This window comes from Peromyscus leucopus, chromosome 17, assembly GCF_004664715.2.
Source record: "Peromyscus leucopus breed LL Stock chromosome 17, UCI_PerLeu_2.1, whole genome shotgun sequence".
NCBI lineage: Eukaryota > Metazoa > Chordata > Mammalia > Rodentia > Cricetidae > Peromyscus > Peromyscus leucopus.
Window position 1 is genome coordinate 30,831,929 of NC_051077.1, and position 72,089 is coordinate 30,904,017.

The following is a 72,089-nucleotide window of genomic DNA, read 5'->3' on the forward strand; positions in this document are numbered from 1 at the left end:
TTTTAGGGTGTTGTCACGTCACTGGGTGACCCCCAAACGTCAACTTCCCTGTGTTTTTCCAGAGCCTTCCTTCCTCCTTTCCTCTACCCTGCACCCCGCCTGTCTTAGTTGGCTTTCTAGGGCTGTGATAAAGACCAGGATCACAGGCAGTTTGGGAAGGAAGGGGTTTATTTCATCTTCCAGCTTAAATCCTTCACTGAGGGGAGGCAGGGCAGGAACTCAAGCAGGGCAGGAGGTGATGCAGGGCGGGAGCCCATGCAGGGGCCATGGAGGAGTGACGCTTACGCTTACCAGCTTGCTCTCCATGGCTTGCTCAGCTTGCTTTCTTATACACTCCAGGACCCTGCCCAGGATGGTCCGGCCCAGAGTGGGTAGCACCCTCCTACATCAGTCATTAATTAAGAAATAGCGCCCTCCTACATCAGTCATTAATTAAGAAATAGCCCCTCCTACATCAGTCATTAATTAAGAAAATGCCTCCACAGACTAGCTTACAGGTCAATCTGATGGAAGCATTTTCTTTCTTTCTTTCTTTTTCTCTCTCTCTTTCTTTCTTTCTTTCTTTCTTTCTTTTTTTCTTTCTTTCTTTCTTTCTTTCTTTCTTTCTTTCTTTCTTTCTTTCTTTCTCTTCCTTTCTTTCTTTTTCTTTCTTTCTTCCTTTCTCTCTTCCTTCCTTCCTTCCTTCTTTCTTTTCTTTCTCTCTCTTTCTCTCTCTTTCCCTCCCTCCCTTCCTTCTTTCCTCCCTCTCTCTCTCTCTTCCTTCCTTCCTTCCTTCCTTCCTCTATTTCTTTCCCCTTTTTTTTTGAGACAGGTTTTCTCTGTGTAGCTCTGACTGTCTTGGAACTCGCTCTGTAGACCAGGCTGATCTCAAACTCATAGAGATTCTCCTGCCTCTGCCTCTGCCTCCGTAGTGCTGGGATCAAAGGTGTGCACCACCACCACCTGGCTCAAACACTTTTCTTTTTTTTTTTTTTTTTTTTTTTTTTTCATGTTAGCATTTTATTTAAACCAGTACAAGCACCATGCTTACCAAAAGACTCCAAAATAAACATGCGTATGAACTAGCAGAGACTGAAAGCACAGCTTAAGAAGTGGTGCCAGTTGTTGGTGTTCTCAAACAATGACAGAGAACTGTTCAATCCATGAGACTAAACCACCAATGTTTCAAGCCTCCTGAATGAGATTATATTGGACCATCAAAATCAGTGGGACTTGCCCTGGCATGTTAGTGAGCTCAAACAGTATTCAAGTATTTATATTCTAAAAAGCAAAAAATACCACAAGCTTAATGTAACTGTTTTAAACATCACAGGAATATGATCACTGATCTGAAATGTCAAACGGCCTAACAAGAAACATCTGCCTGGGAACCATCAGCATGAAGAGGCCTAGGAGTATTTACATTCTTCCAGAAATACAAAATAAGATCCATCCAGAAATGTTTGCAACATTTCTTCACATAAGTTGTAAAGGTTCAAACTTTATGGACTCCAGTATTACCAGTCTCCAGAACAAATAAGGAGTACAACTATATTAACACTCGATAGAACTGATAGACTATACTCTACTCTCTACTTCCCAAATATTGGCATTTCAACCCTTATGAAAATATCTATTCACTAGTCCATATACAGATTGATGCCGTCACACAAGTTTTACAAGTGTCTGAACATGTCTTTTGTGCACTTCCTCAGTTTCTATCTGGGCAGGATAAGAGCCAAGTTTAATTTGGCAATAAAGTCCTCTAAGTGGAAACCGTTAGTGAAAGTGTCAGACCAGGATACAGTTTATGGCTAAGCTTGGCTCCTGAAAATAGGAGACAAAGGGAGGGAAAATGCTCACACACATTTTGCAACAAATGATTTACTAATGACAAACAATCTAGCAGCAGCCCTCACACAAGAGAATGTTTAACTGCACTAGGCATCCAGATAAACAGAAGTCCATTAAACAAAACAGTCAACCAGCTTTTTTCCTAACATAATTGTTTCAGTATCAGAACAAAGTGATTACTGTTCAAAAGTCAGACATTTTGGAATTTCAGCACAGGAACCTGAGAATACCTTTCTTCATACGTCACTTCTGTGTCACAAAACTTATTAAATACATACTGTGATTCTTAGTTGGTTCTGACATTAGATGCTATGCACAACTTAGATAAGATCAGAAATTCCAAACCAAAGCTGACTTAGAAAACAAAGAGGTTCCTGGAAAGAGTGGCTTACAAAAAGGAAAGATTAAGATTTAAGGCTGAGTGGGAATGGTTGTTCCAGAAAGACATGGAGTGTAAAAGCTGGAATTATGAAATCTGGACATACTCTTTATGGAAAGGTAGAAAAAGAATAATAAAAATACTTTAAAAGAATGTAAAGGGAAACTTACATAAATATTTGAGAACTACTTTGGAGCGTAAGACTTACAAACCTGCATAAGGACAGACAGAATACAAATGTTCTATTGATGCCCCAATCCAATATGCGGCCTTGCAGAAGGCACATTTCTTGGGAAGGGTCAGGCAAGCTTAAAAAGGAGGCTGCTGATCACCCTCTGTGTTGCTGCTAGAGATCTGGAGGTAAGATCCTGTGTTTGGCAGGTCTAATTTCCAAAATTAAATACGCAAGCCCAAATGAAGAACTACATTAAAAATGTACACTCTTGCAGCATTACTTTCAATAGAGTACTTATGCAATAAGGTGAAACAAAAGCTTATTTGCTTCATTCAAAAAACATTAAAGTTACTCTCTACTTGGATCTCATTTGCTTTCTGTAGGATTATAAGCAAGCTATTCTCTAGCCCATAACAAAATACCTATATTTCTCACTCTCCAGAAACCGAAATAAAGCAACTTTATTTCCATTCATAGCCAATGCAAACACCTTCTCTAGCACTTGTATTGCTTCCTGACACACAGGTTCGTGACCACACAGCTAGGAATACAGCACACCCTATTCCACTGTGAAAACCATCTTTCCTCCAGTAAAGCTGGTACAGAGCCCTAAACAAGACAAATATTTTGCAATGAACACGTGCCAACATAATAATGCTTTTGCTAGTTTTGAAATGATTTTTTTGTTTGTTTGTTTTGTTTTTCGAGACAGGGTTTCTCTGTGTAGTCCTGGCTGTCCTGGAACTTGCTCTGTAGACCAGGCTGGCCTCGAGCTCAGAGATCCGCCTGCCTTTGCCTCCCAAGTGCTAGAATGAAAGGCGTGTGCACTACCACTGCTCAGCTCAAAATAATTACTTTCTTAATATAAAAATTTGGTCAGCCTCTACAGTCTCTTCAAATCAAATTATTCCTCAGCAGTTTCTGACATGGTTTCTCAAGTGTAACATAATAACTGCAAGTACATTATAAGCCTCGCTTCCTAACAATGGTGTCACCACCTAACATGACTGGCTTTGTCCACATTAGGATTTCTTCTGACATTGAGAATAAAAGGTATGACATCTATTGATGTGTTATTAACTATGACCAAACTTTTAAATAATGCTTACATATGGCACAAAACTAACAGTAAATATACCCTGAATTATAACTCCACCTACCATATATATGCATGACTTTGGGCAGACAGTTGGAATTTTAAAAGTAACAAGTTGGTTTTATTACAAACTTCAGTTATACATATTAGAAAATTGTTTTACTTGAACCCTTTAGAAAAGTATTAATTTCACCAAATCTAGAATACTGGCAGTGTAGAAGTCTTAAGCTAATGTTAATGCTGACAAATCAAAGGCACAGTATTAACATATTTAAACAGTGCTCACAAGACATTAGGAGATGCTTTATAGTGTTACCAAGCTACATTCTAAGCTCCCTATTAGTGACACAACCAGGAACGAAGCCCTTGATTCTATAACTCACCAGTTTCTAAGACTAGAATTCTACTTCCCTTAAGAAGAAAACCTAATAATCATAACTCTACCATAAAATCCAACTCCCAGACCTTAAGAACGAGTGATGGATGTAGTTTCTACACTTGATTAAACAGCTACAGGAGACCAAGAGCGAAGGAGGACTAGGGAGTGCAGCAGAGGCTCTGCAGTCATGACTCCTGGCTCAGCATCAGTCACCTTAGCCCATGAACCTGGCTGATGTGCCAAGCGATGAGGTTCTTCTCTCTGCACTCTAAACTGCCAGTGCCCAGGAGAGGGCCAAGGAGGACCTGTGTCCATCACAGTCTAATACCCCCCTCCAATAGTGTCTGCAAACAGTCATTCCGAATCATAAATTACAGAAATTAGTCACCCCGGAGAACAATGGTCCAGCTAACAATGACAAACACAAGGAAACACTTCACAAAGTTCCGTTACTATGAAGATGATTTCCCTTTGTTCAAACTGCACAAATGAAGTTTCTTTACTGCAGGAAATAGACTGTAAGTAACAGTGCATTTTTAGGCATAAATTAACTATTTATGTCTGGTTCCAGTATGGTCAGGTTAATACATAAATACTTTAGAAACACAGAAGTTCACATTAGTGGAAAAATCCAAGTTTCTCACGTAGCCATTCTTCAGTTAGGTCTTCAGTGTTTCTTATTTCAAATACCTTGGTTAGCTCAGCTGTCTGGACTAGCTTGTTCTTACTCCCAGCATACATCATCTGCTGCTCAGGCTTGCATCCAACAGGACTGGAGAAGATAAAACACAGAGGGTAGGAAACTCTTCCATCATCATGTTGGTATTTATAACTATACACAATGAAGCGAGGTTGCCGCTCAGGGAGTTCATCTTTAAGTTCATCTGGGGAGATGCCCTCAAGTTCCTCATCCAGTACCACCAGGCGTTTGTCCTTGTCAATCTTCATTATAATGGCAGCATTGTGGGTTTCTTTTCGAAAACGAAACTTTCTCAGCTTTTCCACTAAATCTTCAGCAACATCACAAACCACCAAAGACTCACTCATTTTCCTTCCGGCCGTCGGCGGCCCGTCGCCGTAGGATCTCTCGGGGCCCCTTTAAGAATGGCTCGACAGCCGCCTCCCTTCCTGCCTTGGCTGGCACCCGGCTCAGCCGTCCCCTCAAACACTTTTCTTAATCATCAATTTTTTTCTGAGCCTACATTTGTCATACATCTGCGTGTGAAACAAGATCTCCCGGTGACCATGGCAAATATTTTATCTGCTCTTTTGTCACCGCCCAAAACTAGCACAGGTATGAGAATTTGTCTGCCCAAAAGCCTGTTTCACACTCATCTCCACACAGCAGTAACATAGCAGCAAACTGTGTTCATTAGACAAGACATCAGAAAGCCTGACCCATGCCACTCAGATCTCAAAATCTGGTGAGTTTAATTGTGAGTGTATAGAGCAGACTGTTAAGTTTCAAACCCAGGACAAATGGCTGAGGTGCTTATTTAACATATCAGAGAGGACCTGGCCTCCAGGTTCTCCCAGCATCCCTCAGTCCCTACCTATTACAGGGTATGGCTGGCATACCCTGCCTTCTACCTTGAACTCTCCGACCCAGGGGCCGGGCTGCCCTCCCCCAGAGGCTCTTCCCTATATAATCCAGACAGTTTGGTTACCACCCCTTTTGTACCTTTGGCCTCCTGGCTGCTGCACCTGGTTCCCCTCTCTTCCCTCTCCCTGCCCTTTCTCCTCTCCTCACATGGCCCAGCTCAGTCTGGTCATTTCCACTCTGGATTCTCCCAGATGTGTCTGCCTCTGGCTACATTCTCCCTTTTATCTATAATAAACTTTGTCCTCCACCATACCTAGGAGCAATCATGTCCTTTCCTTTCCTCTTTCTTTCTTTCTTTCTTTCTTTCTTTCTTTCTTTCTTTCTTTCTTTCTTTCTTTCTTTCTTTCTTTCTTTCTTTCCCATTTACAAACCAAAAAGGACACTAGGCCATGATCAGTCTTATAAAGGATCTGGAACTGTACTTGTAGAAAATTCCAGAAAACTGGCAATAGTTGAGAATGTTCTGAATGGGTTAATGTTTAAGGATCCCCAACATAAAGGCTGAAGAATTATTACATCACAAATTAGTTACTTATTGTGCTACTGTGACCAAGTACCTGGCATGAAGAAATTTCAGGAAGGAAGGGTTTATTATGCCTTATAATTTGGGGGCATCATTCCATCAGGGCATGGGGGCAGAAGCAGGAGGCCAAGTGATCACATCTCTAGTCAGGCAGCAGAGGGGGATAAATGCTTATACTTGGCTCATATTCTCTCTCTCTCTCTCTCTCTCTCTCTCTCTCTCTCTCTCTCTCTCTCTCTCTCTCTCTCTCTCTTTCCTCTCTCTCCCCAGTCCAGGACCCTAGCCCATGGAATGGAGATACCTCTATTTAAGGTGAATGAGCCTTTTTACCTTAGCCTAATCTAGATAATCCCTCTAAGGCATCCCCAAACTAACCCGATCTAGATAACCCCTACAGCCAGGGGCTTGCCTATGAGGTGAATGTAGATCCTGTCAAGTTGACAGTCAACACTAATCCTCATAGGAGGTATGAGCTAAACCCGTTAAGAAGTTCCTCAACTTTTATGATGCCCGTGATGATGGATAACTCAGTAGTTACCAAACAGTTTAGGTGATATAGCCCATTTGCATTTACAAAGTTTTCACTCCTCAGAGTCACCCCTCTCTTACAGAAATAATAGCTGTGGACACATAATGACTGCAATTAGCTCGGGAAGCAACCCTGGAGGTTTATTCAAAGAAACTCAGAGACTGTGTTCTTAGGTCATTTGAGTACATTCACAGACCACTTTCTGTCGTAATGCTACTAGAATGAGAATCCAAAATTTAAAATTGAGCAAAAGCTCACAAACCTTATCCATTTAACAAAATATTAAGGAACATAACAGACAAAATGAAAACTATAGAATCCAAAGAACAATATACAAGCTTTAAAAAATGATGAATATTTTGAATGAAAGAATTAATATATGATTTCTTGATCTAGTTCCCAAACAAGCTTGTCAGTTTTTAGGAAGGTTGAAGAACTTTAGTACCAAGTTATATTTCCTATCTCTTTACAGAGATACATCAATCACAGACTTTTATTTTTTAAGGGAGAGGTGTTTATTTGAACTCACAATTACAGTCCACCACTGCAGGAAAGTCAAGACACAGGAAGCAGCTAGATACATCCAATCAAAAGCACGGAAGGAATGAATGTATTATGATTATACATAGCATGATCTCTCCACTCTTGCACAGTTCAGGACCCAAACCCAGGGAGTGATGGACCTTCACTCACATGGGGGTGGACCTTCCCATATCAGTAAACATAAGCAAGACAAATCCCACCACCCCCAACCCTCACCCCTGTCAGATACACCCACAGGCCAACTTCATCTAGATGATCTCTCATTGAGACTCTCTTCCCAGGTAATTTGAGACTCTATCTTGAAAAAACAGAAAAGCTGTGCTAATTGAAGTGGTCATCATGAAAACAAAAAGAAACAGAAAGAAAGCTCATCAATGTTGGCGAGAATGCAGAGAGAGAGAGAGAGAGAGAGAGAGAGAGAGAGAGAGAGAGAGAGAGAGAGAGAGAGCAATCCTGGAGCACTGTTGGTGGGATGTAAGAGGAGAGGTAGATATACCACCGAGCAGTTTCTCAAAAACTGAACATTAGAAGCTCCATATGCCCAGCAATTCTACTTCCAGGCACATGGTCAAAGGAACTGAAAGCAGACTTTAATAGATCCATCCAGACCAGCGTCCAAAGTTGCATTCTTCACAACACCAACATCTGAAAACAACCCCCCTGTCCAAGAGCAGATGAGCTGGTAAACGAAATGCAGTGTATCCACCCAATGGAGTATTTCTTATGCATCAAAAGGTGAGAGATTCTGATACATGCTGCCACATGGATGAGCCTTGGGTTCTTTATGCTATGTGAAATGAAACAGACACAAAGTGACAATTGTTTGATTCCATTCACTGGAGGCTACGAGAAGAGGCAAGGCAGCCAGGAAGTGATGGTGCACACCTTTAATCCCAGCACTTGGGAGGGAGGCAGAGGCAAGTGGATCTAAGTGAGTTCCAGGACAGCCAGTCTTCAAACACACAAAAGAAGGAGAAGAAGAAGAAGAAGAAGAAGAAGAAGAAGAAGAAGAAGAAGAAGAAGAAGAAGAAGAAGAAGAAGAAGAGGCAAGTCATAGAGACACAAAATCAAATAGAGATTAATTACAGGACTTGAGGAGAAGGCAAAGGGCAGTTCCTGTTTAATGGTATGAAATATCTGTTGGAGATTATACAAAAATTCTGAAAAGGGATAGTAGTAACACTGAATTATGATATTGTAAATATACATAATGTCACCAAAATTACAAACGTAAAATGTTTTACGATTTTTATTTCATACACACACACACACACACACACACACACACACACACACACACGCGCGCGCGCCATGGTTTAGAAGGCCCCCAAATTATGTTATATAAAACAGACAAGTATATATATATATATATATATATATATATATATATATATATATATATGTATTTGTTGATTTCAGGGGCTGGAGAGATGGCTCAGTGGTTAGGAGCACTGGCTACTCTTTGCAGAGGGCCTGGGTTCAATTCCCAGCACCCACATGAGAGCTCACAACTCTCTGTAACTCCAGTTTTTAAGGGGTCTGATACCCTGACACAGACATATATGCAAGACATATACCACCAATGCACATACAATAAAAAGAGATGTCATTAATTTTTTTCTAAGTTGATTTCACTCAACTTGAGAGTGGAATGATGGTTACTGAGAGTCGGGGAGGGTAAGTGAGGAGGGTTGGGGTAATGTTATCAAGAGGTGCTGAGTTACAGTAAGACAGGGATAAGGAGTTCTGGTGTGCTGTTTTTGTGGTGGGATAATTCTAGAGAACAGTAATCTACCGCATATTTCAACACGAAAAGAAAGGATCTGGCTAGTGTTTTGTCAACTTGTCACAAGCTGGAGTCATTTGAGAAGAGGGAGTCATGTGTCACAAACAGCACCAGTGAAATGGCTTTGCCGTGGTGCAATTGACACTTGGAATTTTGTCATTTCTTCTTGGCTAACTCCGTTCTGAGGATGATTTATTCTCCGAAAGGGTCCTACCATGCTGATTTTAAAAGTAAGCCCATTTTAGGGGCTGGAGAGGTGACCCAGCAGTTAGAATCATGTACTGCTCTTGCAGAGGACCTGAGTTCAGGTCCTGGCACCTGCTTCAGAAGGCTCAGTAACTCCAGCTCCAGGAAGGCGGACCTCTCTGGCCTTCGTGGGCACCAGCACTTAGGTGCACAAACCTGTACATGGACAACACACACATACATAGATAATTAAAAATTAAAATGTAAAAACAGCTGTTTATAACTCCAGTTCCAGGGGATCTGACACCCTCGCAAAGACATCCATGCAGGCGAAACACCTTTGCACATAAAATAAAAATAAATACATTATTTTTAAAGAAGTATATTTTGATGATATTTGATGATTTCTAGCCTGGTTATTTCCAATAAACCACACTTCAGTGATGGGAGGAGAGTAAGAAAATGATGGAGGGGTCTCCTCCCTCTTCTCTAGAAACCACTTGTCCAAAAATTGCTCACAGACCACAAATTAATGTATGAATATCAAAGTTTCAAACAAAGCTATCAGGAATAGTAAATTGCTGTGATCCTATGCATAACATAGATCTTTATTTTATTCCTCTATTCTCTTTGTTAATAACATAAAATGCTTATTAATTTGGAATAATTGGAAGAAGGGCTTGTCTATTCATTATTGGGGAAAATTACATGGGCAGCTTTACTACATCAAGCACTACCCATATTGCAGATGAAAATCTAGGAAATCACTAGGTCTTTATATATTCCAGTGTGCCGCAAACAAAACAGAGTTTGGGGATATAAGGGTTAATGATAGAGTTCAGAAGTTAAGAACACACCTGAAGAATTCAGAGTACTTAGATGTTTGGGTTAGTGGTTACTAACTTCAGATTGCCTAGATCTGTCTGAGGTAAGTCCGAGAACCCCGAGGACAGAAGTTGCTTTGAAGATGTTGTTCATTTTTTTCAAATCAGCACAGGAAGCAATGGGTTTGGGTATGGCATTTTCAGACATGTATGTCATTGTCCTTGGTCCTTATTCATCCCCCACCCCCAGTGTCTCCACTGTGAGGTTTTTATTCTTCCAGCAGTTGGTACTTAATGTCAAAATACCTACAGCCATCAAAGTAGTGGGCAACGATTTAGTAACGAAACAGAAAAGTCCTGTACACTAATTCTCCCCTTTAGACTTGTTCATTTAGCATTTGCTAAATAGGATAGAAATATATCCTATTTCTGGGATCACGGACAAACACACAAAGGAAAATCTTGCTATTGGGTTTAAAGTTTCCTTTTCTTTTTTTCACCTTTTTCTGGGAAAACTTACCCCTTTGTAATTCCAGCAAAGCGTCACCTTGATATTCAGCCCTGTGTCCTGAAAGACAGTGTGTCCAAAAGTCAAGTCACTTACAAAGAAAGCATCCTTACCAATTCACACAGGATTTCCTCCAGGGACTTTCAGTCACACTTTTTTTTTTTTTTTTAATAAAGAGTGCATGAGTCTTGCTCCGTTAAGGAGCATTCACTGGACCCACGTCCCTGGCGGTCTCTTCTCTGAAACCCCCATGCTGAGTTCTTATGTTCTCTTTCCCCAGAGGTCACGTCCTGCGCAGTATCCCCACTGTGCTGGGTCAGCAGGCACATGGGATGACCATTATTTGCCTAAACCTAGAGAAAAGAAGAGCATTATTTGATTTCACCTCTCGGTTTCCCTTATAAGTGATGCTGTTTTCATACGTCCAGCGTCATTATTTGTTTTTACTCCTTGGGCGTGTCTAGGAGGTGAAGATGGATTCTCTGCTTTTCAGTTTGAGCAGGCCACGATTGAATAGTGAACATGGCCAGAGAATGGCTGAATCAATCTTCTTATTTCTGCCAGTAGTCACACTGAGACAATCCATGTACAAGATCAAGGATCCATTATACTACCCCCCTCCCCATTTTTTGTATGTGTACAGGTTTCCATGAAAGTTCAGAAACACTGGGTCCTCTTTTAAAAATTAAATTAAATTGGCCAAAAGGCAAAGAAAAAGCTCGCATTTTCTCGAGTTCCCTGGAGGCTTTTTATCTGTTTAAACTAATCAGGTTTTTTTTTTCCCCCACATATTGACATAAGCATTCATTTGCTAATTTGTTGGACATTAAACTGCATGGGGCCTTCCCCCAGAGGCTTGAATGAATCTGAAATGTGTGGGTCCTTAGTGTGGTGTTGCTCAAGTTCTGCGTCATTCCCTGCACACATATGGTTTCCCTCCTCTTTCCTTAGATAAAAGTCAGTCCTGATCGCCTTAAGGGGAAGAATGAGTTAAATGGACCAATATTCTAGGCCTGGACATAAAAACCCGGCCTTTTCAGCAGGGCCTGAGCACCTGCAGCAGCGAAGTCATTTGCACATACATAAATAAATAAATTAACAATGAATAAATAATTTAATCCCAGCCACACAATGCCACCTTGCAGATTTGGTCCTTCGAGGCACGCAGTGAGCTTGTCCCTTGCTGGTTCTTTTTGATAAAGTCTTCAGATACTTGCTGACTGTCTGGCTCATTTTCTTATTGTTTTCACTTGATTAGTTCTGTATGACCTCAGGTCACCCTAAAATCCACATCTCTCATGAAGACTTGGAAAGGCCTTCTTTTTTTCTTTTTTCTTTAGCACCCCCCAGGAATGGAGAGAAAGGACTTGTCATTACTCCATACAATGCAAGAAGGTTTTCTTTTTCTTTTTTCTTTTTTTTTTTTTTTTTTTTTTTTTTTTGGTCGCCAGCCTCCTGGAGCGGTCTTTGGTTTAACCAAGCGCAAAAATAACTCATTAAGGGGTGCCCTGTTTTTATAGCCTCTTGATCCAGCATGCTTGGGTGTGCCTGCAGCAGGTCTCCTGGGCCATCTTTCCTTTTAACCCTGCTCAGCAGCCTTGCCAGTGACGGGCAGCACCAAGCCCTGGCACCTGGCCACCCGCAGGAGTGCTGCTGCTGTTCCATGGTCTCCAGAAAAGATGCTGGTCTCTGTGGGGAGGAAGGCTGATTTCTTCTTTAGTTTGAAAACTGGCTGGAAAGCTGCGCTTCCCTGCATTTTCCCCATCAAGTCTCACGTCCAGTTCAGGCCATGAGCCCATGGGCAGGAGTCCTAATTCTCAATCTCTGTGATCCCTAGGCCTAGATTGGGCCCTTATTTTACAGCCCACCTGCCCCATATTGCTCACTCATTAGTCACTCTCCATCCATAACCCAAGGTCAGCTCTTTGAATAAGAGAAGAAGCAAGCGAGACCTTGAGGTGGTTGAGTAAAATAGTCTGGATCAATGGTAACTAAATTCTTCACTTCTGTTTTTATTGCAAAACTCACGATTATTTAAAGAAATTGTTCGGCATCCTTCAGCAGTTCTTTTTGGTTATATTTTTACTGATTTTGTGTGTGGGAGTATGGGGACATGCCATGCCATAGCATGTACAGAGGTCAAAAGACAACTTGGGAGGGTCAGTTCTTCCCACTATGTGCCATCCGGGGCTCTAACTTGGGTGGTGAGGCTTGGTGGCAAGCCCCTACACCTGCTGGGCTGTCTCTCACAGTCCTCTTCAACAGGTCTGCTACAGCGTTCGTGGCTCTGACTGCCAGGTACTTGGTTATGAGGTGAGAGCTGCTTCAGGTGCCTCTTACCTGACTTCTCCCAGTGATGGACTGTAAACTAGAATGATGAGCTAAATAAACTCTTTCTCCCTAAGTTACTTTAATGAGGGTATTTTATCTCAGTAACAGAAAGTGGAACTAAAACATAATAAATGATAGGTATATGGTAGATAATTATGCATGATAAATGATAAATAGATAGATGATAGTGTGGTGGTATTGTGTTCCCCAAAATATTGTGCACCCTAATAAACTTACCTGGGGTCAAAGACAGACCAGCCACAATATTAAACATAGAGGATAGGCAGTGGTAGCACATGCCTTTCATCCTAGCATTCCAGAGGCAGATATCCATCTGGATCTCTGTGTGTTCAAGGATACAGCCAAGCATGGTGATTCACGCCTTTAATCCCAGAAAGCAAGCCTTTAATCCCAGGAAGTGATGACAGAAAGCAAAAAGGTATATAAGGCGTGAGGACCAGAAACTAGAAGCATTTGGCTGGTTCAGCATTTGGCTGGTTAAGCTTTCAGGCTCTGGAGCAGCATAATTCAGCTGAGATTCATTCTGAATGAGGACTCAGAGGCATCCAGTCTGAGGAAACAGGATCAGCTGAGGAACTGGCAAGGTGAGGTAGCTGTGGCTTGTTCTGCTTCTCTGATCTTCCAGCATTCACCCCAATAACTGGCCTCAGGTTTGGTTTATTTTTTCCCTTTTATTTTATTTTACAATACCATTCAGTTCTACATATCAGCCACGGGTTCCCTTGTTCTCCCCCCCTCCCACTCCCTCCCCTTCCCCCCAGCCCACTCCCCATTCCCACCTCCTCCAGGGCAAAGCCTCCCCCGAGGATTGAGATCAACCTGGTAGACTCAGTCCAGGCAGGTCCAGTACCCTCCTCCCAGACTGAGCCAAGCGTCCCTGCATAAGCTCCAAGTTTCAAAGAGCCAACTCATGCAATGGGCACAGGACTCAGTCCCACTGCCTAGATGCCTCCCAAACAGATCAAGCCAATCAACTGTCTCACCTATTCAGAGGGCCTGATCCAGCTGGGGGCCCCTCAGCCTCCTCAGCCTTTGGTTCATAGTTCATCCTAGGGACCTCTATGCTATATATATAACCTCCATGGTTTTATGGGTTGTCGTCTGATTGTTCTTTATTTTATATCTAGAATCCACTTATGAGTGAGTACATACCATGACTGTCTTTCTGGGTTTGGGTTACCTCACTCAGGATGATTTTTTCTAGTTCCATCCATTTGCCTGCAAATTTCATGCTTTCATTGTTTTTCTCTGCTGAGTAGTACTCCATTGTGTATATGTACCACATTTTTTTCATTCATTCTTCCGTTGATGGGCATCTAGGTTGTTTCCAGGTTCTGGCTATTACAAATAGTGCTGCTATGAACATAGCTGAGCATGTATCTTTATGGTATGAATCAGCATTCCTTGGGTATATGCCCAAGAGTGGGATGGCTGGGTCTTGAGGTAGTTCGATTCCTAATTTTCTGAGAAACCGCCATACTGATTTCCACAGTGGTTGTACAAGCTTACATTCCCACCAACAGTGGAGGAGTGTTCCCTTTGCTCCACATCCTCTCCAACATTGACTGTCATTGGTGTTTTTGATCGTAGCCATTCTGACAGGTGTAAGGTGGTATCTCAGAGTCATTTTGATTTGCATATCTCTGATGATTAAGGATGTTGAGCATTTCTTTAAATGTCTTTCAGCCATTTGTGATTCTTGTTTTGTGAATTCTCTGTTTAGCTCTTTAGCCCATTTTTTTAATTGGACTGTTCAGTATTTTGATGTCTAGTTTCTTGAGTTCTTTATATACTGTGGAGATCGATCCTCTGTCAGATGTGGGGTTGGTGAAGATCTTTTCCCATTCTGTTGGCTGTCTTTTTGTCTTATTGACTGTGTCTTTTGCCCTGCAAACTCACCCAGGAGAAATAGACGCCAGGAAATAATCAAATTGAGGGCTGAAATCAACGAAATAGAAAACAAGAGAACAATACAAAAAATCAATGAAACAAAGAGTTGCTTCTTTGAAAAAATCAACAAGATAGACAAACCCCTAGCCAAATTAACCAAAAGGCAAAGAGAGAGCACCCAAATTCACAAAATCAGAAATGAAAAGGGAGACATAACAACAGACAAGGAGGAAATCCAGAGAATCATCAGATCATACTTCAAAAACTTGTACTCCACAAACATGGAAAACCAGGAAGAAATGGACAATTTTCTGGATAAATACCACATACCAAAATTAAACCAAGACCAGATAAACCATTTAAATAGACCAATAACCCCTAAAGAAATAGAAACAGTCATCAAAAGTCTCCCAACCAAAAAAAATCCCAGGACCAGATGGTTTCAGTACAGAATTCTAACAGACTTTCAAAGAAGAACTAGCACCAATACTCTTCAAAGTGTTCCACACAATAGAAATAGAAGGAACACTACCAAACTCTTTTTATGAGGCTACAATTACCCTGATACCCAAACCACACAAAGATGCAACAAAGAAAGAGAACTACAGACCAATCTCCCTCATGAACATTGATGCAAAAATACTCAACAAAATGTTGGCAAACCAAATCCAAGAATACATCAAAACAATTATCCATCACGACCAAGTAGGATTCATCCCAGGGATGCAAGGATGGTTCAACATATGAAAATCAGCCAATGTAATACACTATATAAACAAACTGAAAGAAAAAAAACCACATGATCATCTCATTAGATGCTGAAAAAGCCTTTGACAAAATCCAACACCCCTTCATGATAAAGGTCTTAGAAAGATTAGAAATACAAGGAACATTTCTAAACATAATAAAGGCAATTTATAGCAAGCCAACAGCAAACATCAAATTAAATGGAGAGAAACTCAAAGCAATACCACTAAATTCAGGAACAAGACAAGGCTGTCCACTCTCCCAATATTTATTCAATATAGTACTAGAAGTTCTAGCTAGAGCAATAAGACAACAAAAGGAGATCAAAGGGATACAAATTGGAAAGGAAGAAGTCAAACTTTCACTATTTGCAGATGATATGATAGTATACATAAGTGACCCCAAAAACTCTACCAGGGAACTTCTACAGCTGATAAACTCCTTCAGTAAAGTGGCAGGATACAAGATCAACTCAAAATAATCAGTAGCCCTCCTATACACAGATGATAAAAGGGCTGAGAAAAAAGTCAGAGAAACATCACCCTTTACAATAGCCACAAATAATATAAAATACCTTGGGATAACACTAACTAAACAAGTGAAGGACCTTTTTGATAAGAACTTTAAATCTCTAAAGAAAGAAATTGAAGAAGATATCAGAAAATGGAAGGATCTCCCATGCTCATGGATAGGTAGGATTAACATAGTAAAAATGGCAATCTTACCAAAAGCAATCTACAGATTCAATGCAATCCCCATCAAAATCCCAACACAATTCTTCACAGACTTGGAAAGAAAAATACTCAACTTCATATGGAAAAACAAAAGACCCAGGATAGCTAAAAGAATCCTATATGACAAAGTGTGGGCGCCATGGGCCCTGGCCCCTGGCCCCCGACTGGGAGTGGCTGCAGCCTTGCTTGCTTGACCTTGATCAGATGTCCTCCCTATTCTGATTCCCTACCGGTATCCACCCTTCTGAATGCTTAAGGGAAGTTCCTTGTGTCCTCCCTATTCGGATTCCCTACCGGTATCCACCCTTCTGAATGCTTAAGGGAAGTTCCTTGTTGTGTATCCTGCATTTTGGGCGTTAACTACTTAGATGCAAGAATATAGAACATTGGGTCTGGAATGTGGACCATTGACAGCGAACTTCTGCCCTCCGGGGGTTCCTCCATTTGTGCTGTAAGCCTGTACGTATTTAAGGTTTCTTCCCTCTTTCAATAAACGGCATTCGACATCCAATCGTACGAATGACTCGCTGTCTCTTGTCTCTATTTTTTAATCCGCAGCCCTTCGCTCGGACATGGTGAACGGTTATCGGTAATGCGGGCGTTACCGCTACAAATGGAGGTTCCTACCGAGGTCCGAGTAAGAAGGACCAGCTGACGGACACTCTTGGAAGGCCGGCCGGCATTTTACAGGTAAGAGTGGATTGAAAGGGGTGCAGGTAGCTCACAGTCAGTTAATTGGACTGTTGAAGCAGGAAGGCACCAAAGTTAAGTAAGGGCAAGACAGCTAAAGATTTTAAATGAAAAAGGAAATCTTCCCAATAGAGAAGAGGGAAGGAAAGGAAGTTTCCCGTTAAAAATGGGAGAAAAATTTTAATCAAGAAAAAAGGATTTTCCCGGTAAAAAGGGGAAAAATTTTTTAAAACTAGGCCTAAACATTGGGGCCCTGTAGAGGAAGGATGAAAGAAAGAGAGAAACCTCTTCCCAGTGGTAATGGAAAATGTAAAGACTTTTTCCAGTTGTAGAGTTTTCAGGATAGCTGAAACTCTGAGCTCTTTCTTCCCGCCAGTGCAGAGCGGCAGCATCTGAATTACAAAGAATCGGCAGGTAGGCCTCATTGCTGCTGGCTGAACAGCAAGCAAGCCCAGAACTTAAAGTTTTGCTGTCTGTTTACATAATTTTGGTTCAAATGTTTTTTATTTTTCCCTCAGAGTGGGAATAATTCAATATTTAGGATCCCTTCGTGGGAAATGTTTTTCTGTTTTCCCTTATGGTGGGAATAACCGTTATTAGGTAGTCCCTTCATGGGAGTAGGAAGTTTAAACGTGAGTTTGTGTGTGCGGGGCGCGCCCAGCGGCTGTGGCGGACAAAGGCGTGCAGGAGATAGCCCGAAGCAGCGGGCGGACAGGTACACGCCGGTGGGAGGCAGAGCCGTGATGGAGTGCGGCCCAGACAGGCGCTGACAATAGAGCCCATGCAGTGGGCAGAGCAAAGCTAAGCTGCAGCCTCAGCTCGCGCCAAGCGAGCAGAGGCCGGAAAGGGACTAGCACTAAAAGTTTAAACCGGGCCTAACTTCTGGTGAAAAATGGTTTCGGTCAGGACATTGAATGCTAAGTCAATGCTGTTTGAATAAAGGATGTTCTGTTCTTTTGATTGTCTTGATAAATGTTTGGATGAATGTTTGATTTTCATGGTAGATAAACTAAAGGAACAGGATTCATAATTTTGAACTATATATATTTGATATGCTCTTGTCTGTTGATCATTACTGAAAATTTGGCTCTACAATTTAAGTTGAGTCTAGAAATTCTTGGTTTAATTCTATAAAAATATAACACCTGAAATGGATTGGGTTATTAGCTTATTAAATAACGTTGCTAAGATAAACCCATAAATGATAATCTCTTCCTGATAAAGAGGTTACAAAATTATTTTTCCAGTAAATAAAATGCAGGTAAATTGTTTGGTCCACATTGTTATTAATTGGCTATTTGTGCTAATGTGTTACTTAAAATTTATAAAAAATAATCCTCTTTTTAAGATTTTATAAAAATACTGAAGAGTATTACCTAAAGTTTACCTCTTCAAATCCTATAGAGATTGTATTTAATGCTTTTATAATTGGCATATGTAAAAAGGACCATGAAAACAAAAGCTGGTGATAGAATTGCTCAATTATTATTGCTTTCATATTTTAAATTCAAAATGGTGCCGATATATAGAACTGGAGGCTTTGGAAATACAGGGAAAAAGGTGTTTTGACAAACAGTTATCAATGATAAACAGCCTAAATTAAAAACAAAATTATGTGGGATTGAGATTGAAAGATTATTGGATTCTGGTGCTGGATATATCTATAATTTCACAAGAATCCTGAGATCCCAATTGGCCCCTTAAAAATTCTACCTCTACCTACAAGGTATCGCACAGCTCAGACGCCATTACAGAGCAAGCTACTTTTAAATTGGAAGGATGAGGAAGGTCATGCAGGAACTTTTCAACCATTTGTGCTACCTGACATTCCAGTGAACTTGTGGGGACGGGATGTGTTGGATGGCATGGGAGCGGTGCTTACTACACAGCCTGTACAACAGATGCTAAAGAGTCAGGGCTACTGCCCGGGCAAAGGCTTAGGAAAAATGTTACAAGGAGACCCGCTCCTGTGGCAGACAAAAACTGTGTCACTAGGGGTCCTGGCGATACTAGAGGATTAGGGTCTTTTCCATAGGGTCACTGCACAGCAGCCTTCAATAATACAACCGATAAAAATCACTTGGAAGAGTGATGACCCTGTATGGGTGGAGCAGTGGCCCCTTGCTAAGGAAAAATTGGAGGCTGCGTATGCATTGGTTAAGGAGCAGTTAGATGCTGGACATATCATTCCTTCCACTTCACCTTGGAACTCACCTATATTTGTTATTAAAAAGAAATCAGGAAAATGGAGGCTGTTACAGGATCTTAGAGCTGTAAATAAAACCATGCTTCTCATGGGAGCAACACAGCCTGGCTTGCCTGCCCCTGTGGCAATTCCTAAGCATTGGCATTTAATTGTGGTTGACTTGAGGGATTGTTTCTTCACCATTCCTTTGCATCCCGAGGACAGTCCTCGCTTTGCTTTCAGTGTTCCTTCAGAAAATCTTAAGGAACCTTATCAGAGATATCAGTGGGTGGTATTGCCTCAAGGAATGGCCAATAGCCCTACTATATGTCAAATTTATGTGTCTTTGGCCCTAGCTCCAGTTCGAAAAGCTTTTCCAGGTGTTTATATAATTCACTATATGGATGATATATTAATGGCTGCTAAAGATAAAAAACTTGTTTTTGATGCCTTTTCTTATTTACAAGAGGTTCTTAGCTTGGCTAATTTACAGATAGCCCCAGAAAAGGTACAGGTATCTTTTCCCTATCATTATTTAGGTCATGAATTGTTACGCACGGGCATACGCCCACAAAAGATTACTCTGCGTATGGATCAGCTACGCACACTTAATGATTTCCAAACCTTTCTGGGAGATATTCAATGGCTTCGGCCCACTTTAAAAATTCCAACAGGTCAGCTTCGCCCTTGTATGATGTCTTAAAGGGCGACCCTGACCCTTCATCTCCCCGTAAATTAACAGCTGAAGGACGTGTAGCCCTACAACGTGTGCAAGAGGCCCTGAACAGGCTCACGTACAGTATATAGATCTTAATTCTCCCTTATTGTATTTGATATTTTGTTTTACTCATTCACCTACTGGAGTGTTTTGGCAAACAGGTCCTATTTTATGGGTACATTCCCCAGCTTCTCCAGCAAAAATCATCACTCCTTATCCACAGGCTGTCGCTCAGATTATATTTAAGGAATCAAGACCAGTGTTCAAACTTTTGGTAAAGAGCCAGATATTGTGGTGACCCCATACACCCAGTCTCAAGTAGCATGGTTGCAAGCTAATGATAATGATTGGGCCATATTGACATGCTCCATGCAGGGTCAGTTTGATACTCACTACCCCTCCAATGATGTGTGTCAATTTTTTAAATTGCATCCTGTTATATTTCCCAAGATAGTACAAATGACTCCTATTCCTCAGGCCCGTGTGGTATTTACTGATGGCACTTCACGTGGTTTTGCTGTGGTGGTTTCTGGTAACATAGTAAAGAGAATAAAGGTCCAGGGCACTTCTGCCCAGGTGGCAGAGGTACAGGCGCTGTTGCTTGCTTTACAGATGTTTTCTGATGAGAGTGTAAATATTTATACTGATAGTCAATATGTGGCACATGCCATTATGCCTTTGGAAACAACAGCCTACATACCATCCATTTCTTCCATTCATGAATACTTATTGCAAGTGCAAGGACTTATATGGTCTCGCTCACATAACCTTTATGTGGGCCATATTAGAGCTCATACTCAATTGCCTGGACCTCTAAGTGAAGGTAATCAGAGGGCTGACGCCATTACTCGTATGGCTGTCACATTAGTCTGTTCTGCCTTTGATAAGGCTACTCAGTTGCATCAGCGTTATCATCTTAATGCTGGATCTCTCCGATATCATACAGGCATAACCCGGGAACAAGCTATCCAGATAGTTAAATCATGCCCTATTTGTGTGGAATTTTTACCTGTTCCTCATTTGGGAGTTAATCCTCGAGGACTTTTACCTAATCATGTGTGGCAGATGGACGTCACGCACGTGCCTTCCTTTGGAAAATTACAATATGTCCATGTGTCTATTGATACATATTCTTCTCTAATTTTTGCTTCTGTCCATTCAGGGGAAAAGGTTAAGGATGTAAAAAATCATTGTTTTCATGCTTTTGCTTACATGGGAGTGCCAAAATGCATAAAAACTGATAATGGTCCCGCCTACAGTAGTACGGGATTTTCAAAATTCTGCCAAGATTTTTCTATTGTTAATAAGACTGGTATTCCTTATAATCCTCAAGGGCAGGCTATAGTAGAACGCTGCCATCGTACCTTAAAAACTTATATTGCTAAAGTAAAAAAGGGGGAGTTAGGGGCTCATCTTTCCTCTCCACATTCTATTCTTTCCCTTGTTTTATATATTTTAAATTTTTTATCGGTGGATTCTGCTGGAGTATCTGCTGCAGATAAGCACTGGAGGGCTCCTGTTGCAAATCATCCTCTGGTGCAATGGAAAGATCTTTCTACTGGCACTTGGAGGGACCCGATCCGGTGTTGGTGTGGGCCCGGGATCTGTTTGTGTCTTTCCACAGGACAATGAAGTTCCTCTCTGGGTTCCTGAACGCTGTGTGCGCCCTGTGGCTGCTGCTGAATCCCAACATGGCAGAGACCTATTGGGCCTTCGTAAAAAACTCTCCCCTTCTGATGCCAATGGGGATTGAGAGCCCAATACGGCCAGCCTTGGCAAACATTATTGTAAGCCTAGGAACTGTAGCCATGTGGTTGGATTCCTCAGAAGGTAATGTATGGTAACTTTTTTCAAAAAACATTGAGAATGTACCACACCTTGGAGATTAAGGATAACTCTGAAGGTCAATGAACTTCAGTTGTAAACAGTAGCATACCAGCTAAGCCTTTTTCGCATTTTGCAACCCCCCTCAAGCTGGTGTAGTACCTACTTTTCAGGAATGGCTCTGTGCAACATTTATTTGCCTCCTGAAATTCATCTAGCCTTTTTGAAGATACCTCAAAATTTGTGAGCCTGAATGTAGCCATTATTGAGGCCATTAGTTCTGCTCCTTGTTTGCTGTTTTTGTTTTCTGTTTTCTTTGTTTCTCAGTTGTTCTCTTGCAGACCTGCCAGCCTAAGTAGTGCTGGGATCAAGAAAAATGGGCCTTGGTGGTTCGTGTTCCTGGAGCCGTGTCCATGCCAGTGGACCGTGGCAGCTAGACACAGATGATGCTCACACGCTCCAGAAGAGACTCTGACATCGCTGTTGCGTTGTTGCTGTTATAGCAGTGGTGGCCACTGCTGCTATTGTTTCTGGGATTGCTATTTCATAATTGGTTACTACAGCTAGCACAATGGAGACCCTGGCAGCAAAAGTAGCTACCACAGTTAGTTAATCTTTCTTCTTATTGGGCATGACAAATTTAATTCCATTTTATACATTAAAATTGGCTTTGAAAGTTGTAAAAATTATTAAAACTCAAGTTCCATTTGCTTATGGGATACCACCTTACAAGGACTCCAATTTACAGTAAGGCTCGTTTAAGAAGGGAATGGTTCAATTGCCTTTAGCCTCCTGGCTATGGGTGGGTTCGGACTTCTGTTGGTCTTTTCTGTGTCGCACAGATTGCAAGCCCAGTGCCACTTTGAGATCTTTGGCAGCAGTCACTCTACAGCTCACGTAGTTGAGTCTGTATGATAATGAGTATTCAGAGACGGGTAATGCTTGGGGGCTGCCACCAACCTAAGACAGAGCACTTGTGTGGCCTGGGCAAGTGTCTCTATGACGGGTAAGGTGGTCTGCTGGTCCCACGCAACCTAAGTCAGAAGCTCATTTAATAAAAAGGGGGAACTGTGGGCGCCATGGGCCCTGGCCCCGGCCCCGACTGGGAGTGGCTGCAGCCTTGCTTGCTTGACCTTGATCAGATGTCCTCCCTATTCGATTCCCTACCGGTATCCACCCTTCTGAATGCTTAAGGGAAGTTCCTTGTGTCCTCCCTATTCAGATTCCCTGCCGGTATCCACCCTTCTGAATGCTTAAGGGAAGTTCCTTGTTGTGTATCCTGCATTTTGGGCGTTAACTACTTAGATGCAAGAATATAGAACATTGGGTCTGGAATGTGGACCATTGACAGCGAACTTCTGCCATCTGGGGGTTCCTCCATTTGTGCTGTAAGCCTGTACGTATTTAAGGTTTCTTCCCTCTTTCAATAAACGGCATTCGACATCCAATCGTACGGATGACTCGCTGTCTCTTGTCTCTATTTTTTAATCCGCAGCCCTTCGCTCGGACATGGTGAACGGTTATCGGTAATGCGGGCGTTACCGCTACAACAAAGCAACCTTTGGAGGCATCACCATCCCTGACCTCAAACTCTACTATAGAGCTATAGTAATAAAAACAGCTTGGTACTGGTATAAAAACCGACACACGGACCAATGGAATCGAATTGAAGACCCTGACATTAATCCATGCACATATGAACACCTGGTTTTTGACAAAGGAGCCAAAACTATACAATGGAACAAAGAAAGTATCTTCAACAAATGGTGCTGGCATAACTGGATGTCAATATGTAAAAGATTACAAATAGATCCATATCTGTCACCATGCACAAAACTCAAGTCCAAGTGGATCAAAGACCTGAACATAAATCCAGTTACATTAAACTTAATAGAAAAGAAAGTAGGAAGCACTCTTGAACGCATTGGCACCAGAGACCATTTCCTAAATAAAACACCAACAGCACAGACCCTGGGCACAACAATTAATAAATGAGACCTCTCAGAATTGAGAAGCTTTTGCAGGGCAAAAGACACAGTCAATAAGACAAAAAGACAGCCAAAAGAATGGGAAAAGATCTTCACCAACCCCACATCTGACAGAGGATCGATCTCCACAGTATATAAAGAACTCAAGAAACTAGACATCAAAATACTGAACAGTCCAATTAAAAAAATGGGCTAAAGAGCTAAACAGAGAATTCACAAAACAAGAATCACAAATGGCTGAAAGACATTTAAAGAAATGCTCAACATCCTTAATCATCAGAGATATGCAAATCAAAATGACTCTGAGATACCACCTTACACCTGTCAGAATGGCTACGATCAAAAACACCAATGACAACCAATGTTGGAGAGGATGTGGAGCAAAGGGAACACTCCTCCACTGTTGGTGGGAATGTAAACTTGTACAACCACTGTGGAAATCAGTATGGCGGTTTCTCAGAAAATTAGGAATCGAACTACCTCAAGACCCAGCCATCCCACTCTTGGGCATATACCCAAGGAATGCTGATTCATACCATAAAGATACATGCTCAGCTATGTTCATAGCAGCACTATTTGTAATAGCCAGAACCTGGAAACAACCTAGATGCCCATCAACGGAAGAATGGATGAAAAAAATGTGGTACATATACACAATGGAGTACTACTCAGCAGAGAAAAACAATGAAAGCATGAAATTTGCAGGCAAATGGATGGAACTAGAAAAAACCATCCTGGGTGAGGTAACCCAAACCCAGAAAGACAGTCATGGTATGTACTCACTCATAAGTGGATTCTAGATATAAAATAAAGAACAATCAGACGACAACCCATAGAACCATGGAGGCTATATATATAGCATGGAGGTCCCTAGGATGACTGTGACTTACAATAAATTTCGGTTTTACTGAAAAAAAAATAAGTTATCATTGAAGTTAAATGGTGGCCAACATGTACAAGGAATACTATGGGGCTTTGAACCCTTTATGAATCTTGTGATTGATGAGTGTGTGGAGATGGCAACTAATGGGTAACAGAATAGCATCGGCATGGTGGTCACACGAGGAAACCGCATCATCATGTTAGAAGCCTTGGAAAGAGTCTAAAAACAATGGCTGGTCAGCAGAGGAGTCCACATCCTTCCCCTAAGGACTGTTTGATTGGGGTGCAGAATTGGGTCATGTATATTTTCATATGAAACTTTTTTTGTGATACTCAGAATAGAAAAAAAATATAAGTAAAAAAAATAAAGGTTGTCTCTGAACCAGAAGAAAAAAAAAAGATTTGTGCTACAATAATATTATTTCTTTAAAGCATGTGCACATGTGGCCTGTTTTTATTATGCTGCTTGTCTGTCACCAAGGAATATTCATATTGCATCAGCTCTCCAGTCACTACCACAGCTTCTTTAGAGGGTTTAGCCCAGCTAGTATAACATATTCAGTCCTAAATTTAGGTAGCCGCCCTGAGCATGGTGGCGTGTGCTCACAATCCTAACACTTCAGAGGCGGATGCCGAGGACCATGTGTCCGAGGTCACTCTCCCACATAGTGAGATCGTGACTCAAACATAAATAAATAAGTGTAAAATACGTATCAGCTTGAATGCTTTAAACTAATACATCGCTTATGTTTCATGCGGCCTAACAGAGCTTCCAGTGTGGACACTGGTTCTTGCAGCGTCCCAGGGTATTACATTTAGAAGATACCTAAAAGTCAACAAACAAGCCCCTGGTTTTACTGAAGAGGAAATCAAGTCCTAGAGAGCTGGAATGGCACTCAGCTCTAACCTTATTTTAATACTTAGGAGAATAAATAATATGGAGCAGCAGTTCTCATCCTGGGGGTCATGACAAGCCACGTGGGGCCGAACAACCTTTTCATAGGGGTTGCATATCAGATACTCTGCATATTAGATATTTGCATTATGATTCATAACAGCAGCAAAATTACAGTTATGAAGTAGCAATGAAAACGATTTTATGGATGGGGTCACCACACCATGAGGAACTGTATTAAAGGGTCACAGAATTAGGGAAGGTGGGAATCATTGATCTAGAGGAAGTCTTTCTCTGTCTCTCTGTCTCTCTCTGTCTCTCTGTCTCTGTCTCTGTCTCTCTGTCTCTGTCTCTCTCTCTCTTTCTCTCTCTCGTTTTCTGTTGGTACATTGACTTACTGTGCTGTTCCATGATCCCTTAAGAACAGTTAAAACAATCATTTGGGGTTCCCAGGCAAGTCTATATTCCTTCCTAAAATAACTTAATATAATTCTTTTTTTTTTTTGGTTTTTCGAGACAGGGTTTCTCTGCGTAGTTTTGCGCCTTTCCTGGAGCTCACTTGGTAGCCCAGGCTGGCCTCGAACTCACAGAGATCCGCCTGGCTCTGCCTCCCGAGTGCTGGGATTAAAGGCGTGCGCCACCACCGCCCGGCAACTTAATATAATTCTTAAAAATTGACTTTCAAATACTAGTAGGCAGTAGAAGAATAATTTGAAGAGTTGTATGAGATCTTATAGGAAGATAACTGCATTCTTTTAAAGAGGTGAGGGACCTCACTTTGTTTAAAGTCTTTTTATAAGAGCATGCTGACTGACCTTTTTTGTTTGTTTGTTTGTTTTTCGAGACAGGGTTTCTCTCTGTAGTTTTGGTGGCTGCCCTGGATCTCGCTCTGTGGATCAGGCTGGACTTGAACTCACAGAGATCCACCTGTCTCTGCCTCCTGAGTGCTGGGATTAAAGTCATGGGCCACCGCTACCTGACTTGACCTTCTTAAAGTTTAATTTCCTGTCTAAATGTACTCTTTACTAAAAGAATAAATCAGGACCTCATTTGAGAAAACAAATGAAAAAATCTTTTTTAAAAAAATCAAATGCCACAATTCATATTCAAACCTGATTTACATATGTGTTCTTTTGGTTGTATTTATTGAATCCCTCGAGTTGGCTATGTAGCAATTCATTTGTCTGTAAAGTCCTAGAAATAGTCAATACATAGAAAACGCAAAGGCATAAATCTGAGCTATGAGTGTATTTATTTGTGCTCATATGTGTATCCTCATTCTGTTCACTGTTCCAACCTATGGCATCACAGCACAACTATGTCACGCAATTTAACCACAGGTTCGATGTCCACCCTGAACTAACCAGTGGAGAGATCTGCAGTCTAGAGGAAACACTGACCACAGATCAAGACAAGACCCTGAACTTCACGGGATTCCTAAGACATTTTATCGACTCCTACTAATGTGCCCTTTTTCCAGATGCTAAAATCAGCTCCCTGGAAGAGGTCACAGCTGCTTCAAGAGACAGGCTCTAAGGCCTCTTGGCTGTCATTCTTGACTTCTTGTGGATCATATAGGCACACAAACCCACCGAGACCAGAGCAGCCCCGTGAGTCCCCAGGAGAGTCTGTGGACCTCTGAAGGGAGGTGTGGATGACTGAACGTAGATTACTGGATCCTAGGGTCAGTTTCAATGTAGAAGTTGGCAAGTACCATGGTCACGTGATTTCTACTTCTGTCACAGCACCCATCCCTACAAGGAGGGACTTCTCACCTGACTGCTCAGACTCATGAGTTTAGTTCCTGGCTCCTCTCACCCTCTCCGGTAAATGTGGATTGCATTTTATAAGTCCTTTATTCTGTGACTTGCAGTTTGGCTTTCTTATAGTCTAAATTGCTCCCCCCAAAGACTTTCACGGTTACTTTTAAACGCATTTAGAAAATGTAGGTGCCGCCGGGCGTTGGTGGCGCACGCCTTTAATCCCAGCACTCGGGAGGCAGAGCCAGGCGGATCTCTGTGAGTTCGAGGCCAGCCTGGGCTACCAAGTGAGCTCCAGGAAAGGCGCAAAGCTACACAGAGAAACCCTGTCTCGAAAAACCAAAAAAAAAAAAAAAAAGAAAGAAAATGTAGGTGCCGTTGTTTTTGGAAGTTAGTTGTCTGTTAATTTAGTTCAACTCGTGAGAAATGTGAGACATGCTTAGGAATTAGGAACAGTGACGGGACCTGGGGCACCAAGGGGTGAATTATGTGTGGGAGGGGAGACAGGTGTAAAAAAGGAAAAAAAAAAATCTGAGAGGCGGGCTTGTGGGTGTGGGTGGCTAGTATTGCTTTTATTACAAACTTGATCGTAGCCATTTCCTCCTCTCATTAGACTTTTTCTAATTTGCTTTCTGCCCTTCCCTTTGGGTTTCTCCTTTAACTTTTTATCCTTCATGCAGAGTTCTAGGTAAGTGGTGCTAGTGACTGATTAGTTAATAGCGACTCAAAACCTCACGAGCGCCCCCTGCTGCTTCTTAGCTGACTATACCAGTCCCTGCGGTTCGAATTCGCAGAAGCAAATATTCCAAAGGGTGCCACAGAAGCCCTTGTGGGCTTGCTGGACCTAAACGACAGATTCCTTCACTGCTGAAGGTTTATAGACTCAGGCAGGGACGCAGGAGTCTCGGAATTTTATCTGAGCTATCGCTTAAATAAATTGCTGGTAAAGAATGCAGTCACACAATTTCTCCGAATCTATAGTGGAAAGACTGCAGTGTAGAAGGTGTGTTTTTAATCAGTTCATTTTTTTTCTGTAAAAAGTTACAAAAAGGCAATATATATTATATATATATAATTTCAAATATGCCACTGATATCAAACATTTATGTGGTGTTTGTTTTATTTTTTTCAAACATCTTAAAATTACACATGGGTTAGTTTAAATGCATGTTCCTTAATATAGTGTGAATTTTCAGTGAAATGACTAAATGTCACACACACAAAAATCATCTTTATGAACCTGTATTTTTAAGCCATTAGAAGACACGCATCAGTCAGATTATAGACGTGTATATTGAAGTACTTACCACTCCCCAGTCCTAATGGCCATGTTGGGGATACCATGGTGGTCAGGCAGAGGGTTTGGGGGCAACAAGATGGCTCAGCAGGTGAAAGGAGTTTGTCTTCTAATCAAGTTCGATCCCTGCAGCCCACATGGTGGAAAGAGAACCCTCTCAAGCTGTCCTCTAACCCGCATTCAGTCACAAACACACACAGTAATAAATAATATAAACTATATTTAAAAAAAAACCCAGTGGTTTCTACGTTTGTGTGTCTTACAATCTGTTAAGGAAGACATTTATGGAATAAAGCACATATATATGGTCGGAAGTATTCTTGAATATGACACACCAAAATTTCAAATAATGAAAGAAAAAGGAACTGCATCAAAATGAAAATTTTTGTGTATCAAAGGTATCAAACTAGCAATAGAGTGAAAATGATTGATATAATAGAGGAAAAGTGTACAAGTCATGTATCTGGCTGAGGATTAACATTTGGAATATTAACAGACATTTCTCCAACGATACACAAATGATGACTATGTACATGGAACCCTTCCTTGAACGTTGATGTGCACGAGTGAAATTCAAACCAAACCTGCATGAGGTGCGATCCCACGCACACTAGAATCAATAGTTAAGACACAGCAGCAGAAAGCTAACTGTTCGTGAGGTGGAGAGAAAACGGAATCCTGTTAGTCGCTGGTGGGAATATAATGTGGTGTGTAGCTCCTATGGAAAATGGAATGATGGATCCTCAAAAAATTAAACACAGAGTTACAGTATGATCCAGCCACTCCACTTCTAGACACACAACTCAAAATCATTGAGAGCGGGGATTGGAAGAGAATACAGCCATGTTCACGGCACTATTACTAACATAAACAAAGGGTAGTTCGCTCATTTGCTCATTCGATTGATGACTAAATGCACACAATGTGTATATACATACAGTGGAATATACGTACAATGGAATATTATTCAGCCTTAAAAGGAAGTAAATTTTGGCAGAGGAGGCCTGAAGACGCCATGCCAGCTGCCCAAACAGTAAATATTGGCAGAGACACCTCAATGAAATACCTGGAACAAGAGTGAAGTTTTTAGGGCTAGAAAGTGAAATGGTGCTTACGGATATCAGGCGGGAGGAAGAAGACCTATGAGGCATACAGAAACTGCTTCAAACGTGGATATTTAATTCCTAAATGTCTATTCATGGGTAACATTGAATAGTATACCTTTCTTGATGCATAATTGCATCCATTTCTCTAGCATCCCAATCCTTCATTCATAGGGCTTTAACAAATTTACTCATTTGTTTTAGCTCATAATATACATAAAGTTGTTATTGAATTATAATACAAACAGTAACAATAAAACAATGCCTACAAGTGCTTAATGGCTACAAAGTTTCACTTTGTAAAATAAGGTTTCCAGTGAAGAGTGATGACTGAGATGCAACAATGTAACATCACAAAAGAGGAAAGGGATGGCTGGGATGCAACAATGTAACATCACAAAAGAGGAAAGGGATGGCTGGGATGGACGGGTTAAAGCTGGCCAAAAGGACAGGAAGTATCTTTAAACAGCAAGACAAAAACTAAACTATATGCCAAAGATTCATTTGGGTGTTAAAATGATTTGCCATCTCAAAGAAATGGTTACTATAAAACAAAGGTAAGGGGTATTTATTTAGGGGAGAGGTGTGTGGTTCGGACGAGGCTGTGTGGAAACAGTAATATTCTGCTTTATTTGATTTGTACAGTTTTCTAGGTCTTCATTTTGTTTGAATAGTAAAAGATGACACATTTAAGCATCTAAATCTTTTTCAAACATGGTCTCTTGTAGCCCAGGATGACCTTGAACTTCTGGACTCCTGAGTGCTGGGATTATGAAAGTGTGCCACCATGGCTGCTGGTTTTTATTCAGTGACGGGGATGGAATCCAGGACTCTACGCAAGCACTCTGACAGCTGACCTACATCCCCAGCCCTCAAGTGTTGACTTCTGACTAGCATTTTATTATCTAGATTCTCCTGTCTACCATGCACAATCTCATCCTACAATTTAGCTGCGCAATTTGCTTCATGTGCAGTCTTTTTTTTTTTTTTTTTTTTTTTTTTTTTTTTGGTTTTTCGAGACAGGGTTTCTCTGTGTAGGTTTGTGCCTTTCCTGGGACTCACTTGGTAGCCCAGGCTGGCCTCGAACTCACAGAAATCCACCTGGCTCTGCATCCCGAGTGCTGGTATTAAAGGCATGTGCCACCACCGCCCGGCCATGTGCAGTCTTTATTCTCAGGCATGTATAATTTACATTCCTAAAATTGCTGTTATTCATTTCCATGTCCAAGGTGAGCTTCATAAAGATTGGTTTTAGTAGTTGCCTAAAGGCTTTTCATCTATGGGTGGGCTTCTGGGCTATGCTCACTCCTATAGATGATACCTGTTAGACTTTGCTGTTTTAATTACATAGTATGCTTAAATGCAAAAAAAAAAAAAACACAAGAGATTGTATTTTATATTGTATGTACAGTGAGACATTTGGCCATCCAATGTTGAAGTCATGTAGACCCATAGTGTTATACAAGGCAAAGAAGATCCCTTTACTAAAACCAATCTGAGAATACCGCTGATTGTGGTAGATGCTACACAAAAGACAGGGCAGTGTACCGGCAAGCCATAGAGTTCAAATTAAAACTCTTCCATGAAATAGTCATTATCTTTGGATCACCTCTCTGAGTCAGCCATCATCACCAAAGTATAGGTAATAAAATCTACTGCAGGGGCCACTGTAGAGATGAACGAAGTGATGATGTATGACAGCCCCAAACTATGCCGGATTGGGGAGGCATCAAGGACATTCTTAGAGAGACTTTGTTCCTTACAGTTAGCTCTACCAAGGCTTCTCCAGGCTTGTATAATATTAGAGGGACCAGCCTTAATATTATACATCCCAGGGGCTCAGGAGAGAGAACTATTAACGGTGAAGACTATTTTTGGGAAACAGAATCTCAGCACACTGAGCTCTATAGTCCACTTGCTTTAATTCCCCTGGGATAACATCCTTTATACACAGCTTCAGTTCTGTTCTCATGCCTAGCTCCTTTCTTGCCTGATTTCTCTCTATATTTATCTAGCTATATAAAATCCTCCTTATCCCTCCCCATTCTCCATCTCTCTGTTCACCACGTTCCTCCTAAGTCTCCCAGGAATCCAGTTATAAACCCAAGTAATAGCAAGCCCCTGGTTGTGCAAGTTCACCAGGCTTGAATTCTACAGGGTCATAAAGGCAGGTAAGAATTTTCCTCAGGCAGTGACCACCAGGCTTTCCTTTACAATCCAAAATGGGAGTGGTAAAATAGGAGGTTAACTGAGTGCTAATGACTGGTTAGTATATGAAAAGGGGGGTCTATGTGCTCAGTCTACATTCCTAGAAGTGGTTAGGTAAGAAGTTACAGGTCTATTAGTAAGGTTGCAAAAGAAATAAAGCTATCTGCCTGACCTAGGAGACAGGTGTTGTTTCATATGGCCTTGGATGCTTGATAGGCATTTTAGATAAATACACTGTTAGAAGTTCTTGGGAGCACACTAGAAAATCATTTTAGGATCCAGCTAATATATATACAAAAGCTAAAATATCACCAAGACTCTTTAAGCCATGGCTTGACCTTAAGAAGTCCTTGACTTTTCCAAGTAGTATCTTTTGTGAAAGTAGCTGAATTCCATTATGTTTTCCTGCGCCTTACAGCACTTCAGAAAGTATTTGTGCCACTCGGATGCATCTCTAAGGTAACTCCTATGGTTCTCATCTAAATGGCCAATTCTTACGATCTCCTCTGTGACTCTTAAACCTACCCAGCTGTTGTCTTCAGTGGGTGGCTGCTGACTCTGGCTCCAGTGTTTCCGTCCTCATATACACTGACTGAAATTCTTTGCACGCGCGCGCGCACGCACACACACACACACACACACACACACACACACACACACACACACTCACTCAGCTCCCTGCAACCTATACTGCTCAGTGCACACAGGCTTGTAGGTGGATCTCCAGTCTCAGCTGCAAACATACAAACACACCCAGGCTTTGGTTCACTCTGACCCAATAAATAAGACTCATTCTCCCCTTGGTGCTCAGAGCCATTTTAGATCTAGGTATGGGTGTCAAGCTGGGACAAAATTGTCCGTTCTGTGATTCAGTAGGGATGTAATTCAACATACAGGAAGAGTGGGCTTGAAGCAGTTCATTTCAGAATCAAATCCATTCATTAAAAGCACAGGAGAAACTACCAGTAGTATAAACCCATTCATTAAAAACACAGGAGAAACTACCAGTAGTATAAACCCATTCATCAAAAGCACAGGAGAAATTATGAGTAGTATAAACCCATTCATTAAAAGCACAGGAGAAACTATGAGTAGTATAACCTGCCTAGCAAAGAACACTTGCTAGACTGTAGGCAGACTGACACCTAATGAGCACAGGTGTAGGAAGCAAATGAGGCCCTGTGAGAAATGTTTGTTCGACATGGGCATGGCTTTGCCATAGACCATAGTGCCTCAAACACAGGAAAGTAGCAAAGCCTTCCTCGGGTGAGGCTCAAGGGGTTAGCAAAGCCTTGCTGTGGTCTGTTTGTGGATGGGGACTGTATGCAGAAAATGTCCGCCATGGCTCCCCTACCCCTTGTTTACTCCATGGAGACTATTCCCCTGCACAGACCACTCCTACCAAGATTAGCTGATGAATGCAGTAACCCAGCCTCCCTGCTCAAGTGGACACAGTAAACACTCTGAGCCTTCAGGGAGCTGTGGCTTCTCTCTCCAAGAACCCAGGCCAGTCAACCTCAGCTTCTTGTGTCTGTAATTTCTTCATTCCTTGTCAGCCCTAGTTAGGGTTATGGGAGCCAAGCTAGGCAAGGACTAGCAAACAGGGTTAAGCTGCGAATCTCTGGTTCCTTTCAAACACCCTCAACTAGATAGCAGAGGGCTATAGAAGAAATACTGAGAGATGATGGGAGCATTGTTCTAGCAATATCCTTCTACAAGGGACTGGCAGGAACAGGAAATCAACAGTCTTTCCCAGCCCCAGATATTTTATATATATATATATATATAAAATGTATACATGTATATATGTATTTATATATAAAATATGTAAATATGTATATATAATATATAATATGTCTGCACACACACATATATATGTATGTATATATAATGCCTGGGCACACATAATAACATGGATTTTGGCTGTTCATGAGGACATAATACTTATAAAAAAATATATGGGCATGTGCACTAATGCACCTATACCTACACACACACACACATACACACACATGTGCACACATACACACACACATGCACACACACAGATTGTGGCAGTGTGTATAGTTAGTATCAAGGAGTTAGAGTGCTTCAAACATGAAGACTGATAAACATTTGAGGTAGGGGACATGCCAGTCACCCTGATCTTGTCCTTATGAGCTGTTCCTTGCAGAGTTTTAGACTTGACCGGGTTGACGGAGAAATGAGGAAAGAACAGACACACAGACATCCGCAGAGAAAAGCTGGGATCAGATGAGCTCTGTGCTCTGATGGAGTCACACAGTGGCCTGGAAACTCAATACGTTTACTATATACTGTTTATTATAAACCTCTGACCAAGGAGGTAGGTTGGTTGTATACAGTTGAAGGAGAGAGCAAGTTTATTATATCCAGCTGAATAAAGAGGGGTCCAGGTAGCTCGTCTCAGTAGGAGGTCTCTGGAGGTGGCAGTCATGGGGAAGAAGAAGCTGTGGTTGACAGTTTCTGCATATATTGGTTTTAGCTAAAGGCTAATGGTTCCTCAATCTGTCCTTGGACCAGGATAAGGCTCTGCCATTCCATGGGTCTGAGTCATTGGGGTCCTTGACATGATGCGCTCATGTGAATAATATACATTCACTCAGGACTTTACCTGTCCTTCACAATTATGCATTGTATAGGTGTATTCAAATGTCACATTATGCTATATAGATATGTAATTTACAATTATTAACTAAATATGTAAATGCTTAAAGGGATGACCTTATCAACTACCATGACTAATCATTACATAATGCATGTATCTGTTGAAATACTACATGATATTTTGTATACATGTAGAATTTTATTTATAAAATGTTTAAAATACATGAAAAAAATTTCTTTTGTTTTTTCAGACAGGGCTTCTTTGTGTAGCCCAGGATGTCCTGGAACTTCCTCTGTAGACCAGGCTGGCCTCAAACTCAGATATTCACCTGCCTCTGCCTTTGAGTACATTGAAGGAATGAGCCACCACACCCAATGCAATTTTTTTTTTTTTTTTTTGAGACAGGGCTTCTCGGTGTAACCCTGGCTGTCTTGGAACTCACTCTGTAGACCAGGCTAGCTTCAAACTCGGAGCTCTGCCTGCCTCTGCCTCCCAAATGCTAGGATTAAAGGCATGAGCCACCACCGTCCAGATGGAAAACTATTTTTAAAGGACGAGAAATAGCACTCTAAATTTATTAGCAGCCTCTACCAATCCTAGCTTAAAGAAAGACTGACAGCCAAAAGATTGATTGTGGGGTAGACTTAGATATCCCCTTAAACAAAGAAAATGTTTATTAAGGAAACAGTGGCAGGGCTAAAGACTTTCTTCACTCTTTGTCTGGACAGTTTGTTACTTGGTTTGAAGTCACCCCAAGGTTCTGATTCTTCGGGAGGGAGGGAGAGAAAACAGACTAGCATGTGGCTACCAATTATATCCACTATAGCCTCAGCTCTGCCTACAGCATCTCTCAGCCATCATAACAATGATGCTAGTCACCTTTGTGTCTCTGTGACTGCAATGCTGGGCAGAGGTAACTCAAGAGAGGTAAGATTTATTTCAGCTCACGGTTGCAGAGGGCTCAATTCATCATGGCAGTGCCAGGGGTGGAGGTGGGGAAAAGAGACAGGACATGGGCAGAGGTGCTTGAATCATGACCATGTGAATATGTGGCTGAGGCTCTTCACATCACAGTAGACCAGGAAACAGAGCAAGATAAGAAGTGGGGGAAGTTAACCCATCTCAAAGACCTGCCCCAGTAACCTACTTCCTTCAGATAGACCCATCTCTGAAAGATTCAACAACCTTCCAAAATAAGAACAGTAACATCCGCTGAGGATTGGGTGGGGGTACAAAATATGAGACTTGGAGGACCTCTCAGATTCAAATGATCACAGCAACCCGATGAGATATGTGTGTGCAATATTCCTATGCTATGCCACAGACCATGCAGCAGATATACATCTGAAGCATCCTTTGAAGGTCATGCTGCTGTGCAAATCCAGACTTCATACTCTGAGTTCTTAATGGAACAGAAATAAGGGCCAAGTCTGGGTTGGTTCAGCCTTGTAGTTATTCCACACAAAAGGACATGATCTCACAAGGCTAGTTATAAACCCAAGTCCTGGGTTTGTTATCTGTGGAGTTATCTGGGTCTACAGGAAGAGCTAACCATCTTAACCAAGCAAGGCAGGTATCTGTCATCTCCTACTGACAGACCACAGGTGGGCAAACACAGAACAATTAATTGCCCTCTCTACTTATACCAGCTTGTATGTATAGTATACCACATATGCCCAGATGAGTGCCAATTATTTCCTGGTGGCCCAGGAGGAGACTAATATCAGAGATGAGAAATTCGAGAGGTTCTGACTCAGAATTTTAAGAGATGCAGCTCTGTCTGGCAGCTCATTCATTCAGTCATCCCACAAATACTGATCAAACTCCCAATGCATGGACAACACACACACACACACACACACACGCACGCACACAAAATCTTCTTGGTGGGTGACTATATACAGACATCTGCTACTGGTTTCTAAGAATTTCATGCCAGTTTCTCCAGTTGGTTTCTGCTGTGTGTTGTGAGTACCTGAGTTGATAATGTTATGCCATCTATCTATCTATCTATCTATCTATCTATCTATCTATCTATCTATCTATCAATCATCTACTTATCATCATAGCTATCATCTCTATTATATATCTATCTTTCTATCATATCTATCTACTTATCATATCTATCTATCTATCTATCATTTATCCATCCATCTATCATCTCTCTCTCTCTCTAGCTCTCTATCTATCTATCAACTGGCTATCTAACTTACTATTTATTCTTTTATTTTGGCTTGCTCTATACTTCACAATCTCACTCCTTCAAAATCAAAGTCTATCTTTGTGGACAGCTCCTTCACCTTCTTTTCCTGGCTCTAGCAGCCCAGACTAGAGGGGCCCCCACTATACACGGGGCTGTCTTTGTTCAATACGCTTGGAAGCACAAGTGAGCTCTGTATTGCCACCCTTTCTGCAGGGTAGCTGGGGCGCCCAGAAGCTACTCTGGCAGCCTTGCACAGCCCCAGGACCGCCCAAAGCACCAGCCATGAGCTTTGTTCCTCGAGCGTCTCGAGAAAAACCTTTGATTTCATGGGGATGATTATTTTTATTCTTGCCCACTCAAGGATGAAGCCCAAGGAACAAGAGGTTCCCCCTTTCAGAGGCATCACAATGGCTTACCTCCAGCCAAACCCATGGGTTTTTGTTTTTTGTTATTTCTGGGTTTGGTTGGGCCTCTCTTGGAAACCATTACTATACAACTTACTTAAAGAAAGAGCAGGAGGATTGGGTCTAAGAAACTCAGATGGAGAGGGCGTAGAGTTGAAGGGGGTGGGTGTGGAGCCCAGCAGCTGGGGGGGAGTGTGTCATCAGAAAAAGTGGGACAAGAGCACATTAATGTCACCATGCAATCTGAATTGATTCCATTTTGTAGCGATGTTTTCAATCTATTGCAAAGATGAAATATTCCAAGATTGACTTTTGGAGACGCCTAAAGAATTGGGACTTTGCATGAAATTTTCAGAAGAAAGACGACAACACACACACACACACACACACACACACACACACACACACACACAGAGAGAGAGAGAGAGAGAGAGAGAGAGAGAGAGAGAGAGAGAGAAAGGGAAGGGTGACTTTTATCCTAAAGTCATTGTAAATCCAAAGCAGGCTTTTATCCTCCACAGTTAAATAAGAAGGAAAGAAAAAAAATCACGAATACCAACATTTGAGGTACAAAGACTGTCATGGACCAGTGGAAGTTTGCAAAATTATATGTAAATGACGCCCCCCCCCTTTTACTGTGTGGCCGTGTGCACTCCAAAGCTAATCCTAAAGAGAAAATCTACTTAGCAAAAGAAAGTTTTGTCTAATTTGGTTAACAGTTGAGAACTGACAAAAATGTTGAATATATTAATAATTTATATTTCCAGGGTAACCCTATATCTTTAATGCTTCACTGCCAAGGGGAATTCAGAATGGCTTAATGCTCGAGGTGGGGGGGGGTTTACATTTGAAAGGCTTTCTTCATATTCTGTATCCAGCGCTGTTGAAAATGGGTGTAAGACATGTGTTGCAATAATGGGAACCATCCATTCTCTCATTTCTGCATAATTCATTTTTATCCTGTGTTGCCCCTTGTGCTTGCTGCCCAGGAAGGGCTTCTGCTTCCCTACGCGCTCACACTCCGGCTCTTACCAGTTCGTAGGGAAGAAGACAGTTCATGTTTCATAGACACATGATTTCAAGAACCTCCTCCATGCAAGGTCCTTACTAAAATGTAAAGATCCCCCCACCCACCACCACCCCCCATTGTATATACTTTGCAATGTGATGAAAGGTTTTGTTTGCCTCTGTGTCACGAAGTTTAATGGTCTACAACTGACAGGTCATCCCATTTCATGACCTTGGTAAACAGAGCAGGTCAGACCTCTGGCAGGCCCTCCCTTAAACCTTGTGTGAGAAAGGAAATAAGTCAATTTACTACCCTCCAGCTAATCGGAGAGAAAAGTCACCTTACCCTCCTTCAGCTAAATGCCTCTCAGAAACAGGAAAACGGTGCCACACAACATTAAATTATTTGTTTAAAGGGTGCCAATGTTAATAGGACCAGTATTCAAATGGGGGAAAAATCAACGATGGAAAAAAAAAATAATCCATCTTCACTCTTTGACCTGGCAGATGCTGTATTGCCTGTTGATATAAAGCAACATGGAAGTCAGTTTTGTTGTTTGGATCTTAGCAAAATGGGAGTGTGGTCTGCTATTTTAAATGTGCCATTATTTTGTGGACAAAGCCCACATCCTCTGGAAGTGAAAACCACATGATTCCTCAAAGAATCACAGTCTTTTGCAAAATCACAAATGCCTAAAAAATGACCGGCCAAGTCTTCCCTGGACATATTTCTCACCACGCTCTGCACGGAGGGAGAGGGAAAAAAATTCCGCCTAGAGAAGGGCTGAACCTTTCTCCCCAGACCTGAGAGCTCCAACAGAGGACCCAGCTTTTGGATCCAGTGCCAGCGTCATCAGGGGAGTCCGGGGGATCGTGTCTTCCACCCAGATATGTCCTGGCTTCTGCTAGGTGCCCTAGAGCCCTCCCTCCCCGCCCCCACAGCCGGGTGGATTGGTGCGTAAAAGGCAATGCCCTCTTCCCTGAATCCTCTGATGTCCGGTGATTGTCATCCGAAGGAAGAAAACAAACTATGAATGTTGTTTCTAAGACATAACTTAGAATGTTATTTGCTTCACTCACTCTTTTTTTTTTGTTTTTGTTTTTGTTTTTGTTTTTGTTTTTAACACGGAGACTCACTGAAGCTGTGAACTCAGCTACTCATTAGGCGGGCCTGGGGTTTGCAGTTTCCTAAACCAGTGGTTTGTGTGAGGTCGCCTTGAGGTAAGAAGAGCCTCCAGGTCCCAGCTAGCACAAGCTGGCCCAAACTCGGGGTTGTCTTTTGATTTGCATATTCTGAGAATCTAAGGCCGGATTCCAGGCTTCTGCACTTCTCAGAGGCAAAAGGAGGGCAGGGCGTGAGCACCCCAGGAGCCCTACCCCTAAAGGACACCTCTAATGTCTGCTTAAGCTCCCATTTATCCTCTCTCTGCCTCAGACTCCGCAAAGGTCCTCCTCCTCTGCCACACTGCTGATTGTTATCATCTGGACTCCTAGCAGCCATGTGTTTCCTTCTAAGACACTTGGAATGGATGGTTTGTGGATGAGCAGAAGGTAACAAAGAACTCCATTTGGGGGTCTTTAGCACAAAGTATTTATTGTCGGGGAGGTCCTTCAGAAGGCTAATTGGCTCTTGGCGCTCTCCCATCCAGTTTTTGTTGGCGCGCTATTTACACATGTACAACATATACAGGGTTTGTCTCAAGCCGCCACCAAACCGCAAAGTAATCTAGGCAGTGGGTGGGTGTCAGAGCACGGGAGGATGCTGGGGCGTGTGCAGGTTGAGGGCGTTGGGATGGGCATGGCCGATCAGATTGAGGTAATGCCGGTCCAGGCCCTGCATCTGAGCCAAGAAGGGGCTGTGCTGCTGCGCGGGGCTGGGGAGAGGTACCGGAGGCGCGCTGGACAAGTACGACAGGGCGGGACTGCGGGCCGTGCCAGGAGGCCAAGGCAGTGACCCCGGGGTAGCCCCCTGCGGGAACACGGTGGCCTCGCCCGGGCTGTGGCCCGCGAACTCTGGGCCCGAGGGATAGGAGAAATCCGGTTCCGGGAGCGAGAACGTCGGGAAGGCGGGCTCCGTGCCCAGACGGGCCTTAGATTGCAGGAAGGCGAGGATGCGCGCGTACTTGGTGTCTTTGGTCTCCATCCGCTCCACCGTGGTGAGGTAATGCACCAGGTTCTTCATGCACTCGTGGTAACCGTAGTGGAAGTAGTTGGCAAACTCTGCTAAAAGCTCTGCTGGGTTGGCAAGAAAGATAATAGGAGGAAGGAAAGGAAAACTAAGTACATCCCTTCCCAGAAGAGTGGGGGACATCTCCAAAAGGTTTGGGATAGATTGCCACCTGTGGCTAGCACTCTCTCCTCAGTCTCCAGGCTGGAAAAGCTCAACCGGGAACCTCAGCTCCCTAGGAGCCTGACTCCATCCTTGCCCCCACCAAACCCCACCGGAGAAGAGCAATGGACCTGCATCTTTAGATGCTCCTCCTTGGCACCTAGCAGGTGCCTTCTCAGGACAGGCCCTGGCTGCTTCGCTCCAGCCGACCGCTCCAGCCAGGACTCTCCTTCACTCCCAGGTCCCAGGTCCCCGCGTGGCGCAAGCTCCCCGCCCAGGTTTCCTTGGCCCGTGTCTGTCAACGCCCACCTTTTTCCCTTCCCCGGGGAAAATCCGCAGAGTGCAGAGCTCGCAGGTACTGAACTGTCATCTCCAGGATCTCCGCCTTCTCCAGTTTCCCGGAACTCTGCAATAGGAGAAAGGAAGCTCGCGGTGGCCCACCCGTGGCAGAGCCCCCGCAGCGACTGAGCCGCACTGTCTTCTGCAGAGGACCAGCCAGGACGATGCCGGCGCCAGAGCGGCAAGAGTTCAGGTCCCCGGAGAAGGGCGAGTTCCCTAAGGCCAGCAGCGACCGCAGAGGCTTGGGGGCCCCACGGAGAGGGGCAGTGGAGAGTTCCCAGCACCGCAAACGTTACCTGTTTCGCCAGGGCCATGGGGACTGTCTTGCCCAGCTCGTTCAAGCAGCGGTTGATTCGGTCCCTCCTCCGCTTTTCTATCACTTTATGAGAAACCGGGGTCCTCTGTAAACAGAAGATTTTTACGTTTAGGGTGGCTTTGCCCAGGGAGTAATCCCAAGGCTGTGTGCCACAGGGGGTTCGCTAATTCGCCAACCCTCACCAGACTTGCCCGCCGCCTCACTAGACCTAGAGAGCTCTGTCCTCTGGAGCGGGTGCTGGCGCGCTTGCCTTTTCAGCCTCCCTACACATCCCTGCCACTCAACCGAGCTAAGTGCCAGGGCTTTGAGGAAGTGGCCAACCAACCGCCTAGGGTGAGTGTCTCCTCAACTGAGGACTCTCCTTTCTGTTTCTGCCCCCCCACCCCTTCCCCAACCACTTTGAATTCCTCCACACTTAAGAAAGTCCTGTGTGGCACATCTTTGTCATCGATCCAGCCAGGTGGCCGGTTGGTGAGTCACACTCTTCCGCCACCAGAGCGCAAGGACTCACTTTGCGTTCCTTGAGCCTGTCTGACATCCTGGTCTGCGTGCGCCCTCGGCAGAGGCGGTGGCGCGAGGCCCTGGTCCACGTTCCACCTCGTGTGCCTCTTTGAATGTCCCAGGTAGACTGCAGCCTCCCAGGTCCGAGGGGGCTGCCTTTATAAAGCAGTCATCTAAGGCTGCCAAGTGCATTCTCACGAGTTGAATTATTCCATAGGATTAGGGATTCTGCGTTTGGAGCATGTATGCATTCAAGGTCAGTTTTAAAGAAGCTAAGAAAAAAAAATAGCAGCCGAGGGGGGCGAGCTGGGGGCAGATCAGCTTTGTTAATCCACGTGGCTCTTCAAAGGACACGTGATCCGTCGGGGAATAACATTTGCATGGGAACAGCCACCTCGGGGGAAAAGGAAGCGAGAAACTGGAGCAGGCGGAGCCGCGAGCGCCTGCAGCCGTAGCAGGCGCAGAGTGCAGGGGCGCAGTGGCTGCGGGCACCGGGGGGCGAGGACCCTCACAAAACAGTGTCGCTTCCTTTAGTCCCACCGCTGAGTCTCACACGATCGCTGTTTACAAATCCCAGCAAGCCCGCCGTCCCAGCGCCGAGTGCGTTTTAAAGCCTGTCCAGAGTCATTAAAGTAATTAAGTAAGCCTTTAATAGGCTGTTCCGCCGGGTTCAAGGGAGAGCTCCTGGAGACGGAGGCGCCCCGTTTGTTCCCAGGCTTTTCTCACACGACTTGGTGACACGTCCATCTCCCCCCTTTTTGTTTACACCGCTTTATTTGTCCGGACATCCCGGCAGGTGTGGGGCTGCGGCTGGCACACGAGGCTCCCGGCTCGCTTCGCCCCTCCCGCGGGCCTTTGGCACGCGACTCTCCCCCCCTAGTCCCTGACCAAGTCGTCTGCTTCTTTCTTTTCTCCCCCCTCCCCCGGCTCTCTTTTCGCGGGGAGGGGGGGGAGTGGCTCAATTTGTAGCCTATTATCCTATAGGAAAATGTCCATTGAAAAGTATGAATAGTTTCATTGGGCTAAATTTTAATAATGCCAGGGATGGGGTGGAGGAGAAACAGGCGTGTGTGTGTGTGTGTGTGTGTGTGTGTGTGTGTGTGTGTGTGTGTGTGTGTGTGAGGGGGGTGGGAGGATTGGGGGGCAACACGGAGGAGAGTGGGTCGAGAAGAAAAGGGGGAATGCAGCTGGCCCAGGCGAGCATTATGCGACGTCACCTGCGTGAGGGGGCGCCTACAGACCCCTATTCATTTGCCTAATTTTGGTCAATTTAACAAACTTCAGGAGAAATTATTGTGGCTTTGTCAGGGAGGGTGAAGCCTTCTGATCGAATTAACAGCATGTTTTGATCCGGTAAATGTCATTAGAAAGGGAGAAACAATCGCGCTTAGAGGGCTCTGGGTAATGCGCCCAAGTGGAGACGCCAAAGCGCACGGCTCACAAAGGAAGCAAGTAGCTGCCACAGGGAACTTTTGTACCCGCCCATCGCCCAAGTTTTGACACAAAAAGGCATTATTTCATACTTGAATACGTTTAATCCAACGATTGTCTATTTTTTGCAAACATATTTTCACAGCATTGTTAACTTTTTATGTCCCCCTCTCGCGGGCGCCTTTCTTTAACGTTTGGGGGCGGGAGAGCGCAGACACTTTGGGCATCAATATTTGTCACTGAAAAGGGCCCCGTGAAGTTAGGGAAGTTGATCTCTTTTTTATGGTTTTAGAAAGCGAAAATATCGGGGGGGAGGAGGAGGGAGGGAAGACAGGGACAGAAACCCAGAAGGAAATTTGCTGGACGGGCCCAATGGGAAGGAGGGGGTGGTGGCTCCTGGGAACTCTCCGCCCGCTGCGCCTCTGCCTCGAGCCTGATCCGCAGCCCCGGGCCTCCACCCACCAACCTCTGGATGCCGCCTCGGGGAGTGTGTGGTGGTGGGGTCCGGGTGTGTGTGTGTGTGTGAACTTTCCTGCAGATGAAAACAATAAAATAATCTTGAAAACAATGAAAGTGATCTTTGTCTTAAGACTTATTCTGGAGCCACGGAGTTCTCGCCTGTTCCTAATCTTTCTCCGCTGGGAACAAGAAGAACCTTCCTTCCCGGGTCTCTCCAGTCCTTTTGCCCCACACCACCTATTGCTAGACAACTGCAAGCCCGAGGCTTAGCCCTTTGGATGAGTCCTTGCCAGAGGTGGGTAGGGTGGATCCCTGCTTCCTGGCAGCACCTGGGAAGCTCCAGGGCGCAGAGCCTCTAGGAAGCAGCCGCCAACTCTCTGGTGCCGGGAGGCTGTGGGAATCCGTCTGCACCCAGCACACTAGGGAGCCCCAGTTTTGGTCCCCGGTTTTTGTTGTTTGTTTGTTTTCTTTTCTCTTTCGACTTCCTTCATGCCAGATTGGATGGGACCCGCACCTTCTAGCAGGTTGCTGTGCCAGCCGCACGCTCTCTTTAGGGTTGTCGGTCTTAGTATATTCACTGGCACACAAAGGGATTAAACAGGAACCCTTATCGTCCAAATCAGCTAACTTGAATGGGTAAAAGGGAGCGCGCACTCCCCCCCCCCTTTTTTTTTGCCAGCCGACTCGGAGTTGATCCTCTTACTGCTGGTGTTAACTCCAGCTGCAGGCACGTTCCTCAAGCCAAATTTCATTCCATGCAAACTGTTTAATTTTTCCTGGCTTGATGTGGGCCAGGGACGGTTTGCCCAGAACTAAAAGTTCCTTCTTGGGGTGGTTGAGCTGGGGGTGGTGCGAGGTGGAGCCGGGGAGCATGGGTGCAGTGTTCGCCCTGTGCTTATTGGTTGCAGTGCCACCTGAGAGATCCTAACGTCTCTTTGCGTTGTGATTGGGGAAAGGATGCTTTCCTGTTTGCTCATCCTTGCAGTATGCCTGAACCACATTCCCCGAAAAGGGGGTGCCTCATTGACTATCGCTTTTACTGTTAGTCCTTGGGGTGCTCATCAAGGCTCCCTGGGTCTTGAGGTGGTTTCCACTCAAAATGAGCTGATGAGCAGTGTCTGGGGAGCCAAATAGCCTGTTCAAACACCAGCTGCATTCCTACCTCCAGAGCCAGACACCGGGTGAGGTGGAGTCTCAGCTGTGCCTCAGTTTTCCTCTTCTGTAAAATGGAGATAGCATCGTGTCTACGATGCTGCAAGGCTGTCACTGGGGTGAAATAAGGGAACAGAGACAAGGCACTCAAGGAGGCCTAACTACTCTGTTTTGTTTTGTTTTGTTGGGGTTTTTTCCCCCAGTAGATTCTTCTGCGGTGGCTTTTCTATTTTAGCAGAACCGTAGGTGTTCACTATTAAGAACTTTCACTCAAGCCGGGCAGTGGTGGCGCACACCTTTAATCCCAGCACTCGGGAGGCAGAGGCAGGCGGATCTCTGTGAGTTCGAGCCTCCTCCTTCTCCTTCTGCTCCCCCTCTTCTTCCTCCTCCCTCTTCAAAAGCATTACTGTCCCTGAAAAACTCAGACTTCTCCTAAAATCCGTTAAACTTAACCTGTTAGGTAAATGAATATGGGGGTGCCCTTCGGGCTTCCCTCTCACAGACTGGCATCACTGTACTAAGGAAATGCATATTAAGAGTTTGTATCACAAAATTATAGCCATGCTTTGTGATGTATTGCTAATTACATGGGCCAATTCCCCGGTGTGTACATTTATCCTACTGTATCTGAGGACTCTATATCCAACCATGAGGTGAGTTAAGATGTTAGGGCTGGGACTTGTCCACACTGAGCATGTCTAGAGACTTATTTTGTTGGGGGTTTATTCCATAAACCATCTAGTGTAACATCCATTTGCACAATGTTATATTGTATTGGGTAGTCTAAGTAATCAGTCTAGAGAGGATTTAAAGTATATAGGAGGTATCTTAGGGTTTCTGTCTTGGTGAAGAGACACTCTTATAAAGGAAAAAAACCCATTTATTGGGGTGACTTACATTTTCAGAGGTTTAGTCCATTGTCATCATGATGCGACATGGTGGCATGCAGGCAGACATGGTGCTGGAGAAGTAGTTGAGATTCCTACATCTTGACTCGAAGGCAACAGGAAGTAGTCTCAGACACTGGGCATGGCTTGAGCATATGTAAAACCCCCAAACCTGCCTCCACAGTGACACCCTTCTTCCCACAAGGCCACACCTCCTAAGAGTGCCACTCCCTTTGGGGGCCATTTTCATTCAAACCAGCACAGGAGATGAGGAAAGAGATCCGCAAGAGGGAGACAAGAGAAATGAAAGAGGCCAAGGATTGGAGGGGAAGGAATAAGAATAAAATGAGACATTTATGTATAAAAATGTTGTAATGAAACCCAGTACTCATGTGCTAATTTTAAAACATAAACAAACTAAGCAGAGGCAGAGTTTTTCTTTCCTGACCATTTGCTCCCAAATAACCAACACAGAGGCTTAATATTATTTGTAAGTGCTCAGCTAATAGCTCAGGCTTGTTACTACTAGTTAACTTTTACACTTAAATTAACCTATAATTTTTATCTATGTTTAGCCATGTGGCTTGGTACCTTTTCTGAATATGACATTCTCATCTTGCTTCTTTGCCAGCGACTGTCTGGCTTCTCCCTTCTTCCCATCATCCTTAGTTTGGTCACCCCACCTATACTTCCTACCTGGCTACTGGCCAGTTAGCATTTTATTAAGCCAATTCAAGTACACAAGAGGATTATTCCACAGCAACCAACTAACCAACACAACAAAACTAGGGCTGAGAATGTAGCTCAGCTGGTAGGGTGCTTGCAGGGTATGCAGGAAGCCCTGGGTTTGATCCCCAACACCACACAGATGGTGCATGGTACACAAGCCCTATCACTCCAGCACTCAGACCTGAAAACAGGACTGGGAGTTCAAGGTCATCCTCAGCCACATAGGGAGCTTGAGGCCAGCCTAGGATACTTAAGATCCTGTCCCCCCTGAAACTGCAAACTATACACCAGATATACAGATGCTATGCAATTTTGTGTAAGAGAACTTATGCATTTGTGAATTTTGATTTCTAGGGTGTCGTGGAACCGATACCTCATGGATGGTGAGAGACAAAAAAACCTTGCTTGCCATGATTTATTTCCAATAGTCAATAGGATTGGAGTGTTGCTTCTTGGGGTGATGGTAAAGGGAGAGGGTGGGACCTTTAAGAAGTGGAGTCAGGATGCTGGAGAGATGGTTCAGTGGTTAAGAGCACTGACTGCCCTTCCAGAAGTCATGAGTTCAATTCCCAGCACCCACAGGGCAACTAACAACTGTCTGTAACTACAAGATCTGACACCTTCACACAAACATGCATACAGGCAGAATATCAATGCATGAAAATAAAAATTAAAATAAAAAAAGTGGAGTCAGTGGGAGGTCCTTTGGTTTTTTTGGAGGCATGCACATGGAGGTAGCTCTCATGGGGCCCCTTGGCCATGAGAGTTGCTATAAGCTGAGCTTATCTTCATTCATCTCTGCTTCCTGCATCCAGTTGTGGTCTGTTGCTCCTCTCCAGGTTCACACTTTGTCACTGCCATGGTGTCACATTTCTGAGAGTCCCCACCAAGACTGGGGAGATGCAAGCCTTGAACCTCCAAAACTGTCAATAAAATCAGCATCTTTTCTTTCTTATGCTAACTCTCCCAGGTATTTCATTACAGTAATGAATTTCATGTTGTTTATTATAAATGTACCCAATTAAATGTCATTTTAAAAATAATTCGTTTTGGGAAAAGCAAGATTGGAAACAAGGCTTTTTAGAAATTAGGCAATGCCACTTAAATATTGCTCTGTGCTTAGCTTCCTAGCATCTAAAGATCTCTGTTGAAAAACATACAGCAAACACAAACAATATTCATTATTGTTATTTTACTATATAGTGCTCTAGTTCTATGATTTCCAAACACTGGGTGATGGATTCTTTCTTCTTTCTGTCAAATTTAGAAACAGAGTTGGGAGTTTGGGAAGAAAGAAAATGAAAAGAAAGGAATGTAATGGTGTATATGGGAATGTCTACCAAATTGCTCCAAGGTACCTGGATGACTTCAGTTCCTTCCAATCTTTACCAGTACACACAGTAGTCTTTCTAGACCAGTGGTTGCCACCTTCCTTCCTAATGCTGTGACCCTCTAATACAGTTCCTCATGGTGTGGTGACCCTGACCATAAAACTATTTTTCTTGCTACTTCATAACTGCAATTTTGCTACTGTTAGAAATTGTAAATATCTGTGTTTTCTTAGGGTCTTAGGAGACCCCTGCGAAAGGGGTCACCATCCACAGGTTGAGAACTACTGTTCTAGACTCACTGATGATGACAGGAAGTGTGAGAGCCCTGGTGGAGAGTGAGAGGCACCACGTGCTAGCTCTTCTTTGCTACTGAAGGAGCAGGAAGGCAAGGTAGCAAGTGAACTAAACCCTGGGGTCTATTCTGCACTGGGGTCCCCAAGCTTCCCTTAGAAAGGGCCCATGGGAGTGCTGAAATCCAATGCCCACGTCAGGGCTGAAGAATCTAATGAACAACAGGGAGGCCCAGGATGCCCCATGGCCCACAGAAAGCTGCTCTCACAAAGTATTTTACCAAGGATGGGTTGATTTGCTACATGACCTCCAAGGATGGCTGCCTCAATGACTGTAAAGCAGCATCCAGTCAACCCCCTAGGATTTAGGCCTGGCACACATTCTGTGGGTTGTCTTTCTGCCTTCTATATGTGTGAGCACTGTAGAGAAGCATTGGCCAGCTGGGTGGTGGGGGGCACACGCCTTTAATCCCAGCACTCGGGAGGCAGAGCCAGACAGATCTCTGTGAGTTCGAGGCCAGCCTGGTCTACAGAGCGAGATCCAGGACAGGCACCAAAACAACACAGAGAAACCCTGTCTTGAAAAAACAAACAAACAGACAAACAAACAACCAAAAAAAAGAAGCATTGGCCATGTCTTTGAACCTTCTCCTAGCTTTCTTGTACTTCTTTCTCATGAGTTTAGTGATAATGGCAGCATGCACTGAGCACCAGTAAAGATCCAGGGCCTGGAAGTAGTCAGCAGCATAGGACTTCTCCCTGCCTTCCTAGTTCATGTCCTAAGAAGAAAATACTATATGGTTGTCGTTAACACAATAGCCTCAGGACAGTCACTCCATGCATGCCCTCTCTAGCATCATGGCATCAGCAATCTCACTGTATTGGCAACCTCTGCAGACTTTCCTTCCTCAGTCCTTAGATTTCTCTGCTCTCTCTGGTCACCAAGCATAGTCTCAGCCCAACAATGACATTGGCGAGAAGGATGGGGCAACAACGTGGCTGGTCAGGGGCAGGCAAGTGAGCGCTGGGGATGACTGAAGTATTGTCCTCTGTTTTAGTTAGGGTTTCTATTGCTGTGAGGAGACACCATGACCAAGAGCAACTTGGGGAGGAAAGGGTTTATTCAGCTTATCCTTGCACATCACAGTTCATCATCCATGGGAGCCAGGACAGGAACTCAAGCAGGGCAGGAAACTGGAGGCAGGAGCTGATACAGAGGCCATGGAGGGATGCTGCTTACTGGCTTGCCCCTCATGGCTTGCTCAGCTTGCTTTTTTAAAAATAGAACCCAAGACCATCTGTTGCTGGAGAGCTTCTCTCCAGGTTCCACCAAGCCCCACAGTCCCACAATCCACTTATAAAATAATCACTCAGACGCTTATATTACTTATAAACTGTATGGCCGTGGCAGGCTTCTTGCTAACTGTTCTTATATCTTAAATTAACCCATTTCTATAAATCTATACCTTGCCACGTGGCTTGTGGCTTACCGGCGCCTTTACATGTTGCTTGTCCTGGAGGTGGCTGCAGTGTCTCTCCCCCCTTCTTCCTGTTTCCCCAATTCTCCTCTCTCCTTGTCCCGCATTCTGCATTCTGCTGAGGCGAATGACCCACTGTCTCTTGTCTCTTATTTTCTAATCTGCAGCCCCTCGCTCGGACATGGTGAACAGGTATCGGTAACGCGGGCGTTACCGCAACAAGCACCAGCCCAGGGGTGACACCACCTCCAGTGGGCTGGACCCTCCCCCATCAATCACTAATTAATGCCCTTACAAGTTTGCCTACAGCCCAATCCCATGGAGGCATTTTCTTAACTGAGGCGCCCTCCCCTCTGATGACTCTAGCCTGTGTGAAGTTGGCATAAAACTAGCCAGCTCACCCACCATGAGGACACACAGTGAATGTGTCTGTATGCCATGCCAAGCAGGCAGGGAAGCAAGGAGCGTGGGAAACCTAGGCTTTCATAATAACTCCATCTTTATCCCCATTGTTCTTGCATCCCAAGTGGTCCCACCAATTGCTTTCCAGTCACTGGACTGAAAACTCAGGTTTAGCCCTCAATGGCGTTTGCACAACATGGTAGCAGCAGTGAGGCCAGGGTGGTAAATCTGCATTTACCACCTCTGTAGTGCAGCAAATGCTTCCAGCTTCTCTTCCTTTGCCAAGAAAGCTTGAAAATGCATGCACGCAGGCACACACATGCACTCAAGCCATCAGAAGCCACTTGGAGCTGGAGAGATGGGTCAGTGGTTTAGAATACTGCCTGCTCTTCCAGAGGACCTGGGTTGGGTTCTCAGCACCCACATGGCAGCTCACAACCATCTCTAACTTCAGTTCCAGGGGATCTGTCACCCTCTTCTGGCTTCCATGAGTACTGCATGCACATGATGCTCAGAAGTACATTCTCAGACAGAGCACTCATACATAAAAAATAATATACAATGAATATTTTTTAAAACATTCACCTTCTTTTGAGAGATCCCTTCAGAGTAAAATATTTTGTTCCCCTTCAACACCAAACCTAAAGAAGCTACTGAGGCAATAAGCTTTGATTCAGATCCAGATAATCTGGGAAGACCTAGTGAATCGGTGTCCTGTGGTTGCTATAACAAATGACCCCAGATTGGGTGGGTTAAAACAATAAGGTTTTTCTCTCTCACTCTGGAGGTCAGATGTCTAGAATTAGCATTCCTGGGCTGGAGCCATGGTGTCCATGGGCTCTGGTCCCCAGGAGGGTCTGGAGGACAATTTATTGTTTTCTTCTGCAGTATCAAGGTGGTTTGCTTTCTTGGGCTTGTGGCTGTATCACCCCATTTTCTGCCTCCATGGCTCCATGGCCCTTTCCTCCATGTGCCACATTTCCTACAGTCCCCTTACAGCAATGTTTAAGCTGCATCTGTGTCCCCTCAAGTTTTAATGACACCAAGATCCAGAGCTGAGGTAGGTCATAAAGTCCTTTTCTGTTGTATATGGTAACGTTCACAGGTTCTAAGACTTAGGGCCCAGATTTATTTCGGGAAGATTGTTTATTGTCACACATCGGGTAAAAGGCCACAGTGGAAGCTAAGCTGCGATTTGCCCCCAAGACCTGAAGACAAGGCTTCTAGAAGGTGACAGAAATGTGGACGAGGTCAAGCGAAGAAGGATGAAGATAGAAAAACATGTTCTGTTTCAAAACCCGAGCAAAGCTACCCTGACTCCTCTTCTCTGCCACCTTCTCTCATTGTCCTTTATTGTCCCTCTTGTGTGGTAGGGTCCCTTGTTCGCCAGTCTCATATATGCACACATGCACACACACACACACAGGCACACATACACAGGCACACACACATGCACACACACAGGCACACACAGGCACACACACAGACACATACACAGGCACACACAGTCACACACACACATGCACACAGGCACACACACAGGCACACATACACAGGCACACACACACACACACACACACACACACGCACGCGCGCACACACACACACAGGCACACACACAGGTACACACAGGCACACACACACAGGCACACACACAGGCGCGTACACACAGGCACACACAGGCACACACAGACAGGCACACACACACACACATGAACACACACAGGCACACAGGTACACAAACACACACACAGGCACACACACATGCACACACACAGGCACACACACAGGCACACACAGGCACACACACAGGCACACACACAGGCACACACACACACATGAACACACACAGGCACACAGGTACACAAACACACACACAGGCACACAGGCACACAGGTACACACACACACACACACACACACAGACTCTGTCTCAACACTAGCTATTTAAGACCCACTGTTTCCTTCACTCTTCTCCATCAGCCCGTGGGCCACTGGCCTTTGGAGCAGCCCATGCTCCTGCCCTCTGGGCCTGTGAACCGGAGGGATTTGAATACACATTCTCTCTGCTCACTGAATGGCCTTCAGCAAGTGGCCAGGCCTTGGTTTTTGCGTCTATAAAGCATCAATGTCTGTGCCTACCTCTCAGGCTTCTTGCCGTGGCTCTACATCAGTGACACTTAACCTTCCTAATGCTGCGACCCCTTAATACAGTCCCTCATGTTGTGGGGACCCCCAACCATAAAATTATTTTCATTGCTGCTTCATAACTGTAATTTTCCCGCTGTTATGAATCATCATGGAGATATCTGATATGCAGGGCATCTGATATATGACCCCTGTGAAAGGCTCATTTTGACCCCCAAAGGGGTCACAACCCACATGTTGAGAAGCACTGATCTATGTGGTCATGTTTGTGAAGCTATGTACTGTCTGGACCACAGGGAATGCGCTTATTAAATTCTTGGAGTGGTGCTGGCCCATGGGTTAGAGTAGAGATGGAACCCAGTTGATACATTTAAGGAATGGCGATAAGCAGGTAGGAGGTGGATTCCAGGAAGGATGAAGGACAATTTACAGAAGGAGATGTGGTATGACCTAAGTTCTCATGAGGGACCGTTTTCCTCTTCTCGAGCTCCATAACAAATGACCATCAACGTGAGGACTTCAGACAATGGGAATTTATTCTTATAGTACGGGCCTTATGAAGTCTAAAATCAAGATGGCAGCAGAGCCTCTCTCGCTTTCGAGGCTCTCAGGGAGATTCCATGCCTTTCCTCTCCTTCTTCGGACTTGACTCTGGATGTATAAATGCCTTTCCGCAGCTGAGTGCACACTGTAGGCTGAAAAAGACCATCTCTCTGCTCATCTCCCCGCTGGAACTACATCAAGTGTTTCCCCAGGAATGCCTGAAGCCATGGATGATTCGAAACTGTACAGCAATTCTTTCCCCTATATATACCATGATGGTTCATATCGAAAGCTTGGTAGGATCTAGAGCCCCATGCCTTTGGGCACGTCTAGGAGGGCGTTTCCAGATTGAGTTAACTGAGGTGGAGAGACCTACCCTAAATGCGGGTGCTATCACTTCATTAGCTGGGCTCCTGGACTAAATAAAAAGATAAAGTGAGCGGAGCACCATTTTTCTCTCTCTCTGCTTTCTGCCCGGTGATCCAAGGTGACCAGTCACCTCCACTCCAGCCATTAAGGTCTTCCCTGCCATGAGGGGCTGGATCACCTCAAACTGGAAGCCACAACCAAGCTCCCTCCCTTCAGCTGCTCCCTGTCAATTATTTGATCATAGCAGTAAGAAAGTAGCCAGGAGATTTGCGGGGTCTCTGTGACCACCATGGCCAGCAGAGTAGCCATCCACAGGGCAAGAAGGTAGCTTGGTTCAACAAGACTTGGGAACTGGTGTTGGTTCAGACTTTGAGAGTCTGACCCTGTGTGGTTTATTTTAGGCATATTTAAGCACAGGAAAACTTGGTGAACATTTTCTTGGTGATAATTAATTCAGTCCTTTGTGTACAATAAAGCTTAAGCCATGGCAACTTTAAAACTCTTTGTGAAGTACGTGTGGCATCTTCCATAAAGATGGGTTCTAAAGGTTGACACACTCATGATTAGGGTCTCGGAGAGGATCCAGAGTGGTCTCCCTCGGCTACACAGATAGTATAAAGGTCATCAGTCTATCAACGATGTCCGCTCCCAGCCTTCTGGACAGAAAACATCCCTCCCTTTAAAGGAGCACCCCGTGTGTTTAACATTCCTGGTTCCCCCTCGTACTTCTCTGTGAGCACAGGAAGCTCCATACCCACCACAGAGTCTGGGTGGCCAGATGGCTCCGCAAGTAGAAGCACCTGCCCTAGAGGCTGAGGACCCGAGTTCAATCCCCAAGAGCAGCCTGGTGGAATGAGAGAACCAACTCCCACATGCTGTCCTCCGATCTCCCCACAAGTCCTGTGTGTGGCACACACACACACACACACACACACACACACACACACGAAAAAAAAGTACATTCCTTAGGCTTCAGTCATCTGGCCATGGCTTCTGAGCTCGTTGACATATCATAAGGCTTCTCGAAATATTCCTTCATGGGTTTCACCCCAAACTCAGGATTACAAAGGAACCTTTGCAGCGTGTGGTGGCTCATACCTATAATCCCAGCACTCAGGATGTGGAAGGGGTAGGGTCTCTAGTTCAAGGCCACCCTGGACTACATAGTGGGACCTTGTCTCAAAATAAAACAAAAGTCTTTGACGCCCTGGAGTCTATATCTTTAAAGGGAAGCCCTCGGGCGATTCTGGTATTTGGGTCTTCCACTCCGTACTTATTGATATCACTACTGGACAATGACCTTCACCTAATAAAGGTTATGTTACAGTTATGAACTTACAGGATAACGGGAGAGTCTTCTTCTGAGTCCTTTATGTCATCTGAGTCTAATGTCATTAATACCGCCCTCTTTGGTGTCTTCTCTTTACATTAGCTTCCCCTCTCCCCCACGCACACACCTTCCTTTTAAAATTCTTACTGGATCAAGAATGAAATCTGTGTGGCCACTTTAAAGCTTGCCTGAGCTTCAAGGCTCATTTTGAGATAAGATGAAAGCTATTAATGCTGTCACTGAGCATCTCCTAGCTTAGCTGAGGTCACTTCAAGACGCAGCAGATCTGAACCCATTGAGGGTTGGTTGGTGCCCTCTAGTGGTTGAAGCTAAAACAAACAAACAGAACAGAACAAAACAACTTCTGAGAAAGCTCTCGAGAAACTGATGGTGCAAGAAACTGAATCCAGCCTGGGACTCACTGTTTATGAGGCTTGGCTTTGATTTGATGGGACACTTCACCTCTGCTGAGGGACTTTGTTTGTTTTTCATAATTGGAAGCATTAGGTGACGGCATTAGTGAATGGGAAGTCAACACACTCAAGGACTTCCCAGGAGACGGGTGGTGATAAAGTACTCTGCATTGCAACCTACCAAGTCTAATAGTCTTGCTATGCCATGGGCCACACAGGCTGTGCCTCCTACCGGTACAGGAGTGTTTGGAGTCTGGGACTTCGATTATCCCTCTGTGTATTGTATGTATCTGGTGCAGAGTATGGCTTGGAGAAAATGTTCATAAATGGTTGTTGAAATAAGAGAGGCAAAGTGAGGAAGCAGGCAGATTTGACTCTGGTGTCAGGGAGGGAACCGGACAAGATAAAGTCTCCTGAATCATAGTCCAGCATAACAACCCTTCGCGTAGAACTGAACCCAGTGTCACACTGGCGCCCCCTGGTGGAGCAAACACCTCATTTCTGACATTAGACATTTGATCTCTGTATTGGGGTTTTTGAGAGAAGCAAAACCAACAGAATGGGGGGATTTATTAGATTGTCCCACGCATCACAGACTGGGTGGTCCAATGATGGAGAGGCTGAGAACTCAGTAGCTCCCCAGTCTCTGAGGAAGGAGGCAGTCTCAGTCTGGTCCCGGGGATTTCCTGGAGAAATGCTGCTCTCCAGTCTGCTCCCGTTGGAAGGATGAAGAAGGTAGGTTCTGACGTCAGCAGGTGGTGACAGCAAGGGGTAGCTGGACTCAGCAGCAAGGAGCAAATGCAGGTAGGGGGAGGCAGTGCTGGCCTTCCTTACACCGGAGTCTCCTGGAAGGCACCGGCAATTCTGGAGGAGAATCTTCCTTCTTGAGTTATCCCTTCCGGGAAATAGCCTCCCAAGCCAGCCAGCCCAAACATGTGGCTATTAGTTGACTCTAGATCCAATCAAGTTGACAGCTGTATTAGTCAGGGTTTTCTAGAGCCACAGAACTCATGGAATGAATATCTATCTATCTATCTATCTATCTATCTATCTATCTATCTATCTACATATGTATATAGTCCAATAAATTCATATATATACATATATCCACACATATATGTATATATATGAATTTATAGGAATGACTTACAGGCTGCAGTCCAACAATGGCTAGTTATGAATGGAAAGTCTAAGAATCTAGTCCCATGATGCCGGCTGTCTCGGCTGGTCTTCTGTATATGCTGGAATTCCGAAGAAGTATGCTCCAATGTCAGTGAAGGAATGGATGTGTTGACAAGGTGAGGGCAAGCAGGGGAAGAATGAAAACCCGCTCCTTCTTCCCTTGTTCTCATGTACACTTCCAGCAGAAAGTATGGCCAAGATTAAAGGCGTGTGTCATCCCATCTCAAGATCCGGATCAGAAGCTTGTGTCTTCCAGCCCCAAGATCTGGATCACAATTGTGCCTCCATTTCTGGATTGTAGATCATTCTAGACAGTCAAGTTGACAAGCAAGAATAGCCACCACAACACCCACGCTTAAGTATCGCAATCCTCATCTGGATTCTTTGACTCCTAGCACACGATGGTTCTCTACCTGCAGGGGGAGTGCAGGGACCAGGCGCAGAGCAGGTAGTCAGAATGGGTTTCCTCACTAGGTCCTTTCGGGGACGTCTTGAGACTTTCTGCACAGTGAGTAGCAAGAGTGCTGATTGCCTATGAGGCTTGGGCACTGGCTCGGGCTTCCCACGGATGTAGCTCGACCCTAACAAGTCCTTTCTCCCGGTGACCTTCTTCCCGGCAAGGGCTCTCTAGGGGTTGACGTGCTCAAGGCCCCTGCTCCATTCTCTCCTTGGTTGTCTCTTTGAGTGACACCCTTTAGATGCTGAAAGAAACTACAGGAAGACAAACACAAGCTATGAAAAGAAAGGGAATAGGAAAGGCATTGGAGGGGAAGTGGATAAAAAAGAGGAAAAGAAAGAGGAATGTCACACATTGCAGCTTTCAAGTGAGCACCATTTTCCCTCTCCCTGAATCTGTACAGCCTTCACAGCCTTGAGGTACAGTTCTTTCACTTAAACACCAAACCCCCAGATGTTTTTCCCCCCGGATCCCTGCTTTGCTCTGACTATATCCACAGTCATCTAGGTCAGTGGATTCCTGCTTGCTATCTCTCCAGTCTGACCCTCCTTTGTGACATCCCCACAGCCTCCATCACTGCTGTCCCATAATTTCTCTCCTGATTTTTGATACCTCTTTATTTGCCATTAATAGCACGTCATCCATATTGTTGCTAGGGCAATCTTTCTAAAAGGTTTAAAGGAAGGTACCAGAACCAAAGATTCAGGGACAGGATTGCAGGCTGGTCCTGCAAAACCTCCCCTCTTCCTCTGAGACTGATAAGAAAGGACCCCTACTCTGCTACATGGGCCTGAATTCTTACTGGAGTCTCCCTCATGCTTCTGTCTGTCTGTCTGTCTGTCTTTCTGTTTGTCTGTTCTTTGCTGTGGAACAATCTTTGTACACTGTAAATATGTGGTACTCTCATTGGTTAATAGAGAGTTGACTGGCCTATAGCTGGGCAGGAAGAGAATGGACTGGAGAGCCAGACTAGGAGGATGCTGGGAAGAAGGAGGATGGAGTATGATGAGTCTCAAGCCAGATACAGATGAAGCAGGAGATGGATATGCAGTGTTGAAAAAAGGTACCGCTATGTAGATAAAAATTATGGGTTAATTTAAGATGTAAGAGCTAGTTAGTAACAAGCCTAAGCTATCAGCTGAGCATTTATAATTAATATTATGTCTCTGTGTGGATATTTGGGAACCAGCTGGTGGGACAGAAAAATTCTGCCTACAGTCCATACCATTAGTAACTTCTCTAATAAATCTCACATGAAAAAGGACAACCTGCCTCAGTTTACCCTTTGAGCCCTAATAACCAACTTTCAGTCACCATCAGTAACTCCTCACATGTCACCTGGGAGGGGATCACATGGTGCTCAATGCACTGACATATCACTATTTTATGTCTCCGATTCTCTATTTCCACACCAGTTTAGCTACTATTTGTGACAGCTGTACCTTGTATCCCATCATTCCTCAGAAATGTCCCACCTATGGATGTATGAGTCTGGCCATCCAGTCTCTCTTACACTGTCCAGATTTCCCACTAAATATTAAATATAGCACCAACTACATGGTAGGGACTGTATGAGGTTCTGAATGCTAAATAATGACTTACCTAAAGATTAATAACAATGAAGGCTGACTCTATGAATGCAGCCAACATTACTACTTCTTCACGATCACAAACTCTTGCCTCTCCCACATTCTCCAAGTTCACTGAGCCCGTCTTAATTTCACATCTTTCCCTTTCCAGTCCAGACCTCATGGTACATAATCTCATCCATTCCAGTTCCATCAATGCTTCAGCTGGTTGTTCTTTGACAATAAGCACAGAGTAAATCCACCTCTACATCCAGTGCCCAAGTATTGCCGGCTCTTCACGGGCCTCGTGAATGAGGGTCCTTCCCTTTTGTAATATCCCATTGCAAATGCACTCAGGACTTCTGTGTGTTTATGCATAGGCCCCCTGGTGTCTCAGCAGTGATGATCCCCAACTTTCTGCTCAACATTGCCTCCTTATTCTCTGAAGGCATCTTGGTTTTGTACTTCACAGAGAAAATAGGATGTCTAAGATGGACTCTTTCATTCAAATGCTCTGCCCATCACATGCTTACACCATACTACATTCCTTCTACCTGCCCCTTTCTCATCTCCCTGACAAGGAACCTCTCCTAAGGCCTTCTCCTCCCACTGTCTCCAGCCTTTCTCCTGTGTTCTGGACCCACTCATCTCTGGTTTCTAGAGAGCCATTGCCTTAGTCCACCCCCATGTCAGCCAGCCTTTCCACATCAGCCATTTTACCCTATTCTCTGTGCCCTTATCCTTCACATATAAACAAAAAGTTCTACTTCCTACAGCAGACAGCAATACAACTCCCCCACTTACCTCTAGCTCTGTTTCTCTTCCGAGCTTTCAGCCCATCAATCATCTAGCAAGAGTGGTCTCCATCATCTGCTCCACACTGGATCCACCTTTTTCTGCTTATAATTCCTACTCAAATCCACCCCCACCATTTCCACCAACCAGGACAACATCCTTGGCAATCAGTGGGCACTTGGTGTCTTTTGGCATTTGTCACAGCTGAATCTCCATGAAGGTTCTTGCTTGCTTGATTTCCATAAAATCATTTTCCCAATCTCTCTGGCCTCTTCTCAATCTCTTTTGAGGATTTTTTTCTTCTTTTCTTTGTTGATCCTTTCAGTATGTGTTCCCAGTGTTTCGCCACACCAAGCTATTCAGGGTTGGATCTAACAGCCTCCTCCCCATGCATGGTGATAATTCACAGGTGACATCTTCCCATTCACATCTTAATGAATTGAAGTTCTGCATGCAGATGCCCAACGGGGGTATGGGCATAAATGAGGGACCCCTTTTCTCAGTTTCTAGGCACTATTAATTCTTATTATTAAAAAGTATGGTCTTAAGAGTAGATGGACTTTTCTGTCCTACCAATCAGTCCCAAATAGTCATGTTGATACTAATTATTCAATATAAATGCTCAGCCAATAGCTCAGGCTTGTTACTAGCCAATGCCTACATTTTAAATTAATGCATATTTCTTATCTATGCTCTGCCACATAGGTGCTGCATGGCACCTTTTCTCAGTACGGCAAGTTCATCTCCTCTCCACGTCTCCTCCCTGGGATTCCAAGACTCCTCCTCTTCTTCTTTGTGTTTTCTTTTTGTCTGCAAGTCCCACCTAACCTCTACCTACCCAGCTACTTGCCAGTTAGCTTCTTTATTAACCCAATCACAGTGACAGACATTCACACAGTGTAAAGGAATATTCTACATTTTAGATGGAACCCAGGGCCTTGCACACGCATGCTAGGCCAGTACTTTCTGAGTGAGCTCTATTCCCAGCCTTGGTTTTTTTGAGAAAAAGGCCTGCTATATAGCCAATGCTGGCCTTGAAGTCAAAACCACCTTGCCTCTATCTCCTAAATATTAGGATTAGAGGTGTCTGCTACCACTTCTATCTGCTTTGCCTACATATCTTCATCCCTTCCCATCAATGAATTCCTCTTGCCTTGGTCCTATTGCTTAAGCTCCATTCAGCTGCAATGAGGCAGCAGGCTTGTCTCAAGCCTCTGGCACCCATTTTCTTCTACTCCATGTCTGTTTTCTAACAGGGTCCAGGCAGATCTGTGTGTCCTACAACTCAGATGACATCGCTTTCCTCCCTGTCGATGGCTCCCCACTGGCATTCAAACAGAGCCAAAGGTGCCCAAGGTCCTTCATGGAGACCTTGGCTGGGCAGCCTGGAGTCTTGCTGAGAGCTCTCCTCCTCCTCCTCCTCCTCCTCCTCCTCCTCCTCCTCCTCCTCCTCCATCACCACCACCACCTCCTCCTCCTCTTTCTTCTTCTTCTTCTTCTTCTTCTTCTTCTTCTTCTTCTTCTTCTTCTTCTTCTTTTTCTTCTTCTTTTTCTTTTCTCTCTCTCTCTCTCTCTCTCTCTCTCTCTCTCTCTCTCTCTCTCCCTCCTTCCTTTTCCATAAAGACTCTGCTAGGATGCCCTTCTCAGAGGTGTGTGGATAGGCACAGCATGCTTGTCCCCTGCTCTTGAGTTATAACTCGGATAAAGCACCCGTGGTGTACATTGCCACTTCTTTACAGAGCTGAGAGTCAACATCATGTCACATGAGTAGCCCGAGTTTCTGTCGGTGCCAGGTACATTGTTCATTCTTGACTGATGTTCGCTGAGATTCTCTGGATGTCCCTCACTCTTTGGTGGCTGTTTGCTCTTTCACTGTTGCAAACACAGCTTCCCTGTCAGGTTCCCTGCAGGACTGTACCACATCACCCATCTGTGAGTTTCTCACCCTCCTCCTCCTCCTTTTTTTTTTTTTTTTTTATCTCAGACATGTCTTCCTCTGAGGAGAAAATTCTTCTTTCATTTGTGTTTTGAATATTCCCTAATTCTATATCCTCTTGACAACTGGCTTGTTCTGCAACAGTGAACCCTGAAGCCCTGGGCCTGGCTTCCTGTTCTCGGGATCAGGCAGGAGAGGGCCTATTACCAGGAATCGGGACATTTCCTGGCCTAGCTCCTTCTCCTTAGCTCTGGGACATTAGCTGGTCAGTGCCAGGTCTGGGATGGTTCCTTCTCTGGTCTTGGTTTCAGATTTCTTCTTGTGACACCGAATTACAAGGAAGGAAATAAGGAAGGACTGTTTTCTGTGAAAACATCTCTGTTTCCAATAGTCAGTTTTCTATGAAAATGGTTTCATAGGAATCCATCACGTCCTTCCTAACACCAATGAGGCGGCACCAGGAAGATGGGTTGGGCGGTCTCTCTACCCAGGTCTATATTCTTCCTCACCGCAACCCCAACTTTCCACAAGAGATCAGAGCCCTCTACAGACCTTCCTGCCCAGGTCCATGCCAGCCCTCTTCTTCTTGTCTCTACCAGTAGTGAAAAAGTATCCACACCCAAATTGACACACTCAAGGAAAAGGAGGCTTTCTTACTCATGAGTTTATTTGTGCAGTGAGTCTTGAAGAACATTATCACCACATGCATGTCCAGGATGCCACAGAATTTCATTGAGAAGCAGTAAAACTAGATTAGCTTGAGTCTCCCCTCCCCTTAGAAAATTTGTACTCTAGGATTAGACCACAAGACGATTAGAAAAAGAGGCGGGGCTGTGATACACCTGATTTTAGCCAGGTTTTCAGAAACAGATTTTTCAAAGCTTAACCCAGATAAAACTGCTTCTGTATTAGTCAGTTATGTGGATATGTATAATTTATCATTCAAAAATAGTTTGGTGTTTTTTTATTTTTTATTTTTATTTTACGTACCTGATTGTGGATGAGCATGCGTGCACCTGCTGTAGTGTGTAGTGAATAGGAGCATGTGTGTGGAAGTCAGGGGACCTCCGTGGACATCAGTTCTTGCGTGCTCACCTTGTTTGAAATGGGATCGGCTTGGTCACTGCTGCCTAGGCCAGGCCAACAGGCCCATGAACTTGTAGACAGGCTCATGTCTTTGCCTCCCAGCTCCCGGTAGGGGGCGCTAAGACCACAGACGTGTGCAGCTGCCTCCGACTTAATGTGATTTCTGAGCAACTCTGGTCCACATTTGCGCAGCAAGTACTCTATCCACTGACCCATCTCCCTGGCCCCTCAATATAGTTTTAAAGTACACTAGAAGAGGAAAAAGGACAAGGCACAAGAGAACTGACTGAAAGAACTTTCACTAATCAACCTGTCTGGGAAGCGGCAGCCATGGCCGTTACGGGTTGAAGTGTGTCCTCAAAAGGACACGTCCCATCCTCAAGCTTACTTTCAAATAGAGCTGCTACAGGTGTAATTAGTTAAAATGAAGTCCTATCAGGGTAGGGTAGACCCTTAGGGCAAGAGAGAGACAGAGAATGTACGACAAGCGTCTGCAAGGATTGCTAGCCTCACAGACACTGGATAGAGAAAGGCAGGGTACAGACAGCACGGTTCTGCTCTCAGCTCTAGTCTCCAGAACAAGAAAGGGATGAGTCTCCGTGGTTTCCCGTGATAACATGTAGGGACACTGAGAAACAACATAGATCGGTGGTTCTCAACCTTCCTAAGGCGGCGACCCTTTAATGCAGTTCTTCACGTTGTGGTGACTCCCAACCATAAAATTTATTTGCGTTGCTACTTCATAATTGTAAGTTTGCTGCTGTTAAAAATCGTAATGTAGATATCTGATGCGCAGGATGTGTGACCCCTGTGAAAGGGTCATTCGAACCCCAAAGGGATCGCGACCCACAGGTTAAGAACCAGTGACTTAGAACACAGGCTCCTTTGGGCCTTGTTCCTGGGCCTGTGTCTGTTAACCCCATTTTGGCTGTCTCCATATAAAGGAAGTGTTCGTAATCATTAGCGCAGTAATGGTTGGGAAATCATGGCCAGTTCATGCAAAAATTATTGTTCTTTCTCAGGCACTGTCCCCATATAATCAGGTCTCTCACTTTTATAAGGATATGGTAGATTTGGGGCCAATTTAATGAAAATCATTCCATCAAAATTCATTTGTAGACATACAGCTTGCCTAATGATTGATTCGTAGAACTTAGTGTGTTTTGTAATTTGCCAAATTTACTACTCACGTTGAATGGGGCGCCTTTAAGGGCAAGCCGAGTTTTCTGGCATGATTTCATTAACTGAGATTCAGTTTTGTCTCACAATGTTTAAGTTAGTTTCAATTTCTTGAAAGCTGCCAGGCTAGGAGCAATACTGTTCCCTTATGAGCGAATATATTTAGGAACCAATAAGTCACATTTATCATCAGGAACTCTAACTTGGGATTTTAAATGAAAAAGATTTCTTCTAGGATACCACTTCAGTTTGGATAACTTTTTATGGACTTCTTTTTCTTATCAGTCCCCTTTGGTAATGTCCAACCATCATACTAAAATCTAAATTTTTGTATAGTATAACATTTTCCCTGTTGTTTCTAATGTATTTTTACTTTCTCTCACTTTAACCTTTTAAAAATGTTTCTTTTATTTTAAATTACGTCTATATGTGTTGTAGGGGGTGGGGTATGTGCACATATGAGCTCAGGTGCCTGCAGAATCCAGAAGAGAGGGTCAGATCCCCTAGAGCTGGAGTTACAGGTGGCTGTGAGTCCCCAGACATGGATGTGGGGAACTGAACTAGAGTCTGTGAAGGCAGTAGGTGCTCTTACCTTTTAAAATATTTCTCTGGCCCCTGTATTTTAATTTTTTGAAAACTATTTTACTGTTCCTTTTGACTCTATACTCACAATTATTTTGCTATTATGATATGATACACTGAATTTTAGACACTAGTCATATTGTCTTCTGTGACAAAATCGTGAGCCATGACCACCTTGAAAGCACTGGCCTGTTCACCCTGAACATTTCTGCAGTAGCATGCCTACATATTCCTTATGGTTGTTCGTTAAAATCCAGATGTGTTTATACAGAACGCTCACCAGCTGTAGTAGTTTATCAAGTTACCCACACACTGATCACTTCCACAGTCCTATAAATTCAGTAGTAGTCCTATAGTAATAGTCCTATAAAAACAGTTAAAATTCAGTAATAGAGTCATAATTTGAAAATGGTCGTTTTAGCACCAGCCATTTTGTAGCCTGCCCATCAACCGTCAATTTCTTCTGTTCACATTTTAAATCCCGAGAGTCCTTTTCTATGGGGTAAAATATAAGCGAAGTTTTCATTGGGTGAACTGTTGAACAAATTGGTGAATTCAGGAAATCAAAAGGCCATAATGGGTTAAGTTGAAGACAAATGGAAGAAAGGTGCCCGGCCTGCGATTTCGCGGTCAAACTCACACAGCCCGTCTTGCTACACTGTCACCCAATCCTTAGCACGTCTCTGTCAAATGTGTCACGGTACACCACTATCGAATCTGGGGACCAGGAAGTCACTTTGCTCTGAAATCCCAAAAGTACATCTCGTACCTGCATGAACTTCTGAGACTCCAGGGCATCTGGTGATAGCGTCTCTGGCTCAGCTGTTTGCTTATTTGAAGTTAGAATATTAGGTACCATTTAATTAATATACTTGGACAAAAATCCAAGCTTTACGATACCACCGTTGTATGTAAATCTGTTCTGTGATGGTCCGAAGTGTGTGCTAGAGAGGATGCTCTTGCACCACCAAGGTTAGTCCAACCTGAGACACAGGTCAAGTTGCCCGAGTACTAGATAGGTCAACCATGTTAATTAAATTTGATCAAGGGGTTCCAGAACATATGAGAAACCACACCCTTGGAGATGTTGCAATGCTGTGTAAAAACAAGTGTATCAGGTTTTCAGGGAGTCCTCACTCACTTGAGTTCTACCCATTGGCTAAGCTGTGATATTGCCAAAGAAAGGAGTCACTGAGAGCCGGACAGGCAGGTGTGGTATCCGTCGGTCTCTGCTTCCCACGAGGATACACATTTTCTACGGACTCTGCAGGAGGAGGAGGAGGAGTCCTTATCTCTGAGTACACGACTTGGCTTCCCCCAGCTCCTTCCAAGTGAAATGGTGTCAGAGGACAATGCTCCAGAGAAACCTCTGGGTGGTTCCCAGCAGTATGGGGTGACTGGGCTGCTCAGGAGCCTGTCACACCACCCGGGGAACTCACCCAGTGGTGGCCCAGCTTTCCCAAGTGAGCAGGGATGGCCTCATCATATTATAAATATTCATTTCCCATTGCTTCTGTAAAAGATTGCCATAAATGTGAACAGTGGCTTCAAACAACACAGATTCAGAATTTTAAATCAGTTTCACTAATGTCAAGGTGTCTGCAGAATTACTGTACGTGAAGGCTTCGAAGGAGAGTCTTTGGCTTTGGCTTTTTCAACCTTTAGCAGGCATTTATATTCTTGGGGGGTAACCCTTGCACCTTCCTCCACATCTCTGTCACCACCACCACCACCACCATGATCATCACCTCCATCACCATCACCAAGATCTCACCATCACCACCACCACCTCCTCCTCCTCCACCACCACCACCACCACCACCACCACCACCACCACCTCCTCCACCACTTCCACCACCACCACCACCATGATCATCACCTCCATCACCATCACCACGATCTCACCATCACCACCACCACCACCTCCTCCTCCTCCTCCACCACCACCACCACCACCACCTCCACCACCTCTACCACCACCAGCACCACCACCACCTCCATCACCACCATTATCACTCCTTCTCTCTCTGAAGTGAAGTCTCCTGCTGCCTTTTTTTTAGGATGGACTTGAGATCACACCGGACCTGCACGGATAATTGATAACACCCTCCTACTCACTGCAAACCCCTTAATCCCAGCTAAAAAGTTCATTTGACCCTAGAAACAAAAAGCCTAAAGTTCTGGAGATGAGGGCATGCACATCTTTGGGGGCTAGAAATCCTGTCAAACAGGATGTGGATGATGCCTCTAGTGTGTCACTGTTCTGAGGGGCACAGGAAGCCAGAAGAGGCCTGGTGGAAGGGCCACTGTTTTTCCTGGGGACTTTTGGGTACCACTCACCTGTGCTAGGTGAGAATTTATCTTGTGGAGGTATTGCTACCAGGACATGGACACACACACACACACTCACACACACACACACACACACACACACACACACACACACACACAATGAATTTTTGATGTGTAAAGTCTCATCAGTATATTTCTTCCCAGTTTGATCTTTGTTCTAGCATTTGGTGAATCGTGTTAAAATCACAGAAGGGCTGCAGGGATGGTTCAGTGATTAAGAGCATGTGTTGCTCTTCTAGAGGACCTGAGTTTGGTTCTTAGAACCCACACCAGGTGGCTCTCAACTGCCTGTAACTCCAGTTCCAGGAAAGCTGAGTCTCTGACTTTTGAGGGCATTTGTTCTCTCTCTCTCTCTCTCTCTCTCTCTCTCTCTCTCTCTCTCTCTCTCTCTCTCTCTCCCTCCCTCCCTCCCCCCCTCTCTCCCTCCCCCCCTCTCTCTCACACACAGGCATGATTAAAAATAAAATAAATCTTTTAAAACTCACAGAACAAGCCAGGTAGTGGTGGCACACACCTTCAATACCAGGGAGGCAGAGGCAGGCAGATCTCTGTGAGTTCAAGGCCAGCCTGGTCTACAAGGCCAGCCAGGTCTACAAAGTGAGTCCCAGGATAGCCAGAGCTGTTACACAGAGAAACTCTCTCTTGAAAAACAAAATTAAAAACAAACAAACAAACAAAAAGTCATAAAGTCATTGTCCTGGTCTATTTCAGCTGGAATTCCAGGTCCAAAATCCATGAGCTAAGACTGGTTGCTGGACCCCTCACACCATAGACTTGCTCCCCGTAACTGCCCCTTTGAAATTCACATTATCTCCGTGAGCATTTCTCCTAGGAGAGCAGGCCTGGGTAGGGTAGGGATAGCAGAACAGCTTGAGAAATGTCATGATTTGGTTGAGAAAACACTCATCTCCTTACAAGCCAGGGAAGGGAAGAACATTTCTAGGGTACAGAAGTCACACTAAGAAGGCCTGGAATCCCTTCATCCTTCTTGATCCTCGTGAACAGCTATGAAGGTGAGTATCATAATGAGAAATTTGAGACAGGTGACGTTGAGGATTTTATCCAAGACTCCATCTCTCAAGCTGGCATAATGAGAAAGCAGCATGCTTGGATGAGCTGTCCGAAGGCCTGCCAGAGTCAGCTGAGGCAGGCAGGTGCGTGCCATCCTGATGTCACTGTGGGACTATGGGAAGAGCCACAGGCAGGGTGCAACGTAAGGTCCAGGTTCAAGGTCTGGGCCTGTGATCCTGGTCAGGTCATTTGGCCCTTCTGGCTAATTCAAATGAAAATGCACTAGAGACCATTCTCCCTGACGTCAAGATAATCGACTTCCCCACGGGGAGCTCATCTTGAAGAGGCCTAGAAAAGAGTGGTGTTGAAGGCAAATAGGGACAGAAATTTAAAAAGGAATAACAGCTTGCATGCACTCAGGCATGGGGCATAATTGTTCGAAGGTCTGGAGCCCCTTTAAGAAGGAAGACAGACAAAATGCCATGGCCTCGTCCATTTCGAGTATCAAGAGAGGAGATGGGTGACTTAGAATGCTGGTGACTGATGAAGAAAAAAATGGCCGAGCAAATGGAACAAGGAGTGGGGTTCTATCCTGGATAGGATGGTCAAGGTGGGCCTCTCAGGAAGAGGAAGTGAGACAAGGTTGCTTCCAGTGGCAGAGAATTCAAAACAGAGCAGCATCCTGACGTAGATACCAGGCAGGACAATGTCCATTATGACCGGCGATGGGGAAGTTGTCTAACAGTATGATGGATGGAGGGGACAATGTCCATTATGATCGGCGATGGGGAAGTTGTCTAACAGTATGATGGATGGAGGGAAGGGGAAGGGAGGAGTTAAGGAAATGAGATGGCTGGTACATAGAATCTTGTGAAGAAAAGCCCAATGACTAATTCATTCTATTTATTCAATTAAAAGTATTGGAACATTTTCAATTAAAAAAAAAAAAACTGGTCCAAAATGTTGGAGGATGGGTTCCTTCATTCTTGATTAGGCTCTGTATCCACAAAACAAATAGCGTATTGAGAAATGTCTCTGCATTTCCCTGAGGATCTAGGTCCCAACTCTGTTCTCTTCTCTAAAGATTGCTGAAGGTCTGTTTGTGACTAATGCATATTTTAACAGTTGTAACACTTTCATGTTGCCTTATGTGATTTGTAAACATTAATGTGAAAACCAGCCCCACCATTAAATGTGTTGGGTTATAAGGCCACACAGGCTTTACTCTTTAACATAACTGCTCTCAGTTAAATGCTCTGACTTTGCAAATCTAACCTTGAGCTCCTGAGCCAGTGAATTTTGGTTTGTTGTCCTGGAAGGTGGGCAAGTGTGGGATTGGTAAGTTATAAAGTCACATTCCATTTAAAAAAAATCTCATCTTCCCTCTCCAGGGAAGAATGTTCTGTTTCCTAATGTTATCTCCTCTCAGAGGTCAAATGAACAATTATGCATGCTTTCTGCCTTTGTGTAAGGCATTAATAATTCATCGGTGGTCTTGCAAAAAATGGGAACAGTATGTCCTCTGGTTCAGTCTCATGTACTCCAGATGACTAGTGTTCACGGACCAGAAAGGTTTCCAAGGACCAAGGACAGATTCTAGTTTTCTACCCTCTCATTTCTCTCAGCCTCCAGGAACTCTGTGTAACATTCAAGTGCATGGGATACTGTGTGCTTGCCCAATATTAGCATCTAAGGGCGCTGAGACTCAGATTGGTCAATGACTTTCCCAAAGCTATGGAGCATGCTCAGAATGGGCAAGACAGGGATAACAAGCCCTTCTCGAATACTGGCTGGGGCTTCCCTCCTCCCTCTTCTTGCCTTTAACTTGACAAATATTCTGCCTCATAAGATAAGAGGTGCCTGAAAATATTTTATGGGTAATGACAGAGAATTCAGGAAGTGTTTTGGTTGTTTTCCATATAATAATTTTTTATTTTTTGAATTATTATATAATTATACCATTTTACCTCTTCTCTTTCCTCCCTCCAATCCCTTCTATCCACCTAACCTGTTTCTTTCAAATTTATGGCTTCTTTTTCTTTAGGTGTGATTACATGTATAGGTGATGTATATGTTATGTATATGTATAGATTCCTAAATACATAGATACAACCTGCTCAATCTACATAATGTTAGCTGTATGTATATGACCTCAGGCTTGACCACTAGGTATTAGGTAACCATTTGGGGGTCTCTTCCCTGAGGATGATAATTCTCCCACTCTCAGCCTCCCCCAGTTGCCCATAGCTCTTTGTCTAGGGTTGAGGCTCTGAGAGCTTTCGTCCTTACATATTAGCATATCCATTGACGTAGCTATTGTTCGTGTCTTATTTCGGCACAGGTGTTGATGAGGCTTCACAGGTGCAGCCTCTCTGACATTTCTAAGAGCCACAATCTCACAGGAAACTTTCTGTTCCTCTGGCTCTTACAGTTTTTCTGCTTCTTTCTCCACAACGATCCCTGAGCCTTAGGTGTAGGAATTATGTTGCAGATGTGTCAGCTGGGACTGGGTACCACCGATCCCTTGTTCTCTGCGTTTGATCAGCTGTGGGTTTCTGAAACGGTCTCCGTTTGTTGCAAAGAGAACTTTCTTTGATGAGAGATGAGAACTGCACCTATCTGTGGGTGCAAGGACAAATATTCAGAACGTAGTTAGGGATTATGATGGTTTAGTAAAGTAAGGAATGCAAGTTCCCCTTCAATATTCATGACTTCACCAGCCCTGGATAGTTGGCTAGGTTTCCAGTACCAGGCATGAATTCCTTCCTTGAGCAGGCTTTAAAACCAATTAGAGTGCTCTTTGTAACTGCCAAGGTACGTGTGTTTTGTGGTTCACAGGCATCATACCTGTGTAAGACTATTGGTTGCTTCCCTCCCTTGGAAGTTTGCATGGCTCCTGGTCCCATGAAGACTAGTCCTCAGGGCAGAGGCTTTCAGGTCCAGCGAAGGGATCCCTGGATCCTGTGTTTGAAGTGCCTGGTATCTTCAGCAATAGAGACTTGCTTTCCACTTCTGAGAGACAATCAGGGGCTAGCAATGACCTGTATAATGTGTGGGGAATCTTTTAGATAACCCAAACCAACAGCTCCAGAGGGGGCTTTATCCTGGAAATGCAGGGATGACTCAACATACAAAAGTCAACACCTGTAATAAAACCACACAAATGGACTTTGAAAAAAAAAATCACATGGTCATCTCAAAAGATACAGAAAAAGCCTTTGACAAAATCCAACACTTTTTATGATAAAATTTTGAGAGAGAACATCTCTCAGCAAAATAAAGGTTATATATGAGTAACCCATAGCCAACATCATCCTAAATGGAGAAAAACTTGAAGCAATTCCACTAAAATCAGTAATGAGCTAGGGATGTCCACTATCCTGACTCTTTTTCAATATTGTGCTCAAAGCTCTAGCTGGAGCACTAAGACAAGAAAAGGAAATTAAAGGTGTACAGACAGTGAAAGGAGCCAGAATATCCCTATCTGCAGATGATATGATGCTATACATTAGAGATCCCAAAATTCTACCACAAACTCATAGAAATGATCAGCAATTTCAGCAGTGGAGTGAGGTACATAATTATCTTTCACAGATCAACAGCTTCCCTATGTCCCATCAACAAACGTACAGAGAAAGAGATGAACACACTCCCATTCACAATAGACTCAAAGGAAATAAAGTATCAGGAATAAGCCTAAGAAAGGAGGTGAAAGACTTACACAATGAAAACTTTTAGTCTCTGCAGAGAGCAATGGAGAAAGACACTAGAAAGTGGAGATATCCCATGTTCATGGATTGGTAAAATTAATATTGTAAAAAAACTGACCATGTTACCAAAAGTTGTTCACAGATTCCATGCAATCCCATCTCATTCTCCACAAAGGAAAACTAAACTATCTTAAAATACATATGGAACCACAAAAGACTCCAGATAGCTGAAACAGTCCTGAGCAAAAAGGACAGTGCTGGAGGGATTATCATTCCAAACCTCAAAATATATTATAGAGCTATAGTAATAAAAGCAATATGGTACTGAAAAACATACATGTTAGACCAATGGAACAAAATCAAAGACCCAAACGTGAGTACATGTAACTACAGCCATCTAATATAAAAAGAAATTGAAAAAAACAAAAACTTGAGAAAAGACAGAATTTTCAACAAATGATGTTGGAAATAATGTCTATGTACACGTAGAAGAATAAAATTAGACTCATGCCTATTACTTCGCACAAAAACTGACTCCCAATGGACTGAAGACCTAAGTGTGAAATCTAAAACACGGAAACTGCCAGAAGAAAGCAGAGCCAGGACCTACGTGAGCTAGGCATAGGAGAGGACTTTCTGAATCGGACTCTGCTTGCCCAGGAACTGTGGCCAACACTTGACAAGTACAACCTCATAAAACTGAAAGGCTTCTGCATAGATAAAGAAACAATCACTCAGTGAAGAGGAAAGCCCGCAGAGTGGGAGAGAAACCTTTCCAGCTGGATTAATATCCAGAACATGTAAAGAATTTTAAAAAGCAGAGAGTATATCAAATGACCCTTTCAAAAATGGGTCTGGGGTTTCAACGGAATTTTTAAGAGAAGAAAGAAAAATGGTTAAGAAATATCACCAAAAAAAAAAAAAAAGTTCATTGGCCCTAACAATTGGACAAATGCAAATCAAAGCCAGGAGTGGAAACGATAATAAAGAAATAACTGACAGCAAACGCTGGAGAGGATGTGGGGAAAGAGGAAGCCACGTTCACTGTTGGTGGGACTGCAAACTAAACCTACCGATTGACCCAGCTGGACCACTCCTTGGCCTAATCCCAAAGGCCTCAACATCCTACTCCACAGACACTTGCTCAGCCATGTTCGTTGCTGCTCTGTTCACGACAGCCAGGAAACGGAAACAACCTACATGCCCATCAACTGACTTATGAATGATGAAATATGGCACATAAACACTACGGAATACTATTCAGCCGTAAAGAGAAACTGAATCCTGAATGTTGCAGGTAAATGGGTGGGAATAGAAACTATCACACTGAGTGATGGAACCCAGGCCCCGAACGACACATGGCACATGTCCTTTCTCACCTGAGCCTCCTAGCTCTGTCTTCAGCTATGAGGATACAGCCTGGAGTAACCGCAGAAATCAGAAATGTAAAAGGATCATGGTGGCAGGCAGCAGAGAGAACAGAGGGTGCGAGTTATCTGAAGGGGGAAATGGGAAAGGGGGAGGGCTTTAGGGAAGGGGAAGGAGATAAACACAGAGGAAGGAGGAAGGGGAGTGTGGTTGTTTGGATGAGAATTACCGCCCCCCCCCCCACATAAGCTCATAGATTTCAATGCACTATTTGAAAGGATTAAGAGGTGTGGCCTTATTGGAGGAAGTGTGTCACTGGAGGTGGGCTTTGAGGTTTCAAAAGCCCATGCCAAGCCCAGAGTCTCTTTCTTCCTACTACCTGCAAATCTCAGCTCCTTCTCCAGCACTGTGTCTGCCCGCACACTGCCATGCTTCCTGCCATGATGACAATGGACTAAACCTTTGAAACTGTAAGCAAGTCCCAATTAAGTGCTTTCTTTGATGAGTTGCTGGGGTTATGGTGTCTCTTCACAGCAATA

At 44.0% G+C, this 72,089-nt stretch overlaps 2 protein-coding genes and 1 pseudogene across 3 annotated transcripts; 1 reads left to right on the forward strand and 2 right to left on the reverse strand.

Moving 5' to 3' along the window:
* Positions 1-3,576: 3,576 nt before the first annotated feature.
* LOC114701181 (glia maturation factor beta) lies at positions 3,577-5,017 on the reverse strand. The gene has a single exon (XM_028881177.2). It carries the CDS (start codon positions 4,907-4,909, stop codon positions 4,481-4,483), a length of 429 nt encoding a protein of 142 aa, XP_028737010.1. The 5' UTR covers positions 4,910-5,017; the 3' UTR covers positions 3,577-4,480.
* A 3,697-nt stretch (positions 5,018-8,714) lies between these two features.
* Positions 8,715-24,598, forward strand: LOC114701161 (annotated as a pseudogene).
* A 14,853-nt stretch (positions 24,599-39,451) lies between these two features.
* Positions 39,452-42,019, reverse strand: Helt (helt bHLH transcription factor). 2 transcript variants are annotated; one of them, XM_028881117.1, is made up of 4 exons: positions 41,374-42,019; positions 40,843-40,947; positions 40,517-40,613; positions 39,452-40,110 (listed from the first exon to the last, which is right to left on the reverse strand). In XM_028881117.1, the coding sequence occupies exons 1-4, from the start codon at positions 41,398-41,400 to the stop codon at positions 39,623-39,625; spliced, it is 717 nt and encodes a 238-aa protein (XP_028736950.1). In that variant the 5' UTR covers positions 41,401-42,019; the 3' UTR covers positions 39,452-39,622. The 2 variants fall into 2 exon arrangements, with proteins under 2 accessions (XP_028736950.1, XP_028736949.1); XM_028881116.2 differs by having other exon boundaries at positions 39,485-40,113; positions 41,374-41,590.
* Between the last annotated feature and the right edge of the window lie 30,070 nt (positions 42,020-72,089).

Excerpts from the sequence above, each read along its gene's own strand:
- LOC114701181 (XM_028881177.2), bottom strand. The coding sequence starts at position 4,909 with ATGAGTGAGTCTTTGGTGGTTTGTGATGTTGCTGAAGATTTAGTGGAA.
- Helt (XM_028881116.2), bottom strand. The coding sequence starts at position 41,400 with ATGTCAGACAGGCTCAAGGAACGCAAA. Across the intron at positions 40,948-41,373 it reads ACAGGCTCAAGGAACGCAAA|AGGACCCCGGTTTCTCATAA; the intron begins GTGAGTCCTTGC and ends TTCTGTTTACAG. Across the intron at positions 40,114-40,516 it reads TCCCCGGGGAAGGGAAAAAG|CAGAGCTTTTAGCAGAGTTT; the intron begins GTGGGCGTTGAC and ends TTGCCAACCCAG.